This window comes from Tachypleus tridentatus, chromosome 7, assembly GCF_004210375.1.
Source record: "Tachypleus tridentatus isolate NWPU-2018 chromosome 7, ASM421037v1, whole genome shotgun sequence".
Lineage (NCBI taxonomy): Eukaryota > Metazoa > Arthropoda > Merostomata > Xiphosura > Limulidae > Tachypleus > Tachypleus tridentatus.
Window position 1 is genome coordinate 66,093,949 of NC_134831.1, and position 60,948 is coordinate 66,154,896.

General features: G+C 33.8%; 2 protein-coding genes and 3 non-coding genes across 8 annotated transcripts; 1 reads left to right on the plus strand and 4 right to left on the minus strand.

Annotated features, from left to right (window-relative positions):
• Positions 1–2,662: 2,662 nt before the first annotated feature.
• Positions 2,663–2,736, minus strand: TRNAT-AGU (transfer RNA threonine (anticodon AGU)). Its single transcript has one exon. It is a non-coding gene; the product is annotated as a tRNA-Thr (tRNA).
• A 3,240-nt stretch (positions 2,737–5,976) lies between these two features.
• Positions 5,977–6,050, minus strand: TRNAT-AGU (transfer RNA threonine (anticodon AGU)). Its single transcript has one exon. It is a non-coding gene; the product is annotated as a tRNA-Thr (tRNA).
• A 3,232-nt stretch (positions 6,051–9,282) lies between these two features.
• On the minus strand, positions 9,283–9,356 carry TRNAT-AGU (transfer RNA threonine (anticodon AGU)). Its single transcript has one exon. It is a non-coding gene; the product is annotated as a tRNA-Thr (tRNA).
• Positions 9,357–15,809: 6,453 nt separating this feature from the next.
• On the minus strand, positions 15,810–35,059 carry LOC143255861 (uncharacterized). 4 transcript variants are annotated; one of them, XM_076512195.1, is made up of 3 exons: positions 34,942–35,059; positions 27,880–32,149; positions 15,810–17,613 (listed from the first exon to the last, which is right to left on the minus strand). In XM_076512195.1, exon 3 carries the CDS (start codon positions 17,352–17,354, stop codon positions 15,882–15,884), a length of 1,473 nt encoding a protein of 490 aa, XP_076368310.1. In that variant the 5' UTR covers positions 17,355–17,613; positions 27,880–32,149; positions 34,942–35,059; the 3' UTR covers positions 15,810–15,881. The 4 variants fall into 4 exon arrangements, with proteins under 4 accessions (XP_076368310.1, XP_076368311.1, XP_076368309.1 ...); XM_076512196.1 differs by lacking the exon at positions 34,942–35,059 and adding an exon at positions 33,044–34,905; XM_076512194.1 differs by lacking the exon at positions 34,942–35,059 and adding an exon at positions 32,276–34,905.
• On the plus strand, positions 35,033–60,329 carry LOC143255863 (S-adenosylmethionine synthase-like). The gene is made up of 9 exons (XM_076512199.1): positions 35,033–35,263; positions 36,191–36,268; positions 37,021–37,143; positions 37,633–37,745; positions 39,106–39,249; positions 55,319–55,537; positions 56,516–56,698; positions 58,180–58,313; positions 58,701–60,329. The coding sequence occupies exons 1-9, from the start codon at positions 35,143–35,145 to the stop codon at positions 58,801–58,803; spliced, it is 1,218 nt and encodes a 405-aa protein (XP_076368314.1). The 5' UTR covers positions 35,033–35,142; the 3' UTR covers positions 58,804–60,329.
• Positions 60,330–60,948: the final 619 nt, after the last annotated feature.

Consider the following 60,948-nt stretch of genomic DNA (forward strand, 5'->3'; position numbering starts at 1 on the left):
TTCGGTTGAGAATATTAACATCAGATGAAAATCGCTGTTTCATGTAAAATGTTTCAAATAGTAAAAAAAAATTATGAAAAGACAATTGCTTAACGTATATAGAAAGTGTTTCAAAGCACACAACTAAACGCAAAATGTTAGCTTTCTGGAAAATAAACAAACGTCAACGATCTTTTAAAACGTGTTATTCCATAGTTTACAGAAGTGAGCATTACGTTGCATTTCGTTCACGCTATTAGAGTAGTATCAATTAATTTTCTTCGATATCGACAAAGGTTTCAGTTGAAATCGTATGTTTAATCGATGCGCTTATTTTTTTGCAAACGAAATCACTTTCCACGTTTCGAAGGTTACTTTTCCTCGCTTTTGATGGTGTATATTTTGCTTAGTAACTCAAACGATTAAATTATCAAGGGACTTGAATACTAAAATATATTTACATTCATTAGTCTTCAATCAATAACGAAACAAACAATATGTCTCGCAAATTCTTATCTGGTCTACAATATATATGCCAGAATGGATTCATATTTTGAAATGTTTGTTTTATACGCTTTAACTAATCTGTCGTTTCAGAACACTAACGTTTCAGAATATGTTATTATGCCGTGTAAAAGGGAAACGTCTTTCCTAATGAAGAGCATGCCGTATTTATAAATCATTATTCGCGTTTGTTACGAGAAAATCGTGATACCAACTTTTGGCTCCTGTGTTTATTTGAAGTGCGATTGTGAAATTCCTCTTTCTCGTAACATTATTGAAGTCTACTTGTTTGCGGTGAGTTATGTTGACCAGCTGTGTTTTCTCGGGTCTTCTAAGTTAAAGAAATGGAAACACGTTTATTCTCAAATATTACGAGCTGGTGAGCAGTATTAAACAGTTTATTACAAAAATATTTACGACGAAGAAAAAAAACGTGTTTAAAAATAAATAATTTTCGTCCATCCATTAAAAATATGAGTTCTGACATACTGGTACAATGATACATATCTTTCTATTGATAGTAATTTTTTGTTGATAATTTAACGTCTTCTAAGTGCAATAACTCGAGCCTCAGAGAAAAAGGAATGTGTCGTTTACTTTTCCCCCAGGTCATTAATTTAATTCTGAATAAATCAGAAAATCTATAGCTCGATTTGCGTATCTCTGTGATTGTAGTGGTAACAACATCCTGTATAGAAGGAATTATGTTAAACATTTAAATTGTTCGCTCTCTTCAAACATCACCATAGAATCCTAAGAGCACTGGTCGAATTAGAAAGAAAAATTGACTGCCGTTAATATTGTTTATTCCTTGAAACAGAATACGTCGAACCACCTAAATTAACACTATACAAGCATTTTTCGAATATGGCGAGAAACTAAGTAAATCCTGTGAAAAACAAAAACAAAGTACGATAATGTATGCAAGAGGGTATATGTTGGTTATATAGTAAAATATATATATATATATATATTAGAGATAAAAGGCGACAACATCATTGAAAATTTTGGCTTCATTGTTATAGAGACGTTTAGTACGTCATATAAATAGATGTTAAAATATGCAAGTAAAGTGACAACGACAATCGATATTGAAACGAGATCAAATGAAAGGTTCAAGGAGTATATTTTACCTTGGTTTGGCCTTTCGTAGCTAAGGGGATGACACAAGGATATACAACACTACGTAAAATATTCAACCAGTAATATAACAAAGGTGTAGTGAGATGGGCGATGTACAATTTTAGAATTAAAAATGATTATAATATTTAATGCCACAGGGAAAAGAAGTTGAAGAGATTAGATTGTGGCACTAAGAACATTCCGAAAGAGAGTTTCGAAAAGTTTTAACTCGATCGTGGTTAACAAAACGCGTCATGTTGTGAGAGGCGCGAATCCAATGTTAAAAATCGATTTACGTCTCTTGCAAAAAAATCTAACAGGATTTCCATCTTGAAATTGACAAAAGCTGTTTCGACACTTCTGTAATGAATCGTCGAGCTACTTTAGAATAAAACCAGTATTCGTGCCACGAGAAACGAATAAATAGGAGACTTTTTTTGCAACCAGAATGTTCAAAATTAGCGTTTCGAAATTTTCGTCCTCTTAGATTATCCAAAGAAAAATTTCAGTTATGACAACATTTTGCAAAGGCATTTACGACGCAGGTCTATATTTAAGGTTGACGGTTGTCAATTAGGACATGGTCAGACGTGAAAACCTGGAATAACAAAGTGGCGAATGATCATAATTTGTATGATATGAGACACGTAACATTTACATTGGGAAAATATATCTTTTGTGTACTTATCTCACAAAATCAATCGAAAGCAAGACTAAACGTTGTCCTCTTCTAACGAAAAAAAACTGCTAGAAATGTACATATGAATAAGAAGACTATGAAATACCCTAATAGTTTAATTCTTCTATTATCTTTTCGACCCAGGAAATTGTGTAAACACAACCAAGCCCAGAATCTCCGTCCGTAATGAGCAAAACAAAAATCACAAAATTCTCGAAGCACTCCAGAGAATTTTGCGTTATTATTTACACACGACCGACGATGAGTTGAAAACACTTACAAATATTAAAGAAACGGGTTTGCACCTAGAGGAAAAAGAAAAATAGATTTCTTGTCGTAATTGAAAAAGATATTACGCAGATTTGATTAACTTTTAAAAGGCACCGGCGAGAATCGAACTCGCGATCTCCTGTTTACTAGACAGGCGCTTTAACCAACTAAGCCACGGCGCCGTCGTTGTTAATTTATTTCTTCTGTCTAAAGTAAGACTAGTTTAAACCTTTACCAATTTATGCTTAAAGATTTCCACTTGCTCTTCAAAGACGAACCACATAGACGAATCTTTGGAGGACATGCACGATTCTCTGACTACACATCGTGTATACGCAGCAACTGCTACGGATCAACCATTGAAATATTCATGCCATTGTTATCAAACGAAAAACCAGCTGCGTTTTATAGGATTTTCACATTGTCTGCAAGGTGTTCAAAATATTCTGTTCTTTCTGACTGCCTCAAGATAAGAGAGATAGAAAATCGCTTTATAGAAAAATATTATGCTTTTTCTTAGTACACAAAATTTTGAAATTGAAGCTTTATCTTATATACTATAACGGCACTTTCTTTGCTATACGTTTTAACTCCCATCTTCTAAATGTTGAACACATCCGAAAAATAAGTAACAAATTTAGGTGCAAACAATTTTGGTAAATAATATAATCGAAGGTTAATTATTTATCCTCACTTATAAGAAGTTTTTTTTGTTTTTTTCATCTTCCATGAGTTTTCGTGACATGTTAGTATTTCTGATTCGGTTGAGAATATTAACATCAGATGAAAATCGCTGTTTCATGTAAAATGTTTCAAATAGTAAAAAAAAATTATGAAAAGACAATTGCTTAACGTATATAGAAAGTGTTTCAAAGCACACAACTAAACGCAAAATGTTAGCTTTCTGGAAAATAAACAAACGTCAACGATCTTTTAAAACGTGTTATTCCATAGTTTACAGAAGTGAGCATTACGTTGCATTTCGTTCACGCTATTAGAGTAGTATCAATTAATTTTCTTCGATATCGACAAAGGTTTCAGTTGAAATCGTATGTTTAATCGATGCGCTTATTTTTTTGCAAACGAAATCACTTTCCACGTTTCGAAGGTTACTTTTCCTCGCTTTTGATGGTGTATATTTTGCTTAGTAACTCAAACGATTAAATTATCAAGGGACTTGAATACTAAAATATATTTACATTCATTAGTCTTCAATCAATAACGAAACAAACAATATGTCTCTCAAATTCTTATCTGGTCTACAATATATATACCAGAATGGATTCATATTTTGAAATGTTTGTTTTATACGCTTTAACTAATCTGTCGTTTGAGAACACTAACGTTTCAGAATATGTTATTATGCCGTGTAAAAGGGAAACGTCTTTCCTAATGAAGAGCATGCCGTATTTATAAATCATTATTCGCGTTTGTTACGAGAAAATCGTGATACCAACTTTTGGCTCCTGTGTTTATTTGAAGTGCGATTGTGAAATTCCTCTTTTTCGTAACATTATTGAAGTCTACTTGTTTGCGGTGAGTTATGTTGACCAGCTGTGTTTTCTCGGGTCTTCTAAGTTAAAGAAATGGAAACACGTTTATTCTCAAATATTACGAGCTGGTGAGCAGTATTAAACAGTTTATTACAAAAATATTTACGACGAAGAAAAAAAACGTGTTTAAAAATAAATAATTTTCGTCCATCCATTAAAAATATGAGTTCTGACATACTGGTACAATGATACATATCTTTCTATTGATAGTAATTTTTTGTTGATAATTTAACGTCTTCTAAGTGCAATATCTCGAGCCTCAGAGAAAAAGGAATGTGTCGTTTACTTTTCCCCCAGGTCATTAATTTAATTCTGAATAAATCAGAAAATCTATAGCTCGATTTGCGTATCTCTGTGATTGTAGTGGTAACAACATCCTGTATAGAAGGAATTATGTTAAACATTTAAATTGTTCGCTCTCTTCAAACATCACCATAGAATCCTAAGAGCACTGGTCGAATTAGAGAGAAAAATTGACTGCCGTTAATATTGTTTATTCCTTAAAGCAGAATACGTCGAAGCCACCTAAATTAACACTTTACAAGCATTTTTCGAATATGGCGAGAAACTAAGTAAATCCTGTGAAAAACAAAAACAAAGTACGATAATGTATGCAAGAGGGTATATGTTGGTTATATAGTAAAATATATATATATATATATTAGAGATAAAAGGCGACAACATCATTGAAAATTTTGGCTTCATTGTTATAGAGACGTTTAGTACGTCATATAAATAGATGTTAAAATATGCAAGTAAAGTGACAACGACAATCGATATTGAAACGAGATCAAATGAAAGGTTCAAGGAGTATATTTTACCTTGGTTTGGCCTTTCGTAGCTAAGGGGATGACACAAGGATATACAACACTACGTAAAATATTCAACCAGTAATATAACAAAGGTGTAGTGAGATGGGCGATGTACAATTTTAGAATTAAAAATGATTATAATATTTAATGCCACAGGGAAAAGAAGTTTAAGAGATTAGATTGTGGCACTAAGAACATTCCGAAAGAGAGTTTCGAAAAGTTTTAACTCGATCGTGGTTAACAAAACGCGTCATGTTGTGAGAGGCGCGAATCCAATGTTAAAAATCGATTTACGTCTCTTGCAAAAAAATCTAACAGGATTTCCATCTTGAAATTGACACAAGCTTTTTCGACACTTCTGCAATGAATCGTCTAGCTACTTTGGAATAAAACCAGTATTCGTGCCATGAGAAACGAATAAATAGGAGACTTTTTGCGATCAGAATGTTCAAAAGTGGCGTTTAGAAATTTTCGTCCTCTTAGATTATCCAAAGAAAAATTTCAGTTATGACAACATTTTGCAAAGGCATTTACGACGCAGGTCTATATTTAAGGTTGACGGTTGTCAATTAGGACATGGTCAGACGTGAAAACCTGGAATAACAAAGTGGCGAATGATCATAATTTGTATGATATGAGACACGTAACATTTACATTGAGAAAATATATCTTTTGTGTACTTATCTCACAAAATCAATCGAAAGCAAGACTAAACGTTGTCCTCTTCTAACGAAAAAAAACTGCTAGAAATGTACATATGAATAAGAAGACTATGAAATACCCTAATAGTTTAATTCTTCTATTATCTTTTCGACCCAGGGAAATTGTGTAAACACAACCAAGCCCAGAATCTCCGTCCGTAATGAGCAAAACCATAAATCACAAAAATTCTCGAAGCACTCCAGAGAATTTTTGCGTTATTATTTACACACGACCGACGATTACTTGAAAACACTTACAAATATTAAAGAAACGGGTTTGTACCTAGAGGAAAAAGAAAAATAGATTTCTTGTCGTAATTGAAAAAGATATTACGCAGATTTGATTAACTTTTAAAAGGCACCGGCGAGAATCGAACTCGCGATCTCCTGTTTACTAGACAGGCGCTTTAACCAACTAAGCCACGGCGCCGTAGTTATTAATTTATTTCTTCTGTCTAAAGTAAGACTAGTTTAAACCTTTACCAATTTATGCTTAAAGATTTCCACTTGCTCTTCAAAGACGAACCACATAGACGAATCTTTGGGGGACATGCACGATTCTCTGACTACACATCGTGTATACGCAGCAACTGCTACGGATCAACCATTGAAATATTCATGCCATTGTTATCAAACGAAAAACCAGCTGCGGTTTATAGGATTTTCACATTGTCTACAAGGTGTTCAAAATATTCTGTTCTTCCTGACTGCCTCAAGATAAGAGAGATAGAAAATCGCTTTATAGAAAAATATTATGCTTTTTCTTAGTACACAAAATTTTGAAATTGAAGCTTTATCTTATATACTATAACGGCACTTTCTTTGCTATACGTTTTAACTCCCATCTTCTAAATGTTGAACACATCCGAAAAATAAGTAACAAATTTAGGTGCAAACAATTTTGGTAAATAATGTAATCGAAGGTTAGTTATTTATCCTCACTTATAAAAGTTTTTTTTGTTTTTTTCATCTTCCATGAGTTTTCGTGACATGTTAGTATTTTGATTCGGTTGAGAATACTAACATCAGATGAAAATCGCTGTTTCATGTAAAATGTTTCAAATAGTAAAAAAAAATTATGAAAAGACAATTGCTTAACGTATATAGAAAGTGTTTCAAAGCACACAACTAAACGCAAAATGTTAGCTTTCTGGAAAATAAACAAACGTCAACGATCTTTTAAAACGTGTTATTCCATAGTTTACAGAAGTGAGCATTACGTTGCATTTCGTTCACGCTATTAGAGTAGTATCAATTAATTTTCTTCGATATCGACAAAGGTTTCAGTTGAAATCGTATGTTTAATCGATGCGCTTATTTTTTTGCAAACGAAATCACTTTCCACGTTTCGAAGGTTACTTTTCCTCGCTTTTGATGGTGTATATTTTGCTTAGTAACTCAAACGATTAAATTATCAAGGGACTTGAATACTAAAATATATTTACATTCATTAGTCTTCAATCAATAACGAAACAAACAATATGTCTCGCAAATTCTTATCTGGTCTACAATATATATGCAACAATGGATTCATATTTTGATATGTTTGTTTTATACGCTTTAACTAATCTGTCGTTTGAGAACACTAACGTTTCAGAATATGTTATTATGCCGTGTAAAGGGAAACGTCTTTCCTAATGAAGAGCATGCCGTATTTATAAATCATTATTCGCGTTTGTTACGAGAAAATCGTGATACCAACTTTTGGCTCCTGTGTTTATTTGAAGTGCGATTGTGAAATTCCTCTTTCTCGTAACATTATTGAAGTCTACTTGTTTGCGGTGAGTTATGTTGACCAGCTGTGTTTTCTCGGTCTTCTAAGTTAAAAAAATGGAAACACGTTTATTCTCAAATATTACGAGCTGGTGAGCAGTATTAAACAGTTTATTACAAAAATATTTACGACGAAGAAAAAAAACGTGTTTAAAAATAAATAATTTTCGTCCATCCATTAAAAATATGAGTTCTGACATACTGGTACAATGATACATATCTTTCTATTGATAGTAATTTTTTGTTGATAATTTAACGTCTTCTAAATGCAATATCTCGAGCCTCAGAGAAAAAGGAATGCGTCGTTTATTTTTCCCCCAGGTCATTAATTTAATTCTGAATAAATCAGAAAATCTATAGCTCGATTTGCGTACCTCTGTGATTGTAGTGGTAACAATATCCTGTATAGAGGGAATTATGTTAAACATTTAAATTGTTCGCTCTCTTCAAACATCACCATAGAATCCTAAGAGCGCTGGTCGAATTAGAGAGAAATATTGACTGCCGTTAATATTGTTTATTCCTTAAAGCAGAATACGTCGAACCCACCTAAATTAACACTTTACAAGCATTTTTCGAATATGGCGAGAAACTAAGTAAATCCTGTGAAAAACAAAAACAATGTACGATAATGTATGCAAGAGGGTATATGTTGGTTTTATAGTAAAAAAATATATACATATTAGAGATAAAAGGCGACAACATCATTGAAAATTTTGGCTTCATTGTTATAGAGACGTTTAGTACGTCATATAAAAAGATGTTAAAATATGCAAGTAAAGTGACAACGACAATCGATATTGAAACGAGATCAAATGAAAGGTTCAAGGAGTATATTTTATCTTGGTTTGGCCTTTCGTAGCTAAGGGGATGACACAAGGATATACAATACTACGTAAAATATTCAACCAGTAATATAACAAAGGTGTAGTGAGATGGGCGATGTACAATTTTAGAATTAAAACTGATTATAATATTTAATGCCACAGGCAAAAGAAGATGAAGAGATTAGATTGTGGCACTAAGAACATTCCGAAAGAGAGTTTCGAAAAGTTTTAACTCGATCGTGGTTAACAAAACGCGTCATGTTGTAAGAGGCGCGAATCCAATGTTAAAAATCGATTTACTTCACTTGCAAAGAAATCGAACAGGATTTCCATCTTGAAATTGACACAAGCTTTTTCGACACTTCTGCAATGAATCGTCTAGCTACTTTGGAATAAAACCAGTATTCGTGCCATGAGAGACGAATAAATAGGAGACTTTTTTTTGCGATCAGAATGTTGAAAATAAGCGTTTCGAAATTTGTCCTCTTAGATTATCCAAAGAAAAATTTCTGATATGACAACAGTTTGCAAAGGCATCTACGACACAGGTCTATATTTAAGGTTGACGGTTGTCAATTAGGACATGGTCAGACGTGAAAACCTAGAATAACAAAGTGGCGAATGATCATAATTTGTATGATATGAGACACGTAACATTTACATTGAGAAAATATATCTTTTGTGCTCTTATCTCACAAAATCAATCGAAAGCAAGACTAAACGTTGTCCTCTTCTAACGAACAAACTGCTAGAAATGTACATATGAATAAGAAGACTATGAAATACCCTAATAGTTTAATTCTTCTATTATCTTTTCGACCCAGGGAAATTGTGTAAACACAACCAAGCCCAGAATCTCCGTCCGTAATGAGCAAAACCATAAATCACAAAAATTCTCGAAGCACTCCAGAGAATTTTTGCGTTATTATTTACACACGACCGACGATTACTTGAAAACACTTACAAATATTAAAGAAACGGGTTTGCACCTAGAGGAAAAAGAAAAATAGATTTCTTGTCGTAATTGAAAAAGATGTTACGCAGATTTGATTAACTTTTAAAAGGCACCGGCGAGAATCGAACTCGCGATCTCCTGTTTACTAGACAGGCGCTTTAACCAACTAAGCCACGGCGCCGTCGTTGTTAATTTATTTCTTCTGTCTAAAGTAAGACTAGTTTAAACCTTTACCAATTTATGCTTAAAGATTTCCACTTGCTCTTCAAAGACGAACCACATAGACGAACATGCACGATTCTCTGACTACACATCGGGGATACGTTGCAACTGCTACGGATCAACCATTGAAATATTCATGCCATTGTTATCAAACGAAAAACCAGCTGCGGTTTGTAGGATTTTCACATTGTCTACAAGGTGTTCAAAATATTCTGTTCTTCCTGACTGCCTCAAGATAAGAGAGATAGAAAATCGCTTTATAGAGAAATATTATGCTTTTTCTTAGTACACAAAATTTTGAAATTGAAGCTTTATCTTATATACTCTAACGGCACTTTCTTTGCTATACGTTTTAACTCCCATCTTCTAAATGTTGAACACATCCGAAAAATAAGTAACAAAATTAGGTGCAAACAATTTTGGTAAATAATGTAATCGAAGGTTAGTTATTTATCCTCACTTATAAGAAGTTTTTTTGTTTTTTTCATCTTCCATGAGTTTTCGTGACATGTTAGTATTTCTGATTCGGTTGAGAATACTAACATCAGATGAAAATCGCTGTTTCATGTAAAATGTTTCAAATAGTAAAAAAAAATTATGAGAAGAAAATTGCTTAACGTATATAGAAAGTGTTTCAAAGCACACAACTAAACGCAAAATGGTTAGCTTTCTGGAAAATAAACAAACGTCAACGATCTTTTAAAACGTGTTCTTTCATAGTTTACAGAAGTGAACATTACGTTGCATTTCGTTCACGCTATTAGAGTAGTATCAATTAATTTACTTCGATACCGAAAAATGTTTTATTTGAAATCGTATGTTTAATCGATGCGCCTACTTTTTTGCAAACGAAATCACTTTCCTCGTTTCGAAGGTTACTTTTCTTCGCTTTTGATGGTGTATATTTTGCTTAGTTACTCTACTCAAACAATTAAATTATCAAGGGTCGTGAATATTAAAATAGATTTAATACGATTTAATTAAAGGTTCGGCCTGGCATGGCCATGGGCGTTAGGCGTGCGACTTGTAATCCGAGGGTCGCGGGTTCGTGCCCGCGTCGCGCCAATATACTCGCCCTCTCAGCAGTGGGGGCGTTATATTCTTACGGTCTCGAAAAGCATCTCCATCTTTAAATTGACACATGCTGCTTCGACACATCTCCAATTAGCTATCAAGCTATTGGCGAACAAAATGGGTACCTGTGCCACGTGAAGAAAGAAATATCAGACTTTTGTACGACCAGAATGCTGAAAATGGGATGCTGCGTAATTTTCGTCCTCGTACACTATCCGAGGAAAACGTTTTGTTTTAAATATGAAAACATTTTGCAAAAGACAACTACGATAGAGGTCTATTGTTAAGGTTGAAGGTTATCAATTAGGACACGGCCAGACGTGGAATCATGGAATAACAACGTGGAGAATCTTCATAATTAGTTTGATTTGTGATGCATAGACAAAATATCTTTTGGTCTGATCTCACATGGTCAGTGAAGAGCAAGAATAAACATTGACCTGTTCTAACAGATATAGTATTAGAAATGTACGTATGAATACCAAAACTATAAAATTTTACCAACTATTCGTTGGTAAAAGAGTAGCTCAAGAGTTGGCGGTGGGTTATAATGACTAGCTGCCTTTCCTCTAGTCTTACACTGCAAAATTAGGGACGGCTAGAACAGATAGCCGTCGAGTAGCTTTGTGCGAAATTCAAAACATACAAACAAACAAACAAACAAACATTTAAATTGAGTCACTTTTTGAACTTTCTACGAATTACAATTGCTCTTCGAAGACGAAACGTATAGGCGAATATTGATAGGACGGAGAAAGATATAAACAACAATGAATTCTTTTTTTGAAATGTTTGTTTTTAATGCTTTATTTATATTGTTTTCGGAGAACATGATCATTTAGCATTTTGTAATTGAGCTGTATAAAAAGTCAAAGCGTTTCCTAATGAAGAGAATGCCGGATTTTGAAAGTCACTTTTTGTTATTCGCGTTTGTAACGAGAAAGTCGTGATACTGTCTTTTGGTTCCTGGGCGCATTAGAAGAGTGAAATCCTACTTTCTCGTAACATTATTGAAGTCTTCGTGTTTGCGGTGAGTGACGTTAACTAGCTATGTTTCCTCGAGGTTAGTAAGTTACAAAAATGGAAGAACCTTTATTTCCAAATATCTCTAGTTGGTGAGTTATATCAGACAGTTCATTACAAACTATTTACAAATCATGAAGTAAAGAAATGAAAATTAAATATTTTTTGTCAATCGTTTATAAATATAAGAGTTCTGACATACTGGTACTATGATAGCTTTTTTTATTTGTAGTAATTTGTTGTTCATTAGTAAAAGTTCTCTTAGTGCAGTATCTCGAACACGAGAGAAAAGACGTGTCTCGTTTTCTCTTCTCTGATTTGTTTAATTTAATTATAAGTATCTTAAGCTCGATTTTCGTCTCTGTGTGATTGTTGTGTTTAACGTGCTTTTGATACTAGTGGAGTTCTACGAATATTTTTCAACGAAAGTCGTCATCTGTTCGAATTGAAATCACAAGATTAATGGCTATGTTTTTGTTTTGTTTTTTTTCAAATGAAATTACATTCTCTTTTTTGGTAAGTTACTTTTTCTGTTATTTTTTCTGTGTAATATTTCGCTAATCAACTATACTCAAATTAGGTCAAAGTGCCATGATTTAATAGATCTCTAATTAGAAAACCGACATTAGTGATATAAGTGTTAATTATGTTGTTTTCATGATTAGTGTCTCTGAACATTCAATGTGGAGGTGATTTGGTATGTTTGTTTTGAGTTTCGAGCGGAACTATTTGAGTGTTATATGCGCTAACCGTCGTTAATTTTGCAATGTAAGACTAGATGAAAGGCAACTTGTCATCACCATTCATCGCCAACTCTTGGGCTACTCTCTCACTAACGAATAGTCACATTATAACGCCCCCGCAGCTGAAAGGGTGAGCATATTTGGTGTGACGGGGATTCGAACCCGCGAACCGGAGACTTCGTGTTGATTGCCTTAACGCCTTGCCTATGCCATGCCTAGATTACTGGGACTACGACACCTCTAAACGTGTTATTATTTGTGATGACTGAGGATATTGAGCCATTTTTGAACAGTGAATTAATTTCAATACCTAGTGTGCATCTTGCATTTAAATAAAGCATCAATATTTTGATTTTTAAGTTGTTATTATCGTGAAACATATAGAGTTGTGGTCTGGAGTGCTGAGCTTGGAATCATATATGAAAATTTCGTAATAATTCAGTCACTTCCTCTATGGTTAACGTAAACTTGTTTGTTAGCTATGAAGTTTCACTTGTAACACTGCAGAATTTTTATTTTGTTTTGTTCTACAAATACGGGTTTATTTTAACAGTGTAAGTTTACTTTTTTTCATAATTTGGATTAAAAATTTAACAGATGAGTTCTTTATAAACAAACACTAATAAAATAGGATTAAACCACGACTTGCACAAAGTATGATTTGTAATCGCTTATTACAGCATTTTCATCATAATCATTGTCACAGAGTTCAATTTCCAATTAACGAAAGAGTCATTAAAAAGTTCTATAGATTTTAGAAACATTAACTGAAGTTTAATGTTGTTGTATGCATGGTTGTACTTTGTATAAATACTTTAAGCATTCATGTATGAAAAATAACTGTGTAAAGCAAGGAGTGTTTTGAATAGAAATCCATTGTCCAGATGTAATGTAACAAATTACACGTATCTACCTGACCCTCTCTAGTACAACGGTAAGTCTATACATTTAAAACACTGAAATCATGGATTCGATTCTCCTCTGTGGGGTCAGCAGATAGCCCGATGTGGCTTTGCTGTAAGAAAACACACGCACACACACAAATCTACCCCTAATCTATTACTGTAAGATTCTTCTCGCTGCTGTAGTAAGATTTATTTGGAATTATTCTTAGTTTTGAATATATGTAGGTCTTCAAATAACACCTTATGAAGAAAATAGTTCAGTTTATCTTTTTTTTCAAGCTACCTTTATTATTCTGCCATTTTCAAAGTTAGTAATACCTCTTACTATTCCTACACAACATTGCTCACTTTTTTTCAGGATGTCGAGGGCAACGTCTTTCAATGGTTATACAAATAATATCTAGACGTTTTAGTCTCACGTACATAAAATAAGAATGACCAGTCACCTAGTAACCCAGACGCTCTTTGTAAATGAGTTCGTATATGGTTAGCATTATTTTAACATTTCATCTCGACCTGACTCTTGTTTTTGATCTGGTAGAGGAAGGATCGTCCACAATGAAGCAAGTCAACACTCAGTGTTTTTGTTGCTTGTCTAAATCTAATAAATATTATTTATTTTCTATGTTCTATATTTTGTGTCCAGTCTACTTATTACTCAACATTAACTAGAATAGTAAATATTCAGCATCGTTTAATAATTTAATATCATTATCAAAACTTATGTTTGGCAAATGTATGTAAAACACTCCAAGAAATTTTCAGTTCAGCTGAGAATACCGTACTGTTTAAATAATAAAACAGGCATAGGTGAGATTCGATTTCACGATATCTTGTTTACAAAGCAATTATTTAACCAACTAAACCCCAGTGTTGACTTTATGAAATTTTGTTAACTGATGCAAATCAGTTTATTCACTATTACCATTAAATGCATTATTTCTTGTAAGAACTGATGGGATCAAAATTCTTCCCAGAAGAAATATATGATAATACTGAACTCGAATTTAAGTTGTCGAGATCTGTTCCAAGGAATTGGCCACTTTTAGTAACCAGTTTCTTAGTTAGAGTGAAAGATGTACCTCAAAACAAAAAATGCTTGTAAAGTGGGTGCCGTTTATCTACCACTTAGCTCAAATGGTGTCTTTCCTTCTGTTGTTTATAACGTGGTTTCTACGTGAATAATGCTTTTTTATTAATAACATCGTAGTAGATTCTCATATATAAGTAAATTACAAATTAGCTGTTTAAAATTTCTAATGGTTTAGTTAATTTCTAATAAAAAATAAGGTGATGAAAAATCTTAAAAACATACGTAACTTGAAATAATTATGGAATAAAATTCCTACATTTTAGGACTGTACCTCGTCAATTTTTATGAAAATTAAATGTACCAGAGTACAGGTATGTATTGAAAGTTTACCATAAAGTCTTTCACTCAACAACAGTATGCATAGAAATATACAGGTTGTCCTTTCATTCCAAACACTAATTGTTTGACTTTGTTTTGTTTGTTGGTTTTATAACAAAGCTATATCGGTCTTTCTTGTGTCAACTGTGGGGAATCGAATCCCGAATGTTAGTGTGTAAGTCCGTAAGCTCATCTCAATAGGGGGTACATTTTTTATAATAATCAACGATAATTTGTTCGAAGGCTGAGAATGGAAGAGTAAACATCTACAACGAAGCATTCTGAGAGAACAATAAACGCGTGTTTTTTTATTTCAGTGAGTTGTATTGGAAATATACATAAATGTAATGGTATTCTGCTATTGACAAGTATATACACATTATTATATACTCTTTTATTGCATCAGGACAGTATTCAAAAGAAGATAAGTTATCCTAAGCATATAGTGATTTGATAATTGCTATGAAAAAGGAAAAGATACAAATAAAACATTTAGAACCATAACTTCGCCTGTATATAAGCCAGATATAGATGTTATTAAAGCTATGTGGGCTTTTAAAGAAATTTCAACCATACTATTTGGTTTACTTTTGAAAAGTAATAGAAGGCATTCGAAACAATATCCTTCTAGCATAATGTGATAAACTTCTGGAAGCATAAAATATGGTGTACGATTCTGTTTAAAGGAAACGCAAAAAATACTATTGCATCGCAACACTTTTGCCTTTTTTATATAATATTGTATTATATTGATAATAAATTAACCATTCAGACGCAATTACTCATTGTTTGTAACTATTGTACGTGTATTACTTCTGCATCTCCATACTTATATTCAGCACTGTATCTTTGTAAAATAAATGAAAGCGAACCAATACAGAAATGCTTAGATCACTTTACAATGATTATAACAATAGTTTTTCAGAAACAACAACAAAAAATAAAAATAAATGTCATTCCTGCAGAAGCATCTGTTTCCTGGGGTGTTGTACAATATGTTTATTACACATACGTCTATAATACTTAATATTTTAATTGTATGTATAGCCATACGTTTGTTAATTAAGCAATATATTCATTTATTTAATGCCTTCCGTAAACACCGTTTATTTAATTTATAGTTTCGAGGATTACACTGGGGAACACTCATTTTGTTGCATTTAAAAAAAGACCTTTCTATAGTCAATTTGAGTGTGTTGATTTCAAATCTGAAATCGGTTTTTGTCTGCAAGCTACATATTTTATGCAATTTGACATTTTTATTTATTTTTTAATTTTTCGTTATTATAGGAAATTATAGGAATAGCTTATCAATTTGTTTGTGTATTTTATTCAGGTAGGAATTTGCGTTTGTAACTTTTGCGTTTGTACACTTCATCTGGACAATCTCGTTTAATGCTCCAGCAGTAGTCAGCCATCATACTTTTGTCCCAGCGCCCTTGGTAGCGTTCTTCCATGACCTTTAGGTCTTGGTGGAATCGTTCTCCTTGTTCGTCACTCACAGCCCCCAGGTTGTCAGGGAACTTATCAAGGTGGCTGTTCAAAAAATGAAGCTTGATGCTCATGTTGCACCCAAGATCACGAAAAGCGAGGAGCATTCTGTTCACAAGTTCACTGTAGTTCTCCGCCTTATTGTTTCCAAGGAAGTTCTGAACGAATGCCACAAGGGATAACCATGCTGCCTTTTCTAAAACGGTCATCTTAGCAACAAACTGATCATCACGAATTAGGGTTCGAATCTGTGGGCCATCAAACACGCCTGCTTTGATCTTCTCAAATGATAACCCTGGTAAAGCTGTGATGATGTGTTGGAAACATTCACCTTCGGTTTCCAGTGCCTTGACAAATTGCTTCATCAAACCTAATTTGATGTGAAGAGGAGGAAAGATGATCTTATCTCTGTTTACAATTGGGTCTTGTATGATATTTGGCATGCCTGCTTCAAGGGTGTCACGAATAGGCCAGTCCTTCTGGACCCAATGTCTGTCTCGTGCTCGGCTGTCCAACATACAGAGGAAACATGGAAACTTGGCGAAACCTTTCTGTTGTCCAAGAAGAAAGTTGACCATCTTTAAGTCTACACAAATGATCCAATTGTGCTCATGATATTTTAATATGTCCATGACCATTCTCATATCATCATAGTCTTCCCGCAAATGCACTGAGTGACCGACAGGTACTGCTCCATAAACATTCCCATTATGTAAAAGAACACACTTTAGACTGCGTTTTGAACTGTCTAAAAAGAGTCTCCATTCAGCAGGACTATAGTAAGGTACACCCAGTTCTTTGAGAAGCCCTTGGATGTCATGGCAGTAAACAAACTGTCTGTCTTCTGAAAAGAAGGTCACTAAAAGCTGGTCACGCTTTCTGAAATATGATACTTTAACAGAGTGATCAACAAGATTTCTGCCTTGTAATCTTGATGCCAAAAGCTCTGCTGCTTTCTTTGAAAGACCTAAATCCCGCACTAAATCATTCAGTTCAGCCTGGGGAAGAGGCTTGGGGACGAGGAAAGGTTCAGTGTCTGAAGAACAGTTCTCCGATTGTGTACACTTTTCTGACAATTCACTGTCACAACTGTCTTGTTCGCTTGTATCATGTCCAATGTCTTTATCGTCCAATGAAGGCAAGCCTTTGAAAACTGGAACAGGAACTTCTTCAGAGTGCAGAGCAGGCCGAATAGCTGAGGGAATGTTCGGATACGTAATCTTATGTCGGTTTTTCTTCCCAACACCCGTTGTGTTTACCATGCAGAAATAACAGTCAGTTACATGGTTGGTGGGTTTGCGCCAAATCATTGGAACACCAAAAGGCAGACCATTGCGTTTTCCTTTGGTCCAGTCTCAAAGCATTTCCTCACAATTGTGGCACACAACATGAGGAGCTTATTGCTTGTCTTGATCACCAAGATGAACTTCAAAATATGCCTTGTAGGCACGCTTGACGAACGAGGATATGTTACGTCTCTGACGATTGAGTGTGTACCATCCACATATGTAGCAGAAGGCATCAGGCTTGTTTCTGCAATGATATCTATTTTTGGAAGCCATGTTTGATCTGAAACAAAAGAAGAATGATCAAAATATTAGAAGCTATCTATATATATGGACGTGAAAATGCTTATACATGGTTTAATAATTATCGCAATTATTTCTAAAACTGTAATTGTTAAAAGTTATAATAATTAACTAAGATACCGTAATCATTAGATAAATACATGTTCGGCTCTGAAACAGGAGAAAGATAAACCTTTGTGTTTATTTGTTTCTTTCTACCTTAATTCTTTGACAAAAAACAACAGTAAATACATGTATAATTACGCATCTGTATACTTACATACAATTTATTCAATTTTAGTATATGATTTATTTTGAAAGTAACAATTAACTAGCTGTTTCTGTGAGTTGAGAGCATATAAAGTATGCCATAAAAAGTCTAATTAATGTTGTCATACGTCATAAATCAAAGATATTTAATTAAAACTAACTAACATTTGTTATCAATATGTTTTATGTTTAAAGAAACGCTCTCTATTAGTAATGAAAGATTTGGATAGATTCTGTAATCTTTGAGATATCGTCAAATATACAGTTTACAAAAGACAAAAATTATCAAACGAAGCTTTCATGAAGGTTTTGTAAGTGGCGTGAATGTTATTTCTATAAAAACTTAAACCTGTAAAATTCACAACATACATTATAAAGTCACTATCTTTTATAAGGCTGCTTAGTACGGATAGCTTCATATGAAATAAATGTTTTAAAATTTACATAGAATAACTGTAAGCGTACGAACACAAAGTTTCCAACAAACTCTTCCATAATAACCTGCATTGTGTCTTAAATTAACGTGAAGAATATGGAAAATCGGAGTTCACACTTTTCATTTCTTCAAACAGAAATGAAGTAAGAAAACCGAAAATGCTGAAGTGTGTTGCACATGTGCATCGAAGTTCGGTTAACTCCTTTAGCTAAATTTCGCCAACTTCAATTAAGTGTTTTTTAAGAAACAGAGCATAACGTTACTTTCATTTCGTCTGCCTAAAATCCCTTCAAACTGAAAAATAATTCACAATTATTCTTGTTTTAGGATTGGTATAAATTATACTTAATGCATAGAGAAACAAAATCTAATATGTAGCTAACGTGACCGTAACCTTTTCATAGCGTAGAAACGTATGTATATTTTCGCATATCCTTTTTAGATGTAATAAAACTTGTGTTGCTTAACGAAACGTTCTACGTGAACAGGACGAACCTAGCTGTAAATGGCGCTGTTTCTCTGTCTGTCTGTCACACATAAATGCGGGTGTTTTACTCTTGTTTCTTTCGAGTACACTACAAAAGTTATTTACTACGTAACCACGTCTGACGTGTTAGACATCTGTAAAATAAACAAATAATAAAAATCTGGTTTGTCTTTCACGAGATACTTGAATTTTGCTCTATTTTACCTTGCGTGTGTGGTAGACCTCTGCACTGCCACACTGCGTAGCTTTTACAGACAGATCTGTTTTGTTGGACTTCGGACGTGATGTTAAACTCTTGTTTGTGCTTTAACTCTTTAACTTTTACTTTTGTTAATCATACACGAGATCTTCGAATATTTAGTTACCGCATAGATTGGTTTGTTTTGAATTTCGAGCAAAGCTACTCGAGGGCTATCTGCGCTAGCCGTCCCTACTTTAGTAGTGTAAGACAAGAGAAAAAGCAGCTAGTCATCACAACCCACCGCCAACTCTTGGGCTACTCTTTTACCAACGAATAGTGGTATTGACCGTCACATTATTACGTCCTCACGGCTGAAAGGGCAAGTATGTTTAGTGTGACGGGGATTCGAACCCGCGCCACTCAGATTACGAGTCGAGTGCCTTAATCACCTGGCCATGTCGGGCCTACCGCATAGATCAGATAACTTTAAACTACACTTTTCTTGAATTAGTACAATATTAAAGGTAAATGTATCAGATATCTTGGTACAGATAAATCATCACAAAGATAGAATTAAGACGATTATAAAGCCGATGATGGATTTATCGTAATGAAGTTCAACTGGCAAGAATGTTAAATCTTCTTGAAATTAAAAATGGAGTGTGTGTGTGTTTTGTTATAGCAAAGCCATATCGGACTATCTGCTGAGTCCATCGAACGGAATCGGACCCCTGATTTTAACATTGTAAATCTGTAGACATACCGGTGTACCAGCTAGGGACAATTTTTTCCTCTTTCGGTGTACTCTTCTCGCTCCTCCAGCGAGTAGGATATCAATGGAACTCCAACTTCGAATTATTGGATAGTTTCAGTTTCATATTTTTAATATAATTTTTTTTTAGTTTTTCAGTATTTCCTTTGGTTCTCTCCAGTCTTCTAAAGACATTTTACGGTATTTCAGTAAGATATTTTTATCTTTTGATGGTTTTCATACTAATTAAAGTAAATTAGTGTTTCATGTTCACAATAAATGGAAACGAAAGATCTATGGTAAATGAGCCTAAATTCGGCGTATAGAATTGTTCATACTAGAAATATAATAGACTTATAATCAAAAACGAGCACTAAATGCGTGGTAGCATTTGAAGTTTCCATTGTTTCTAATATGATTATGAGACTTTCTTAAAATGGAAAATAAAAGAGGCAGTAGTTTGAACGCATAAGTAGGAAATGTTTAATTAACGTTATTCTTAGAATTTATATTTAATTTTAAATATTTCAAATAATTTGATATTTTTGTTTGTTATTAAGCTCAAAGCTACACAAACCTTTGCCTATCACAGATATGGAAACCCGGTTTCTTGTATTATAAGTCCGCAGACTTACTACTGTTCCACTGGGGGGATGCATAATTTGAAAACTCTACTAATTATAAAAACTAATTTTATCAAAAAAACAGCGATTATTTTTCGCGTTTTAACATATGACTTGTTGTTATTTGCATTCAAAAGAATCTGATAATATGAATTTACATATACAAAAATTAGAATAAAAGAGGGAAGTTCCACAACAATATTTTGAAAGCACTTGACCTCATACGTTATTACAATCGGCAACACTGACCTTTTTATCCTAACTTGGCTGTTTTTTCTGCATTCAGAATGTTTTAATCAGGTATCACTACTTACTGTTTTCACGAGCAGTATCATTCCTGTTACTTTATAGATGTAAAAAAGTAAAGCTTGTACTTCGTGTAACAGTGTGTGTGCGTTTTTCTTATACCAAAGCCACATCGGGCTATCTGCTGAGTCCACCGAGGGGATTCGAACCCCTGATTTTAGCGTTGTAACTCCATAGACTTACCGCTGTACCAGCGGGGGACAAAATAAGAAAGCATGTTTTGTGCGAGAGGAGGACTCAAACGCCTTAACCCACCTGGCCATGCCGGGCTTCCTCTAAGAGTATTTTATATATCTAGCCATTTCTTACATGGCAACTAATGGATTTGCCTATTCTTGAGTCGTTTATTTTTCGTATCTGAAAACTCAGTAACAGAATATTTAAGATTATTAATAAAGTGATAATTAATTCGTGATGAAGAATGAAGGGTATTTTTATTTTGAACATAACCATGAATCACACATCTATTAGCAAAAGTACACCCCCCCAAAAAAAAATCTTAGATTTAAAAATCAAAATAAATATTATGTCTTCTATAACAGACCAGAATCGAAATAAAAATTACGTTTCCTTTACGGGACTAACATCTGTTGTAAGTAGAAAATGTTTATTTTCTTTGAATTTCAAAACAACCAAACATACCCTTTCAATTCTGGGAGCGTTATAATGTCACGGTCAATCCTACCTTCCGTGAGTAGCCCAAACGTTGGTGGCAGGTGGTGTTGACTATATGCCTTATCTCTATTCTACCACTACTAAATTAGGGACGACTAGCTTATGTAGATCCAGAGTGGATTTGAAATTTAATAAAACAAATGAACAACATTATAATTTATAATCTTTTTTCGTAATCGATGCAAAAATGCCACTTTTAAGCATATGTTCGAGTTTATGTAAGAATGATACATAGCTCTTCTCTTTTGTATTGTCTTTTTATGTGTGTTTAACATGCTCTTTCGTTTAACCTCAAAGTTTACATCCGAGTAACGTGTACGTAATACGTTAATCCATTCAAACACTCGCCCATGCAAAATTAATTTGTTTTGGCTCCATACTCTCCCTTCAGTATCCTGTAAGTTACATTATTCGTGGAGCTTTATAAAATATACAGATTACAGTATTTTACACTGAGATTTTTTTCTTGTCAGATTTATATTAAACGGTATTAATAAATACGGTAGACTTGTTTGTTTGTTTGTTTTGGAATTTCGCACAAAGCTACTCGAGGGCTATCTGTGCTAGCCGTCCCTAATTTAGCAGTGTAAGACTAGAGGGAAGGCAGCTAGTCATCACCATCCACCGCCAACTCTTGGGCTACTCTTTTACCAACGAATAGTGGGATTGACCGTCACATTATAATGTCCCCACGGCTGAAAGGGCGAGCATGTTTGGCGCGACGGGAATGCGAACCCGCGATCCTCAGAATACGAGTCGCACGCCTTACGCACTTGGCCATGCTGGGCCCAATACGGTAGACATAACTAGATCTTCCCAAGAAGATGGCAATATGTTAGTAATCGACGTATGGTTCCATGCAAATATTTTGAAACTGATTAACTTCGGCGTTGCTATATTTGCAATTTGATCACACAGTATTTTGTTGTTGTTTTTTTATCTTTTACACTTTCGTAAATTTCATGAAGGATTTTCTTTCTCTATTTTGTTTATTTCCCTCAGATGAAACTAGTTTAAATTTTATCGTTTAAATAAACAGTTTTCTAGCTTACGTTTTAGAGTGTGTTTTTTCTTCTTAAAGAGACATTGTAATTACATAAATGTGAAATGTGGAATCAAGCACACATCTACATAAATGGTTATTTGAGCTCTGCCTACCACAGCTATCGAAACTCGATTCCTAGCGGTGAGAGTCCGCAGACATGCCGTTGTGCCATTGAAGAGGAGATGGGTCAAGTTATACACAGACATACAAAAAGAATAACTAAGCTATGAATTATTGAATGTAAAAATATTACACGAAATATCTACTTACGATACGTAACAAATGTAGTTAGTGTAATCAGAATCTATCAAAATCATTGATTAAATTCCATAGAAAGATCCCGATGTATCTTAACGACTAGTGTGTTGGGCTGTGTATAGAAAATTCAAAGGCTCGGAAGTTGATGTCCAGTTAATTAACAGATTCCCCATTTTCAGCTGAGGGAACACAATAGGAATAACTGTCAATCTAGTTACTCGGGTTAAAGTACAAGAACAAAGTCCTTGCGGTAACAAGTACTGCTAGCTTGCTGGTTATCTTTCTGCGTAACCAGTTGCTCAGAATTAGATAGGGATATACTTAAAACCTAGATAAATATAAACTGGTACTTTATTCCACTTGTATAGTTGTCACGTCGTTACGCTATCAAACAGTTCATTTAATACAATACCTAGAATTACAATTAATCATTCTCTGTAGGAGTATAGTAATACAAACAAACGTGTGTTACTTCTGATTTAATAGTGTAAAAACTGTAGGTACAAAAATGTCTTTAGATTGTTTGTTTGTTTTTGAATTTCGCGCAAAGCTACTCGAGGGCTATCTGCGCTAGCCGTCCATAATTTACCAGTGGGAAGGCAGCTAGTCATCACCACCCACCGCCAACCCTTGGGCTACTCTTTTACCAACGAATAGTGGGATTGACCGTAACTTTATAACGCCCCCACGGGTGAAAGGGCGAACATGTTTGGTGCGACCGGGATTCGAACCCGCGACCCTCGGATTACGAGTCGAACGCCTTAACACATTTGGCCATCCAGGCCATGTCTTTAGAAAGTAGGTAGAGAATTAAAAAAAAAAAATCCCCGGTGGGACAGCAGTACGTCTTGAGATTTACAACGCTAAAATAAAAGGTTCGATTTCTCTCGAAGAACATAGCTGATAGCCTGATGTATCTTTGCTATAAAGAAAACACACATACACAAAAAAGTTTCCCAGATTTTTTTTTTTTTGTTTTGCAAAATGAAAACACACGTAGGTTTATTTCTACATTAACAAAACCTCATCAAAAAATGTCCGTTGCGGATTAGGACACAAAACTTTTCGATAATCGTCCAGGTAATAGCCGTAAAATTTGTTATTAGACAAATGTTGAGATAGCTTTGTAATACGTTTGAAACAGTTACCATGGTGTTCAAGTATCTGTGCATTCTATATTCCGAGTCTTAGAACGACACACCACCATCACAGAAACGTTTTCCGACTATAATTTAGAGACCAATGATCTGATGTTTAGTTTGTCTGGTTGTAGTCAAAAACTTTGCACTTTTGTTATTATCGGCGCATTAATAATGATAACCATATAAACAATAGCAAGAGGAGAATGTCTTTCACTTTTCTTATTATCAAATTTCCATTGCTACTTTGATTAACTTAGTGATTTCCAATACAGACAAATGTTTTTACATCTATATGATATTATAAAAGTTCACGGAACTCACTGGGAGAGGGGTCTTACCCATGGCCACTAATGATTTTGTCCGATTTTTCAATGATTCAACAGCAAAATTAATGGTCATTTCTACAATGCACCCACATCTGAAAGGAAATATAATCTGTACTTGTTAACTTTAACGGTACATAGTGTACTCATGCAAATAAATTTTGTTTGTAAGCTCGTTACTTCTCCTTTCCCTGCAGTATATTAACGACGAAATTGATGTTTAAAAGAGTCAGGCATAGGACTCCTTAAAAATGAGGAATCAAGGGGGTTCAGAGTCTCACGGGATTAACTGAATCTGTTTATTTCAAAACTGTTGTTAATTCGTAAGTAGTCATCCAAAACAATTATATATATATTCAGATTTTGCAAATATGCAAACTGGTTGTAGATATGGAGATTAGATTTGTTTTGAGTATCTTAGAACTAGAACCATGGAATTAAATGAAAATTGTTATAATCTTGTAAGGAATCACTCAATGACAGTATTCACTTTTAAATGTTTGAAACTTTCACTGGTGTTCCCAAGTAAGGGGTCAGAAGAGGTTTGGGAGATTCAGGATTGATCAACGGGTTTATGTACAAATTGTTGTTGTTTTGAATCAAGCACAAAGCTACACAATGGGCTATCTGTGCTCTGCCCACCACGGGTATCGAAACCCGGTTTTTAGTGTTGTAAGTCCGCAAACATGCCGCTGAGCCACTGGGGGTTTATATATAAATAACAAAGGTATGTAAATAATCTTTGTATTTTGGACTCGTTTTTTTTCAAATTTTAAGCACAAATAACTGATTATAATAAATAAATAATTAATATGTTTGAATGGTAGTTTCTTCTAAGAGCATGAGCTTCGTTAATTTTATAATATTCTAAGTTTTTGAGTGGATCTGACATGTAAACAGTAGCGTTTAGAAACAGAAACAGGCCGTGAGTTCGAATCCCCGTTCCACCAAACATGCTTGCCCTTTCACCCGTAGGGACGTTATGAAGTTACGGTCAATGCCACTTTTCGTTGCGGTGGGTGGTGATGACTAGCTGCCTTCCCTCTAGTCTTACACTGCAAAATTAGAGACGGCTAGCGCAGATAGCCCTCGTGCAGTTTTCCGCAAAATTTTGATTGTGCTATGTCACATATACGATGAATTTACTATTATATATATATTTTGTTATCGATGTTTGTAAAAGTTAAATTTATATTTAGAAATCTACATAACTTATTCTGTTAAATTTGTATTGCGATATTATCATCTATTCATTAAAGTTGTAGAAGGTTCTCTAAAGTTAAGATCAACAATGTATGTGTGTACTTCAACGTTAGTGTATCGTCAGTGTTGTTATTTAGGCTGAAATTTGTAAAAACTGTTCTTACACCTAAAAAACATAACCAATTCGACGTGCAATGAGACAATATTTACTATTGGTTTGCTACAGTTGGTATACTATAGGCCTCAGAAGCTATAGCTTATTAACGCTTATTAATAAAGAACTTTAGGTAACTGAACAGTAACGTTTATAGGTTTAATCCATTACAAACCATTTAACTTCAGTGGATTCACAGCAAATATTAATAATTTTACGAAAACATTATGTAACTTCACTTGTAGAGAATTCGACGCAGAGGAAGCTAGCTCCTCGTGAAGTGAATTGTATCTATATTAACTCAGAATTAGTTCATTCATTGTGAGCCTTCGATAAGATATCCAGTACTAGGTCAGATAAAAGACTCAATATTGTTTGTAAAACGTTTGAATATAAATCATTATTTGTAATAACCATTATTATAAATTGTTTTACTCTGTGTATATTAAAATGTAGTGTACTGAAAACAATGTGTATCAATCTGGTTGGCAAATATAATAAATTTGATACATATCGAGATTTAATTAACTTCTAAATTTAAATTATCATTTAACTCAGTTTCAGGCTACTTCAGATTCTAATACGTAACATAATATATTCTAATAATTGTAAATAAACATGAGCCTGGTGTAATTTTTGACCTAAACTTTGAAGTGTCCTAACACTTAGGGTTCGTAATTTTTAGTACAAGCACATGCCACACTTTAGCAGCCTTTGGTAACATTCTTCAGAACAATTGTATTTTGTTGTCCTCTCCTGGTGAAAGACTAGCACTATTTATGCACTGTGTTAGAACACTGCAATACAAAATATTATGTTAAATTTGCAACAACCCTCAATATAAGCAAATATACATGTAAATGTAGATAACTTCAAAAATTCACAAAATTCGATTGTACTATAAAGTTTGTTACGTGTAACACATACCATGAAATGGTATAATATTATTGTAGTGTAATTATTTCTCTGGATTTTTAAAGATTATCCAGTGAAAATAATTCAACACCCAGTCCACATAAATATGATAAATTAATATTTTTTCACCCATTAAGTTTTTATAAGTTCAAACACTTGTATATTTATCTAACTTGTATGCCTATGTTGCAAATAAAGCAAAACAATTTAACTGTACAAAGTAACTGTGATAATTAACACACCGACTAGTTCAATACCTTCAAATCACTTGACACTCTTTAACCAATCTAACTACGCTTTACAGAATGTCGTATTTATAACCTACATTCGAATATACTAGAAAAAGCTTGACATCACATTCTTCGAATTTTCTTGGTGCTCTCCTTTCTCCAGCTAACACAATACATTAAAAATATAGCTTATAAAACCTCTTCCTTCTTGGATTGTGAAAACACTATAACAGGGCTCATATGGAAAAATAATATAACACTACACGAAACTGCTCATTCATCAAGTGCTTTTGGTGATCTCTTCCAAGGCCCATGATATATGGATAGGCTGACATGTTGTGTCACGTTGTTGCTACCAGTCCTGTTATTGTTAAGTTCTTTTCAAATAGGTGATCAAATGAAACAACTGGAAGTAACTTCAGCAGGAGCTCTGATCTCCTCTGCAAATTTATATTACACTGAAACTTTCTTCTCAAGAGGTCTATTCTCTCACTGACATGTTTCCAAAGACAATCACAATGGGTGACCTTTGGCCTGAACCATTTTCCTTCCGAACGCCTACTAAACTTTGAAGTTTGTCTTCTCTCTTGTGACAGGAACTGTCCAGCTATACCATGTCACCTTGATGGAATCAATTCTAATAAGCACGTACAGCATAATTACCTTTCTCTTTATCACAAGCTCATTAAAGTCTTTTCTAGTTAAAATTCCATGTGATATTTTTTTCTTCAGATATAGGAGAGCACTTCTTACCATAAATTCCTTATTACATGCTGGATTGTTGGGTTCCATTATATGCTGTCGGGCCCGGCATGGCCTAGCGCGTAAGGCGTGCGACGCGTAATCCGAGGGTCGCGGGTTCGCGCCCGCGTCGCGCTAAACATGCTCGCCCTCCCAGCCGTGGCGGTGTATAATGTGACGGTCAATCCCACTATTCGTTGGTAAAAGAGTAGCCCAAGAGTTGGCGGTGGGTGGTGATGACTAGCTGCCTTCCCTCTAGTCTTACACTGCTAAATTAGGGACGGCTAGCACAGATAGCCCTCGAGTAGCTTTGTGCGAAACTCCCAAACAAACAAACAAAAAAATATATATGCTGTCACTAGATAAAGAATTAACTGTCGATATGAGTATCTCACTTCTTTGTTGTATAATTGTCATTGTCCCTGTTTCCATTGGACGTTCAACTTCAAATGCAGACATTCCATTGCAACAAACAGGGATTTTTTGTTCATAAATTATAAAATAATCTGAAGTTAACTTAAACTCACCACCATGCCTTGCATGCAGTCAGTTCCAAAAATAAACTCTTCTTAATTGTCATTTAACCCAGCATCATGAGACGCAAAGAAAGTTTCCTATAGTAAGGATAACTTCTAGTTTCCATTCCACTAGAGGGCCCGGCATGGCCAGGTGGGTTAAGGCGTTCGGCTCGTAATCTGAGGGTCGTGGATTCGAAACCCCGTTGCACCAAACATGCTCACCATTTTAGTCGTAGGGGTGTTATAATGTGACGGTCAATCCCACTATTCGTTGGTAAAAGAGAAGCCCAAGAGTTGGCGGTAGGTGGTGATGACTAGCTGCCTTCCCTCTTGTCTTACACTGCTAAATTAGAGACAGCTAGCGCAGATGACCTTCTTGTAGCTTTGCGCGAAATTCTAAACAAACCAAATCCTTCTACTAGAACTTTACGTCCACATGCTGATCACGTCAATTCCTCTTTTTCTTCACTTCTGGAGGCAATTTCTCATCTTTCATTAAAAAGTAAGTACGAACAGTTGTGTTCATAGAACCAGTATCAACAAGTTCGTGGAAATTTGGACAAATTTCCCCAAATAATGAACTTCTTTTCTCATTTGCGATAAATTGAGTATTTTCAGCTGAACTTTGCCTCATAAATCTAACTAATTCCTGTTTTCTTGATGTTTCATTAGCTTTGCTGTGTTCCTTTATTCTGGCTTGGCTCTGTTTCCTTGACTTAGTAACAGCTATTGATTGCTCAGTCTTGGTTGTAATGTTAACATTTATGAGTCACTTCTTTTTCGTATCCTTTGAGAGGAGGCCTTATTTCATATAGACCTTTGTCTACAGTTCTGGCAATATGTATTGTGCAATATTTCCGCCATTCTGGGAATTATTTGTTTAACTAATATTTTACTTCCTTCTATGCCAGTTTGTGAAGAAAGTTGGTATAGGAAAATGTAACCATGACTATAGGAGCATACAAATTACATATAAAAATACACATCTAAAACTAAGAGTTTTGAAAACTATCAACCAATATTACTACCATTGTGTGACAGAGTAACAAAAAATAACAAAGAAAAATGGCATGTACAATATCCACCATTTCAAAACAAACGTGGCTGAGCACGTTTGTGGTAATTACTCTGTACATCACGAACAGTTTCATCATCTTGTCTTCAAACATATTTATTTTTCATTTTAATTCATTATTCAATTGCACGTGTTTTTTTCTTTTAACTCCTCTTGAATTCCTCATTCTTGTTTCTTGATCTTTTTTTAGTATCCTGCAAATTCCATCTTAGTTTTCTTTTCATTTCCTGTCTTTTTCTCTATATCTTGTCTTAATACTTTCATCATCTCAAGTAATGTTTGAACCTCATCACTTGAACTCAAGGTCGTCATTTCTATTTCAACTGTAGTCAAACTTCTGTATTATTTTCACCAAAATAACACTCTTCTTCCTACACCAGTGTTGGAGCTCAGTTCATTGGCTGGCAAATTTCTTTTTAATTATCTAGTGAAAATAATTCAATGTCTAAGCAAAGTAACGACAACAAATTATTTTCTCCTACAACGTTTCTGGAAAGTTCAACATTTGGACATTTCCGTAAATTCTTGTAGGCCTAAGTCAGGCCCGGATTAAAGGCAACTGATGGCCTAAGCACAGCCCAACAATGGTGCCCCCTCGGCCCCTCCGCTACATAACTGACAAGACATTAAGACTCAATAAGTGCTGAAAGTGATATAAGAGTTTGAAAATTTATAATCCTTCTTCAGTTTTCTTCCAGGTCAGACCTCACAACTATATTAAATAAAAACTTTATTGTATTTATTTAACAGATTGGGCATGGATCAAAATCAAACAATGACTAAGGCCTTTTATTTATTTTATAATTCTGAAATTATTTTATAAAGTTCAGCATGACTGAATCTGGTGTTTACAGTTCTTGTTGCAATGAACTTATGGCGCACATATGAGTGAAACTGCTTAAGCTCGGCAGAGAGATTAGTGTCCAAGTCCTCTGGGTAAGGATCAATTAGCATTTGGGAACACTGAGAGTACCTTTCGGTCTCAGCAGATGGAGTGACATTATTTGACATATCACTTAGGAAAGAAAATCTGCTGCTATTTCTTTGTGCACCTCTCCTCTTCTTCTCATTTGGGTTTCTAGTTTGTCAACAATTGTATAGAAAGTAGTGATACGAAACCTCTGGTATTCAAATTTATTTCTTGTGCATCTCCGTCATTGAGTACCTTCTTTCTCACACGTTTACTAGTTTGAGTTGCACTGTAATCAACATCTGGTAATATTTCCTTTGCAACTGCTTCATATCTTTCAAAGTCATCCCTTAAAGTGCGTTGTTTGGTCAGCTAACGACCCGTACAGATCTGCACGTTTTCAAGTTCACATCCTCATTTTGCAAAATTTGACTTGCTTTATGAAACTTTTGCAAAATCTCCTCCTCCATGATCAACATAAAAACACATTCTAGCACTTGCATCTTATTTGCAATATTGTCTGATTCTCTTCTAGTTTCTTCCTTTTGTGACTGGTCTTCAACTAGACATTCAAAAGCTTCCAAAACCCTAAAGAAAGACTTCAAATTTGCTGTTGTTGCCATTGCAGAGAGGATTTTAACACACTTTCATTTCCAAGATGAGCTTTAAGAATTTTCCACGGGTTGGTTGAGGTTAAAAAAAATGTATAGAGAAAATGCATTGTAGAGAATAAATTAACTGGGACTTGACAGCAGTCAACAGCACTTCAGTCTACCAGATTTAGTGAATGGGCTGTGCAGGGCACATATATGGCAAACTTATTTTCTTTTAAAATCTTTTGCTGCATCCCCTTATAATACTCAAACATGTTCGCAGCACTGTCGTAAGACTGACCCCTACTTTTTGAAGAATTAAGTTTGCAAACTTCACGTAAGTACTGCAATACCTGCTCTGCCATTTCTTCACCAGTATGGCTTTTCAGTTCCAGAAAGGTTACAAAGCATTCAATAGGCTGCCCACCCTCTAAGTATCGAAGTACAACATTTAACAGATCAATATGTGACAGATTTGGCGTCGAGTCAACTGACAAGATAAAATAACCAGAAGAATTTACTTCATCAACAATGAACGCGTGGACCTTATGAGCCACTGGTTCAATGAGTTCTTCACAGGTGGTTTTGGACAAGTAAAAAGGATTTCCTTTTCCAGAACTTCTATATTTCGAAATGTGCCCTGCTAAAAAATGGATCAAACTGACTTATAAGCTCAAGAAGCTCTAAAATACTCTCATTCTGCAGTGAACCAAATTTTTCATCTGTTCCTAGAAAAGCCAGGCCACGTTCAGCTAACGTAATAATAACAGATATGACACGTTCCTGAAAAGTTCCCAGTAATTGAACTATTCTTTAATTTGTTTTTCCAACTCTTGTCGCAAGCCTAAACCTTGTATGCGAGTTAAGTATGTTGGCACAGTGTCTTGGTGAGTAGTGCTTCTTTTATAATAATCAATTACAATAGTATTTCGCCAGTTACTGAACCATTCTCTTTCAACAAAATGCGAGGAAAATTCAGGGTCAAAAAGTTTAAAAACAAAGTAGTAAACTGACCCTGTTGATGGTAAATACAATAACCACTCTCTCTTGTATTGCTCACTGTTGGTTTTTACCCCAAAGAAAAGTTTTTGTGAACAGTACCTCGATGGTTTGCCATTATTGAAAGTCTGGCAAGATTTGCCCAATGGTCCATTGTGGTGTTGACAGTCAGCGAGTCCACAAGCAATCCAGAAAAACCACATCATCAGCAGAGAAATCGAGCTACAACCCTGGATCTTTTGACTTAGTTTCTTCATCTTTTGTAAACTAAAGCATTTTACCATAGTCCAGTAGATTTTCATTTTCAGCAATTATTTCAACTTCAGACTGTCTTGTAGAGCAACTTTCATCAACATTAACACCAGAGATATCAGGAGAATTTACAGGCAAAGTGAGATCAGTTGTGAGACTTGTGCCAGTTGAGCCAGCCTGTCATCATGATGTTCTGGCCTTGAAGTGGACAAAGTTGTACTTGTTGGTGTGGAACTTGGTTCATCTTCAATCTTGTCAGAGTAATATGCAGTACGAGTGACTTCTAATGGTGGAGATGGGTTTTATTTAGAAGACCATGTAGTGCAAGTTGAGTGAAAAAATTAGTCAGCTTTTCAGTCTTGGGCTCTAAATTCAAAGCCTTTTGTTGGTTCTTTTTTGCCAGTTTTCTCTTCTGTGCAACACTTAATTGAACACGTTTCATCTTGCAGTCTGAAAAATATGGAAACAAAAATAACAAAACAACAAAAGAATATGGATTATATATAGTTATAATGATTAGAAGAACACTGAATTTCATAAAAAAAAAAACGTTGGTAAGACAGTCAAAATACTAACCTCTAGGTCTACATTCAGACAAAGATTGTCAGAAAGTTATCCTAGGACCCAGGTCCATCAGCACATAAACATTAATTCACAAATACCTTTATTGATTTGCTGCATTCTGATTGGTTGAAAACCATTCGATTTTGGCTTCAATCGATCTTAGGAAAATTAGTTTTCAGTCATCGCAAAACTTTCATTAAGGTTGTTGCTATGGTAGCTGTATGCAAGAAGTAACATAAGCAGTAATATGCAAATCCATTGCGAGCCAGAACGTAATCCAAAACAAGTTGTGATCAATAACACACACTGTAGTAGTCTGTATACAGTAATCATTCTGTTCTGGTACACATATATAACATATAATCAATTGTAAACAGTACTGCACATTGAACTACTAAATACTGGGTTAGGCCTAGGCTAGAGTACTTCAATCCTGATCAAATATCTGAAGAATGAGTTGTAACCTCCACTTTGAGCTCAGTTTTGACCTGGGAACTTTAGATGAGCTAACAAACCATACACCAACAAAATAGGCATATGTCTGAAACTTTATCTGTATGCCTGGATGCGAATTCAAAACGACGGCCTTAAATTGGGAATAATCCACTTCATTATTCCAGGCTACAGTAGCCTTTCCAGTGTACTTACACTAATCTAGTTACAGTATTTAGGCCTAACGTTATTGTCACTCAATTCTCAGATAATAACACTAACGTTAGTCCTAATGCTAACATATTGCAACTGAGGCCACTGACCTTAAGCCTCGTACTCAGTACTAACCTTGCTCACATGAACTTGTTCAATTCATGCACTTTTGCTGGCAATCCTAAATTGATTTTGTTGATTTGTTGATTCCCTAGAGAATATGTATATGACCACGGTGCCACAGTACTGTACTACTGCTAGTACTATAGTGTATACATTACAACGTTACGAATCACGTTGTCGTGCATGTCGAAGTCTTACTCAGTTTGACCTAAAAGGTCGAATTATTGCCTTTAGACTGCTCCAGTCGGTCAGTTGTTTTTCCAGTTGTTCAGAAATGTAATAGAATACATACTGATATGAATTTATAGCCGCAAAATAGTTGAAAATAGACCTAAAAGTCTGTCGTCGTGATCTCCATGGTTATGTCACGGATTGTTCGTTCGTCTCATAAAAATATCACCAGAGGGCAGGGCCGGTTTGAGGCATTATGACGTCAGGATAGGATCAAGGAAGAAGTAAGGAGAGTATAATTATGATCTCCATTTTTGGGTCTAAATATGGCATATTTGACAAAATTTTGTTGGCTATCTATGAATGGGGATAAAAACAAGGGTTCCTGGTCTTAAATCACATGTACTCACACACAAATGAGGTTTTTTACAGTAAGTTGTTTGAAGCCAAAACATTACGGCTCAGAAAAGCTTGAGAGAGAAACACTTATAAAAATATTACAAAACACACAAGGATGATGCAATACTAATATAAATAAAAATAACACAAACGAGACAATAACTCAAATATAAAATATAAAAACAGAAGACGAAAAGCATAAAACCAGCCACGTCTCTGCACACATCTGTCAACATTTCGTTTGACTTGTGTTTCTGTAGTATTATACTTTTATTTTTCTGTAGATTTGACCAAATAAAGCAGTAAAAGATAAAACAAAACAGTCCCACTGCCTATTATTTCTTATAAATAGCCACAACAGAAGGAATGATTGAGAAAAATATTTCATCTTCAAGGTCAGATATCATAAGACCATCTTTTACCTGAAGTGTTATCAACATTTTGTACTGCTCTTTACAGTAATCTTTTGCAAATCAATGACTTCTTACTTCAGATACATAGTTTTGTATTTTTTCGAAACTTTAATCCCTCACCGAGCCAAATAAAACGCTTTTTTAACAATGCAGAGTAAAGTCGAACACGGCAGATAAGGACAATTACAAAAAATTCGACTAAAGTAGAAAGTGGTAGTGAAAGAGTTAAGGGCATGATAGCTAGGGAAAAAACTGTGGTGCCCCCTTCCCTTGGTGCCCTAAGCACGTACTTATTTTGCTTAATGGTTAACTAGGGCTGGTCTAACTTACAAATGGCTTTATTTACCTAAAACAAATAAACCTGTACAAACTAATGGAAATAGTTAACACACTGCTTGGTTCACCCGCTATCTTGAAAACATTCTAATTAACCTAACAATGCTTCTTGAAACGTCGTATTTGTAATACTATATACTATAAAAAAGTTGAGTCGCATTTTTCGAACATCATAGGTGTTCTACCTCCTATAAATTACAATATTTTTATTAGTGAAAATATATTGCCACGGCGTTTCGTTTACTGCATAAGAGCTACGTGAGTGCCTTATTTTTATTACCTCATTTCCATGTTGCGTATATGCTTAGTTTACAACAAAGAATTATTACCAAAAACATTTTAAAATATTCTCATATTCAACGAGTTATCTTGTCTAGTGTCTATCGAAAGATAATTTTATTCAGCTTTCAGTTATGTAAAAAAAAGGATATTTTTCTATTAAAGTGACTATGGACCTTTTTTACAAAATCTCATTGCCGAAAGACCAGTTTTTATGTACTTTGTGTGATGGTAAAATGATTGGTTTACAATAAAATGCATACTTCTATAAAGCGTTATAATTAATAGAAGTATTAAAAACATAGTACTAACTTTAGGTGTTACTTGCATGTGTTCCACCATTGTGTGTGTTGGAAGACTGGCAATTCACAATGACCAATGAGATAGATAGGTACATTCATGCGCAGTGGAATTAACATCTGTAGGTATAAAAGAAAGGAGCGAAAAGGTTTCGGTCTCTTTTCCATTCGTTCATTGGGTTGTGTTGGTTGTTGGGAATAAAGTGGTAGAACGATGTCAGAAAACGCTGTGGTTGTAGAATGTATGATGAATGGCGAAGCTCACATTGCAACTGAACATGATACACTGGAAAGTTTTCTTTTCACATCGGAATCTGTTGGAGAGGGACATCCTGGTAATAAATGTGTCTTAACCTTTCTGTTAAGTTAAGAATTAGCATTATATTATTGGTTCTAGCGATTCAGCGGAAGGATATGAAGTTTTATCTTCAGCTTCCTGTCGAGTTCAGACAGGGACACCGGCTTGAGACGACATTTACAAACGCTAGAATAGGTCGAGTAAGCCCGATTAGGCTTAGCGTAAATAGTAGCACAATAAAACCCGCGTGAACCGTAATGGCATGTAATATAACTACAATATTGTTACTATATGGTTGAGCGTTAAACAATAATAGTATTAATTGAATAACATCGCGATGTAAAAATAAAAGAATTGATCGTTGAAGGGTCGAGTCTTAGCTAGATAATTTCAGTTTAATTATGTAGTGTGTCATTAAATAAACTATTCTGGGAATGAGAATTTTACATGGGACATGGTTATTTCACGAGATATTGAGAAAATGCCGCATTGATGGATTTACTGGTTTCGATCTTTTAATACACTGTTCTCTATCATTCCCGTATGTGTGGAACTTTGCATAAATTTCAACGTTTTGCCATTTTCTTGAGATATTTTTGTTTGGGTAGTAAATACTACATTTGATACTAATGGCATTAAAATAACTCAAGTTTAACAATCGATTTTGTAGAGTTCAAATAATTTTAAGCTAGTACAACAAATATCTATTGATGAGCTTTTGTCATTACAATTATGTATGTTAATAAAGAAATTTTGTTTTTAATTAGTAACTACAGTCATTAATATAATGCTAACAAATATGACTTTACAAATAGCTATTGGAACCCTTAAAAATATTTTTTTGCACTGTTTCAGTTGTAATAGCATAATCTGTATTAGTTTTGTATAAGAAAACTACAAAATGTGAGTATTTAAAAAATATGATAAACATGTGTATAATTTATATATTTGCTTCTATATGCAGATAAGATGTGTGACCAGATTAGTGATGCAATACTGGATGCACATTTGACTCAAGATCCTGATGCTAAAGTGGCATGTGGTAAGATAAAGCTTATAATAACTTTTACCACATAAACTGTCGAAATAAGTAACAGCCAAATTTTGTTCACTGAAATTTGTGTTGTAAATACAAGCTCAATTAAGAATAACTTTGTCAATTCTGAACTTATTTTATTGAAAGTTAGAGAAAAGTGTAATGAGACAACCTATTATTGATATAATTGCTTACTTGCAAAACTAAATTGTGGATTAAAAAGTACTTGGAGAAAACTTGAAAGGTGACTGAATAATTGTGTAATTATTTCTACATATTTTGTTTTCTGTTCAATGGAAGTGCCAGTTGATTTTCCCATTTCTTCCCTCTTTTTGTTTTTTAACACACACTTAAAAACATGTTTTTAAGAGATTTCTGATATACTTGTTTGATATAAAATAGTTTTGGAAAATTTAAAATAGTTCAAAGAGATAATTAATGCTTTTCACTTTCTTGTAGTTTGTTTTACTATAAGTACTTTTTAAGTGTATTACATATTTGAATTGGTATAGAAAAATGAAAAACTATCCAACTGGCATACACAAGTCTATTCATTGACACTGATTTTAAAGTTATTGGTGCATACCCCATTTTAGTATTGACATAGTTGAAATAAATTCACCAATTTACTTTTTCTACATTATTTCTTGATATTTTACTGTATTGGTATTCTACAGAAACTAAATGTTTTAACTGTATGTCGTTAGTAAAAAACATGTTATTTACAAACTATCAAATATAAAATATTTTTATATTAGAAACTGCATCCAAGACTGGTATGATAATGGTTTTTGGAGAAATCACATCCAAGGCCAATATTAACTATCATGATATTGTAAGAGAAACTGTGAAGAAGATTGGTTATGACACCTGCTCAAAAGGTAAGATTTGTTTAAATGCATTTTATTTCACCAACTATTTGTGGTGTATCATGAATCAATATTTGGTCCACTTAGGGTATCCCATTTCTACTACCACCTGGCTCAAACTACACTTAAAAACCTCTAGTCTAACTCTCTAAAGTACTCTTCCACTTTCCTCTAAAATTCAGTGTTGCAGCTTTTATGAAAAAAAAATGCCAACTGTTTTAACTAGTGGTGTCTCATTTTTCTTCATTTGAAACTTGGACTGTTTATTAGAAGTTGTCTTTTACTATAAGCTGATTGAGCAGTTTAAATGTGTAAACTGGTTAACTTGGCTACTTGTTCTGAATATACTTGTACCTGAAGTGTTATCTATATTGAATGTTATCTATAGCTCTGCAGGTTATGTATGTTATTAAAGTAAATTAAGGATGAAGTAGAATGAACAAGTCTTGTATATCTGCAACTATCTTGGTGCATATAAACAATAGTTGTTTTTACTTTAAGGGTTTGACTACAAAACTTGCAATGTTTTGGTGGCTGTTGAACAACAAAACCCTGAAATTGCTAGAGGTGTTTATGAGAATAAGAAAGAAGAAGAAATTGGAGCAGGAGATCAGGTGTGAATTGTTTTGTATCTATCATTTATGTAAATATTTTATAATGTCGTAGAAACTAACTGTTACTGAAAGTTTTCAGTGATTGAACACGGAGGAATAATTTTGTTATCTTCTCACATTTGAATTTTATTTCATTGTAGATTTTTTAAAGCCATTGGGAGGCAAACTACTCAAGTAATAGTAAAATTTAGATTTAATTTTATTTTCTAACACACAAAGATTACCTACGTAATAGTTATTGACTTCAAAAGAACTTGTCAAGATGTTCCCATAATGACTCATCTACTTCCTATCTTTTGTCATCTTGCATGTGCTGACATTATATTTGTTAGTTACTGTTTCTTAAACCAACAGGATAGTTGGGGAGAATGCGTAGGTTAAGGTGAAGTGACATATAATATTAACATACAAAAAAACATTTGCTTGCATGTATTAGGTGCTGTAACAAACTCCTCAGTAGTCTACTCATTGTATAGTAGTGGTAGTGTTAATGACTGGAAGAAAGTTTTTTTTATTCTTACATTTTCTCTTTTGTAGCTCTTTTTTGCACTTTATATGAATGAGGAAGATAGTGATGGGGAAAAGTTTTTTGTGGTTGCAACTATTTGACAAATTATTATATGAAAAAAGCTACAATAAGCTGTTTCTATTAAATCTATGGTTGTATTTGTGTTTTGTACAGAACCTGTTATCTTCAACATGTTACACTTTCCAGTATTCTGACAGTTTGGAAAAGTTTTTACATCTATTTTCAGTTTGAAGTTGTAGAAATGTAATTAGGTCTCATTTGTTGTAAGAATACAGGGTTAGAAGATAAGTTTTCCATGAACATCACTCGGTGAGTGCACCAGATGATTTACATACAATACATTATTGTGAAGTTTAACTAGTTTTTTGTAGACTGACTTTAAGCAAAGGGCTAATGCATTCATTTTTCTCCTGTGGTACATTTGATGGCTTACAATGCTAAAATGTTTGGTTCTATACTTACAGTTGACACAACACACTGGTGTGTAAATCAGCATGATGTCCATTCAACAACTTTCTTTTTCTATATCTACGTTGAAAAGAAGACAAAATTAATAGTAGCATTTTCATAGTACTAAGTACATAATAATAAATACAAAAAAATTAGTTAATTGAAGTAAATTTATGAAAAGAATACTGTTATCAAAATGTTTGGTAGTAAAGTTGATAGTCACTTAAGACCTTTTTTTCTGTAGTTAGATCATAACATAAATGAAACAATTACAATGTGTAATATTTTTTCTCTCTCTATAAGCAACAGTTTTTCAAAGGAAATTGAAACAAATTAAAATAAGTACTATTAAACTTTTTTTTTCCTTTTTCTCTCCCTTAGGGGTTGATGTTTGGCTATGCAACTGATGAAACAGAAGAGTGTATGCCTTTAACTGTAGTTTTAGCACACAAACTCAATGCTAAGTTAGCAGAACTGAGAAGAAGTGGAGTTTTCTGGTGGGCTGGACCAGATTCTAAGACTCAAGTAAATTTTATTTACAAACATTTTTAGCTATGTTTAATCCAATCTGTGAGATGGTTAGATGGTTACCATTGTTTGTTTTGAAAATGTGCTTTCTCCTTATAGTAGGTGGAAGGAGCCATTGTCGAGGAATTAAATAGCATATTTACAGTTATTGTGAGGTTTGTGTGGCTAATTAGAAATGTTGCACTAATGGTTAGTTTGTCTCATTTTATAAAACTAAGAACTACACAACTTTCTCCAATTTCAAACATAGAACAGTTTTCTTCCTAAAAATAAATTTAATTGTCTGACATGGTTATCAGTTTCAGTGGTGAGATGGATGCTACTTGTTAGCTGGTTTAATAATTTGGAAGAAGTTATCTAATGTTTTTCAGTATTAAAGAATTGATGAGTTACTTAGAATGAAGGCATAAGTTAGAAAAATGAAAGTTAATTCTTTCTTAACTTTTGAGGTTGAGTGACTTGTGACCAGTTTAATGAAGTTAGTTATCTGTATATCTTCGTTACCTTATGATTCAAAGCATAACCAGAGGGGAAGAAAAAGGGGATTAGAGTTTGACAAGTTTTTAGTTTCATGTTTGTTTGAATCTTATCTTTCAGTAATCTTGTTACTATTCATTCCTCTGTTTATTAGCAGTTTTCCATTATTTTCTTTACAGTGTTGTTTCCTTTTAAATAACAGCATAAATTTATTACAGTTTGTAATTTCTAGCTTTTACCAAAGCAAAACTATATTAGAGCATGTGTGAGTGCATGATTGGGATAATCATGCATTCCTCTTGTTTTTTTAAGAGAAAGTTGTAAAAGTGACTCATCCTTAGAGTATATTTTAATGTATAAACAAATATTTTTCCTTACTGCTGACATGGCAGCCAGCTACCAACATATACATGAGTTGTTTTACTTTTCTTTGTTTTTTGTACTTGGTAAAATATCATAAATTGTAGGTAGGGAAAAAACTTGTCTAAAATATGTGGTCACCAGGAACGTAGCACTTCTGTGGCCATGTTCGTTCTGTTTTACAATGATTTGATGTTTGTAGCTGGTAGTAAAATATAAAAGACAAAGATGCAACATCTCCCTCCATTTAATAGGGGTGGTATGTGGTATGATTGAGTTAGCAACAGCCAAGGTGTTGGAAAAACGAATGTTAAAACTTTGTAAATAATCTATGGAAAATGTATACAACAAGTACTATTCATGAAACAGTGATGACAACTCTCCTGAATGTTATTTTGTAAAGATGGAATAACAAAATAAGTAGCTGAAAAGTGAAATGTCAGTTACTGCATCATATCTTCTAATGTAGATCAAATTTTATTTAATTACTTTTAAGTTGTCATGTGAAAAAAATAATCAGTTCTGTATTTAATCCTTTCATTGTTGCTGGGACCCATTTCCCAGTGGACTGGGAGATGTACATCCCTGCTGCAGTGTATGGGTTAACTATACAAATGTATTTAAGTTTGTTTTAATTCATTAGTGGTACCTAAAGTTCAGAAGAATACATTTCACAAGTATATAACTTCATGAAGGAAAATAATCCTTCAAACAATGTTTCTAAATATGTATTAACAAAGAGACAATAAGGGACCATTTGGGTAAAGAGTCTTATAGACCATCCACCCTTTATTTTCAAGGTAAATGTAGATGCCAACTCATTCAATTAGTCTGTCAGCCTGTTAGAAAAAAATAGCTGTCCTAAGTGGAGTTTGTTTTTCCAAGTGTTATTCTTGGATCAAAATGCAAGAATCTGATATCTTTATCCTGTTTTTATCTCAATTTTGTAAACTTCAGTAAAAAATAAAAGGTTTTAACCTGACTCTTGTGGACTCCTTTCAACCCTGGGATTATGCTAGTAGCCTTTCTCTGAATTGTTTCTAATAAGTGGAGAATATTAGTATTATGAAGTATTTGTAGTGAGACATAACTGGTAATTTTTGTAAAGAGAATTATCTTTCGATATGTAATAAAATATAATTAAACTATTAGCAACAAAGCACTACTATGATAGAATGTGATTAAATTTTCCCTATAGTGATTCTATTCACTTGAGCTATTAAGTGCACTTCCATCCTCATCAAATTTTTTAGATAAGTATTCTTACTAAAATTTTGTTCTTGAATATATGGAATCGAACTACTGAGAATACAGTAATTTTCATGTTAAGGTTAAATATTTTGTTTATTTGAAAATTATGAAATTTCATTTGTTCTCTAACACATCTTAAATGTCAGATGTTGGTGTTTGAATTTTTTTTTTTCAGTACAACTTAATTTTATGGACCAACCTTACAACTACCATAAAATAAAGAAAAATGTAAGTTGTACATGCTTTTTCCTTCTATAATGACTGAAAATTGTAACCTGAAACTGTTTCCCTAAATACCTTAGTTACACATCTGTTTATACTTAATATTACTGTTATTGCTCTTTGAACCATGTAATTAATCTCACCATAAGTTGTAAATCACTTGATAAATGTCAGGTTTACTTTATCTGTATCAAATTATGTAATGCAAGACCTGCTCATATGCATATCTCATGAAGAATGTTTACATAGGTTTTTTATATTTGCTATCAAACTTTAACTTACTCTTTATGCTAATGGTACTACTATACTGATCATTTATTTAATGCACTTAAGAAAACAGGATAAAAAAAATGCAAAAAACAAACAATATCCTGTAACAATAATATTTCTAACTGGTATAATAAGAGCTATAAAAATTCAACTAACACTTATCAATGTGATTCCCATGCTAAATTTAAAACTGAAAGCAAAATGCAAGGTCATGTATAGAAAATGCAATGGATCATTTGATTAATATATGTGATTTTCATTTGGTTATAAATATAGTATTAAACATTGGAAAGAACTAGTGGCAACTTGTGAAAGGGAGAATGTGACAAGTGGATCATATTCTCAACAATAAGTTTAAAATGGCATCCTGTTTTGTTGGCTGTCTAACCATATGATATAGTAACCATCTTAATTCATTTCAGTAAGTCTCTCTTCCTCATTGTTTCATACAATTTTAACCAGCATTTGTAAAATGAGTCAGATGAAATTTACGTCTTTATTTTTTATCGGTAATGATTGGCTTTGCTCTACAATTTTTCATTGACATCATCTGTCTGAATACTGTAAACCCAATGCATCAAACAATGATGCATATATATATATATCTATAATATATATAAGACTTGAGTGGTTTCTGACTTTAGAGCAGTTAAGTGACACTACAATGTGAAATCATTAATATGGAAATAAACTAAATGGAGCTCGTAGTTATAAACAGAAGTAAAATTACAACTGTGCTGCTGGACAGAAACAAGTGGGTTATTAATTATTTAGCATTTAAACCTTAACCAAGTGTAGAACATGTTAAAGCTTTCTGGATTGATTGTGATTGACCAATAAAATAGGAATATGTTAATACAAAATTGAAATACTCTTGATACAGGTCATGAGAACAGTATTTTTGTTGCTTCATATTGTGTAATTTGAGGAATAATTTCTTGATGTTTAATTTGTAATAGTTGCACAAATGTAAGTCTCCTTCATTCACTACATTGGAATGTTAGTGTTACCTCATTTTTTTTTCAGAATGAATTATTTTAACAAAATGATGTTCTGCATGTGGAATTATTTAATAAAAACAAATGTACTTTACTACTTCACTTGCATTTGTTTATGCAATGAAAATAAAACTTTTGTTTCTAATTTCTACAAAGACTATTGATACTTATTTAACAGATTAATTTAAAAGTTTGCATTGGTTGCTGCAACCTTTTCATCTATACTGAACTTTAACATTAGGGACATTGACAGATTGCTGTCATAGTTTATCATACATTTTGATTATTTATAGTTGTAATAATCAGAAATGCCAATTCCTTTTAGTTGATTATTTTCCTGACAGTAATGTGTTTTACCAAAATATCAGTTAACCAGTTATTTTACATCTGTAGTTTCCAACCATTTTTTCATAATCACCAAAAGTATGGAGAATGTTATTTAAAATTTTTCCACATGACAAAGGAAATGAGGAGGTAGAAAAATACTCAGTAATGTTTTCAAATAGTTGATGATGAAATTCTTTTATATTAAAAAAAAAAAAAAAAGTGGTAGAACTAAAACAATTTACCACAGGTAGTAGCCATTTAGCCACGTGGCAAATGGGAACCATGTTGAACACTGGTTAACATACTCTTAATGCAACCAGTATTTATAATACATGTAGATTCAAACTTTTGTTTACCATTTTTTCTCTTCAATCATAAATGACTGAAGTAATTTATTAAGAGGTTCTTCACCCCATCTTTAAAAATTACTATAATCTAACATTCAGTTGGGTCAAAGTGTGTGTGTGTGTGTGTGTGTCATATTTTAGAGATGCATTGAAAATTTAAAGAACTGTTATGCATGTTCTTAATAAACATGGCATTAAAATGGTTTATAATGCAAATTTCATCCTGTGTTTTAATTTCCTGCTTTCAGAAGAAAGTGTATTGACAAGTTTTTTAATGTAAAGAAAGTAGAAGAAAATAACTGGCCAAACTACAATAATATTGTGAATATCAGAACTGAAGTTCTACGTGATGAAACTGATAGTATTAAATTTATTGGTAATGTTCTGAAGGTGGTGATAAGAGGCGATAATGTCTTGTGAAAGAGTACTAAAAATATTTGTTGAAAATATTTTTGCACTAGACATGTATATTGAAGGTGGTGGTAAGAGTTGATAATGACAAAATAATATTGTGAGAGTACTAAAAATGTATACATTGGAAATATGTTTGGACTAGACAATTCATTGATGAGAAATTTAGTCAAAAGTGTTTGAAATTGAATCCTATAATTCTATTGACAGAGCATATCAAACAATTACCTCAGCATTTTAGTATTAAAAAAAAAAAGCTCTATCTTACCCATTAATACAGACAAATTATTGTTAAATATATGAAAAACAACGTACAAAAGATAGCAGAGAAACCAAAAATTGTATTCAGTAACAAATCAGAAAAAAACATAATTGAAATGACTGAAATTTCTGCTGCATTGTATTAAATACACACACACACACACACACACACACACACACACACACAGGGTGTGTGTGTGTGTGTAGTGAAAGGTGTTGATAGCTCTGGGTGTTCCACCAGAAAAAAACATTTTCCATTTTATGTAAACTGATAGCCAAACCCAATAACTACTTTGTTTTAACTTAATATAGTATATTATAAATGCAATTCAAATGAAGCTGTTTACAATGTTAGTGCTAGTTAGTTAACGTTCTTAATATATATCTAATATTTATTGATACATTGATCTCTATGTATCCTTACCTCTATCTGTACTTGATATGTTGCTCTTAAGATTTTAAGTCCTTGTCATAAGTAATTTAATTAGGTATCACTTCACTCAAGTTCTAACATCAGTGTTTGGTAGTGCTGTACCTACTAAAAATGTGTTGCCCAGATTACCCAAATGACGAGTGTTAAGTTGGATAAGAAAACTTTCAACAACAAACAAAAATGAAACCACTATGATAGCATGCATAAATCATGCGCATGATTGTATAATTCAGTGTGTGCTGATAACTTATTTGTTTACATAAAGCTGTTTTCACTGTGATAATTTAGCTTTCATTGCATGCTGTGAGAAGGTCTGAAGTTAGTTGTAAAACAATAAAATAAATGATTGAAAACTCTGAAAAAAAATTTCTTTACCTGTAAGCAGAGTCTGTTACAATTTTCAGTCACTCTAGAAGGAGAAAAAGGGATAACATTTTTGTATTTTTCATTTTTTCCTGTATTGCTGATTTTGCTACAGAAACATCAGGGTAGAAAAAATAAGTCTTGTTCAATAAAACTATTTTGTGTTAGAAATTTAAGTTCTAAAGGTTAGAAATTAAATTTAAACTATCAGGTAAAATTAACCTGAAAAGTGCCATAAGGGTTGTTGTTGTTTTTTTCTTTCTTTTTCTGGGAGTTAACCAGCTTTTCCACCAGTTAGTAAAAATGGGAAGTCCATGGATTCAATGGGTATTGATTTTGGAAGACTCCATTCAAACACATAGAATTTGGAACATTATATTATATGCCAAAAGAAGTTTTGCTAGGGTTTTCTGTTGAATTTCAGAACTGGGTGTGAAATATTTGAAGCATTGTATAATTACAACTCTGAGTAGACATCTTTTAATCCACCACTTAAGATAATTACCAGTTTCCATTAGTCTTCAATGGTGTAACAGGTGACAATTCAAGGTCCATTATTGACCACCTTATCAACAAGCTTCAAGCCTATAATGCATCATAATACAGGTATATACACCCTCACTCATAATGATCTGTAATTTTTAAATGTTTCCCTAAATTATTGCACAATTTGTTGTTATTTTTAATTATTGATTGGTGTTACCTTAAACAAAAAAAAAAACCCCACATATCAAAAATGATGTAACAAGAATGCACCCATCAAAAGTTGTCCTAATAACAGTGTTGTGGTAATGAAACATCTGGTAAGTAAATGTCTAGATCCAACTGAAACCACTATTTGTTTCAGTTTTAAACTTTACTTTGTTATAACACAAAGTAAACAAATCAACAAATAATTCAGAGATTTTAAAATACCAACCACAAAATGCAGAAATCAAGCTATTTCTAATATAAAAAATATTTAGTACTCAGTGTATCAGTATAATATTTGTTTTTTATTATAAAAATTCCCAATTTATTCCAAATGTGTTTGAAAAGTTTTAACAATAGCCAAATTAACATGTTATACCATTGTGAAAGATACATTAACAAAGGCCACTATATTTATTGTTGTTACAATAAGTAAATTATGTAGATTTAAAATAAACAAACAAGCAACTGTAAGGGTTGCAGTTGTAAAATGGGATATGCATAAACTGGAAATTTTTTTCTCTACACTTATGGATGTGCAGGAACAAAGTATCAACATCTTAAAGGAGAGGGTGTTCCAGATGGTTAACCATAACTGACTCTTGCTTCAAAGCAAGTCTGAATAATGAAAGCAAAATTAGATGGTGTAACATGGCACATTTGTATGTACTAACACATAGATTCAGAATATTGCTTTATCTGATTTTGTATCATAACAGGATTTCTCCAATTGTAATTTGGTTTCAAATTCAATGTCTTGCAAGTAATTTTATTTAGCCTAGTTTTATGATACAATACAAACAACTTTTTCAGTCATCTGAAATGAAGAAGCAACATAATTTTGTTTCTTATTATCAACTCTGTATTACTTGTAGCTTCAGAATACTAAAACTTAAGTTTGAACCATTCATCTATTCAGTTGTTGCAATCCAAAGGAAAATTAGGCACATAGTATGCTGTAGCATTCATTGTGGTTTGCACAGATATGGCCCAAGGAATTCCAGGTTCACATGCGTGGGCACAACATAGGAAACTTTTGGTAAAATGTGAATGTTGTACATAATAAGTTATCTTACAAAAATATTTGTACTCAAGAAATAATTGTGAATGGGAAAAGTTTTGTCTGACTCTGAGAAGGTTGAGTGCAAGGTTGTATTTATGTAAAAAATAAATACTTTTTTCCCCTCATACAGGTTGTATATTGTATTTTTGTAATTTCTAGAAACTGAAGTTAATGTCTTTATTTTATTTTTTTTATGCATCTATGTGTGTAGTATCTGGTATTTATTCTCCTCTATCCCAAATTTGGCCTATCGTGGCCAGGTAGTCATGGTGCTTGATTTACAATGTGAGGATCATGGGTTCAAATCCCTGTCAAACCAAACCTGCTCGCTTTTTCAGCTATGGGGGCATTTAATATGCAATCAATCTTGCTATTCATTGGTAAGAGTAGCTTAGTGACAAGCTACCTTCCCTCTAGTCTTCATTGCTAAAGTAACAATGGCTTGCATAGCTCGCCCTTGTGTAGCATTGCACAAAATTTAAAAACAAATCAACCACAAACTATTACTAAACTAGCAATGCATAACAAAATTAGTAGTTAATTTTGACATTGAATACAAACTATATTGAATTGCACTCTAAAATAGGTTACAACTTGTAATTTTACTTCTATTCATGCATAAAACATTTATAAACTTGAATTTTAAAATTTAAAGTAATTGTTATTTATACCAATATAACTTGTTCAAGTAATTCCCATTATATCAGTCTTCCATTTTAACTAGAGATCTGTTCATGATACTCCTACATTAGAATAATGACAACTAAGTTTATTCTTGAGTCTATGTTTATTTTAAATTGATACTTTATATTAAAACTGTAACTTATGCTATAATTTTCCTCTTTTCAAAACCTTCATTACCATACATATTGTATTAATTTGTATATTCTCAATTTCCTACATTTCTTTACCAGTATGCAAACTTAGCTTGATGAAGTACTGCTGAAAGGGCCACGTTTTTTTTATTCCAAAACCTCCAGAACAGTTCTTTATATTTAAGCAGTTGATTTGTAATTCTCAGTGTATTTTGTGTTTCTTGGTACCAGCAGCTAAATTTATAGTGTAATATGCTTGTACTTTAGCTCCTAGAAAACAGATTCTGTTTACAGCCTTTCTATGTTCTGTTGTACAAATAAGTAATTGTCATTCCCTACCAAGAATAATTTGTATATGCAAAAGTACTTCACATGCATGACATTTTCTTCAGACAACTTGAACATTGTTTTGTTTCTGTTGATTCCATTGGACTATTATGTAGTTCCTAGGGATTTACTTAAATATCGTGTTTTTGTCATTGATCTTGTCAGTCCTTTGTAAGTGGAAGAATAAAGTTATACTATAATATTGTGCTTATATCTGATAAATACTTTTTCTTTTCAAACTTTTTTCTAGTGGTACTTGCCCACCTCTCACAATATTAGCTAATCTTGGTCAGTGCTGCCCTCTATATGCAAATATTTCTTTACATTTGCCACAAGCCTTATTCTCCCCTCTCTTGTTGGGATTACTATATTCAAACCTTTTTTTCATGCAAATCATCATCATGCTTGATCTCTTAAACAATAATAACATCAGATGCTCATGTGACTTCCTCTACTGAACCTTCTCGTTTGGAAGCATTTGAGCTTGGACATCTTTGTTTACATGCTTAGTGTGTGACAGGTTTTTTAAATACCAGTTCATTCTTGTCTATGTATTTCTGTACTCAACAATTTGTAAATATTGTTTTATGAATCCCAAATTTCACTTTTGGGTTGAATGCCACATGGGGCAACCTTTATTCGCATACATTGCCCAAGCTCCTTCTAAGTTGGCTGAAATTGTTCTGAATGATGACAATTTTAATTGTCTCATCCTGCCTCCAGAGTTTGCCATTCATACCCATTCGTAGCATGAAGAATTGACTAAGCCTCTTTCTGTCTTCAAGGATTTTGTCAGTTTTGTGATGTTTGATCCCTTTCGTGTTTGTTATTCCCCTTGCCCTTGTTACATGAGCAATCTTCTCAACCATTCTTTATTTTCTTCCTGATGTGTAGGTACATGTGAATCAATTTCTCTCACCATTAACTGTGATGGGATCAGCAAACTGTGACCTTCCCTCCTAGGACTACTGATCAGTATGCCCTTTCTTACTATCACCTGGACTACTTGTTTTAACTAACCTTCTATAGTACCTTCCATCCGTACATCTCTATCGTAAGCTATTCATAGAAATGCAGAGGGTTTCTGTGAATACCTTATACCTTCTCTCACCTGTGTTAATCTTGTTTTGTCTGACTTTATCTTGTATCTTTTTTAGGACATTGTCTTTGATACAGTCCCAGAAATTATTGAGCCTTGAATGATATTAGCCTGCCAGCTATCTCCCCTCCTGTGCTTCATTGCACTGGCATAGTTCCCCATAAAGTCTTTTCTCACTATGAGATGGACATTTATCTAGGGTTGTGTATGACAAAAAATGTGTTTCCTATGCTTACCTTCATATCTTGACAGCACATTAGTATCATTCTTAACTTCACTTTTTCCATTTCAGTGTGATTTACTAATTTTGACCCACCCACCCTTCAGACTTGCCTTATCTCTTTGTGTTGTATATTCTGTGCTTTTGTTTATCATATTCATGTGCTGAGGATGCAATATCATTATTACATGTACAACTGGCTCAATCTAAGCAACAATCAGTCTCTCATACTCACTAGCTCCAGGAGTCTTTTTATATACCAATATCATCTGCATTTCATGGACCTTTCCAGCCCAGTCACTTACTGCTTACAAAGTTTACTGCTTTTCAGAGTATGGTCCTCCATGACTACAGTGGTCCCTCTGAGCTATAACCACATAAGATCCCTGAAGTGTGTACTTCATGAACGCTAACATTTTCTTTCCTCCTTCCCACAATATATTTTGTAATGGTGACTGGACAAAGCCCATATTTTAGTTGATATGTTACATCCTCCCCTGTATTTGGATCTCCATATTTTCATGAATGTATCTTTTCAAGAACAAGGGAGCATGGGTCATTCACCAGGAAACTTTGGGCTACTGGTCTGTGGATGAAAGTCTTGCATATCCTTGAACTTCTAGCAGTACATCAGGTATTACATCACTTTCTTCTTGCCTGTCATTATCTGATGATGGCACATATCAACCACCAAGGTGGCACCTGATCTAGAGATCTGTATTTTTGAGCATTAGATCTATTATACTGGAAAAATGAGCATCATGTATATATCTTATTTTATAGCATGTCATGTACCAGGTGCTTTCAGTCTAGTTACAGATCATCTTTTGTGCCCAGATCTATCCAACTGTTTGGGCATTATTTGTGATGACAACAAACTCACTTGAAGTAAAATGTATCTCAGGTTGGCAGGTATGGTTATTAACACTTACTAATAAAGCAGAGAACATTTCAATCTTCTTAGTTCATCTTCTGGTTAACAAAGTTTGTAACTGACTGTTGTTAGACATGTCTTAGGGATGAGAGTGTAAATGGGTATGGAATTGTAGGGGGCATTGCAGTTAAATGTTAGCTTGTTAATTAGTATAGGTATAAAGATGCTCCTTCATGTATTGCAGTGGTTCCCAACCTTTTTTATGCCATGCACCCCTCACAGTAATTATTTATTTAAGAATAAAGGTGAAGGTGGCCAAAACAAATTTTTATAATTAGTTTTTAATGATATATAAACAAAAACAAAACATTTAGAAAAGAAAAAATATTACAACAATGTAAAAGTTGCATAAACCCTACCCTTAATATAAACAAAAAAAAAATGAAATGTTATCTCGAACCCCTGGTTGGGAACCACTGATATTTTGGTTTTTGTTGCTGTATAAGTACGGCTTCTTTGATTTTGCATTTGTTTATATTTGTTTCCATACTTAGTATCTGGGTGTTTTCTATAATTATGTTGTGTTAATTTGATTTGCAGTGTTCAAAAAGGTGTAAAGATGTTTGTTTGTTTTTTTCTTTGAATCTGGTTTTCATTTTTCTTGTTCCTCCAGTATAAAAGTTGTGGCAGTTGTCATTGTATTATAAATAATGTTGGTGTTGTGTTTGTCAGTGTAGTTTTTACATAGTATGAACTTTAGTTTTTGTATCTGGTTTCTGAATAAATTTGTTGTTTATTGGAATGCTGTTTTGTTACAAGTTTTTTCCAAATGTTTGGCTATTAGCTCTTGTTTTCAGGGACCTATGCCATCAGTTGAATTCTCCTCTGTTGAATGCTTTTGCATTGGACCTCAATACAATGTTGTCTCTCTTTTGGCCACCTGTACAACACCTGCAGGTTTCAGTGATTGATGCCTTCAGCAAAGTATCAGTGCTACAAATACTCCTGTGTACCTTCCCATCTGATTGCTTCATCAGGTGATTTCTCTTGTCCACTCCACTTCCCCTTATTGAGGTCTCCTAACTGCACCGTATAGGCCAGCACAACCTTGATTACCTATGTTACAATGTCTGCTTCTATCACTACCTGTCCCTCTTCCACTTTCTCCCTCCCTTCTTTTTTTCATCAACCTCAATCTACAATCCAATATCCCTCATCCTACCTCTTCATGCCTGTTTTTTGTCTCATTCTTGGCAAGATGACCCAGTCTTTTATTGAGTTTCTGCCTTGTTAGTTATTTCTTTACAGCCACCTTCTGTGAAAGTACACCATTGTGGAAAGTCTTTTGTTGGTCTGTTAATAGGGGATTTTTTGCTACAAGCCTTCTGTTGCTCGTGTGGTAGAATTACTCGTGGAATCTTTGATCTTGCTTTCCAGGTGTCAGCCAGTCCTATCCCATGCCTTCAATTTTTTTCAATAGTGTAGGATTTGCACTTCCCTGTCCCTACTGTGCTCATGTTCCTTTTGGATTCAGAGGTCTTCAAAGGTGTCTTCCCCTTCCAGAGGGAGACGGTAATGTGACCTTCCATGCTTTAATTTACCTCAGTTCAAACAATTTCTTTTGTACTCCTTGTTTCATCTGCCCCTAACATAATTCCTTCTCCTTATGGTCTGTAGATGTCATTTTATGTGCACTGTCATGCTTTCTTCTTTTTTACCCCAATCATTTGTTTCTCCCTATGATCTAAGCAGCTTGAATCCTTTTCTCCTATTTTTCTTTATTCTTTAAATTTAAATCTGCACTGTCAACCATGTTGATTCATGATTTCTCACTCATGGCTTTGCACAGTCACTGTAGAAAAGGTGTTCCATAAGTTGGTGATGGCTAATTACCTTGCAGTAATTTGCTTCATACATATGCATTTCAAACAATACCACCCATGAACTACAGAAGAGATTGCCACACGTTTTTGCCTTGCTTCTAGTGAATAACATGGTATGATCTGCTTCTCAAAATAAGGTTTTGTGGTCATCCATTGCACTGCCTCTTATGACATTCTTCCAGACTGTCCACTGTATTATCACTTTTTTTTTTTTTTATTAGTAGAACATGGGTGGCCTTACTGCTTCCAATTCAAAGCTGCTGGTTTGGTTAACCATGGAGGCACCCTCCCATATGTTTTCTACAAGGACATGATTGAAACCATTCAGTTGATAATAGGGCAGTAGTGTTCTGCCAGTGTAGATGTGATGTGGATTCCATAGTAGTTGATGTTACCTTGTTGGTTAACATGGCTTCATGATACCATTTGCAGAACCACTGAAGTTGAGCTGTTGCCTTTGGATTGACATGGCCTCCTGGTACCTATTACACACTCACTACATTTGAGCCATTGCATTTCATCTCTTTGATTGGGAAACCTCATCCTACCTTCATGCAGAAGTTGGTTCCTAGCATAGAGGTTCTGGATTAAAGTGAACCAATCAGTACAAGTCTTCACATGGGTTTGGCTTTCTGTCTTCCTTCTTCTCCCTTACCCTTCTGTTGTTTCTTCTATGATTTTAGTGACAGTAGTAGTGTGAGAGATTATTTCTAGTGCTTTCCTTAACTCCATTTTTCTCCCCCTTGGTGTGAATTCCTGTAAATGGTGAGGGGACCACCCAGGGGAAAGGTTCTGCTCTTTCAGTTTACCTCCTCTGGGATCTAAACATCTGATATGTTTGCCATGCTTGGTAACCTGTGAAGGGGTAGAGAGAACCCTGGTGGTTGAAGGGTTCTTTCATTCAAAGGTGATTGGGGATATACCTGTTGAGGTTATGTTTCATGCTGCTTGTAACTCATTATAAGGAGTTATTGTTGAGAGGGATTTGAAGAACATCTCTGAGTCAGATTGTTGCTGGTTTCTCCACCCAAAGAGTTTCTGCAGTAAGGCATATCTACACTCGCAAAGATGGAATTATGATGCTGACCAATGTTCTCATTCTGACATTTACGTTGTCATGTACACCTGCCACTATCAAAGCAGGTTATCTTAATTGCAGGGTATGGCCATACATTACAAACCCTCTCAGATATTTCCAGTGTCAGTGGTTTGGTCACCCGAAGATATCATGTTGTGGTTTCTTGACATGTGCCTGTTGCAGTGGCAAGGACCACGATGCTTATGAGTGTCAAGTGGACCCTCATTGCATCAAATGCAATGGCTCTCACCAGTTCTACTTTCATTCTTGCCCTAAATGGTTGGAAGAAAAAGAGGTGTAGCATTTGAAAATGATTCAAAACATTACTTACCCTGAGACTCGAAAGTCGCTGTCCACCACTTCATCTCACATGTATGCTGCTGCACTTTGTTCTATTACTATAGTGGGAGTGCAGATGGTTCTTTTTACCTTCAAAATAATCTTTTTCAAACCAAATTAAGTCTTTTGACCTCCATGGTTAAAGTTAATGTGTCAACTTCAACACCCATCTCTTCCCCTAACATATATTCCAGCATACCCCAAGATCCACTTTTTTTTGTTCTGGGTACAGGCATTTCCTTGGGTACATCTCCTGCCACCCCAAGATGCAAAACTCTCATTTGTTCATGTCCTCAGTTGCTGCAATCCTCTTCCAACAGCAAAGACATGCCCAATCAACCCAGGGCAGGGTCAATGGAGGTTGACAGACCTCCCTCAAATGAAGACAATAAAGAAGAAAGATGTGGTCATAAACAGAAGGACTCTCCACTCAATTTGCCAACACATAAATAAAAAATGGCCACCTTGACACAGTGAAACTCTCAAGGTTTACATTCTAAGCTGGATGTCATCAAAGTACTGATTGCTCTCTACCATACTGTACATCTCTCCTTACTAGAAACATTTTTGAAACTTGTCAATATAGTCACTTTTTGGCAATTTTCTCTGTACAGAAGTGACAGGCTGTATGATGGACAAGGGCATGGAGGGGTGGCACTGTTGGTTGATCAGCATGTGCCCACCCTGTCTTTGCCACTCTGCACACCCTTGGAGGCTGTATCATTTAACCACAACAAACCAAGCAGAGCCCACAGAGTTGCTTGATATCAAACCATCCATATAAATAGGAATGGAAGAATGATTTGAAAGATGTTCAACAAATAACAGACCATATTTCCAATCAGGAGTGTCTGCTTTTCTCAGATGACTTAAAGACAGGTCACATTTGGAGACTGTAATAAGCCATGGTGGAATGGGCTGACCAGTGGATACAGCAATGTTACCCAAGGACATACCCAATTTATCCAAATGCATCTGGATACGATTGGCCAAAAGGAGCAATGGCAGATTGTTCTGAAAAAGCATGGCCCACTGAAGAAGGAAAACACAATGGAGGTGAGATGCTTTGGTAAGGGACAGAGTTTTGAAGCATACAGTAAAGACAGTTGCAAATGACTGATGGGCATAGAAGGTTCATGAGACTGCATGTAAGCTCTGGACTGGAAAAGTGCAGAAAGCCCCAGTACAGCCCCAAAGTCCCTCATGATGAATGGGGTCCAGCATCTTTAAAGATGAGGTCTTGGCAGAGCCATAGACCAGTGATCCACCAACCATTGTCAAGTTTCAATTGAATAAGAGCACGATACATCTTTAGCATAGAATATTGATTTGCTCTACAAGTGATAGAAGAGAGGACACAGGATGTTCAGTGTTCTTGTACATTTGACTCGTAGCTATTTGATGTGTGGTATAAAGATCAACTTATAGTCAAAGATAAGCTACAAGAACTTTGTCTCAGAGACCACAGGCAGCACAACTTCACTGGTATGGAGATCAGGAGCAGGGTGAAAACCCTGTTGGCAGCAAAAGTGCATGCAAACAGTTTTAGAAAGAGAACTTAAAGCCATTTGCTGTGGTCCACTTCAGTAAATGATTGAGGACAGTCTGTAGCTGTTTCTCAATATGTCATGCTACTGTTGGATAAGAGATGATGCATGATTGTTATTTGTGTAAGAGACATGTTGGAATGCAGTAATTCCAACAATGAGGGACTACAAAGCTTGTGGCATAATTTTGTTTTTATATTATCAGAGCATGTTTATAAATTGTTAGTTATGGACTTAATTTACTTCAAGGAACATGGTAGATATAATAATTTTTAGAGAAGTGTATAATCGTTAGAAACATTTTCGTATTTAAAATAGGAGGCTAAGAGTGCATTTAAAAGGAATATGCAAATATTATCAAATGTTTGTTTTTTATTTGTATGGTAGTGATGATAATATTTTGCTTTGTAGGTTACTTGTGAGTATTATTTTGACCAAGGTGCAGCTGATCCAGTAAGAGTTCACACTGTTGTGGTTTCCACTCAACATACAGACAAAATACCATTGGAAGATGTACGCCATGAAGTAATGGAGAAAGTCATCAAAGAAGTAATTCCTGCAAGATATCTGGACAAGCAGACAATATACCACATTAATCCTTGTGGTAGCTTTATTGTGGGTGGCCCAATGGTAAGTTGAGATTATGATAATATTTTAATTATAATTGTTAGATTTCTTGTAAAGAAATATTTGAAGATGTTTCTACACATAAATAGAAAGCCTTGTGTTAAATTTTTCTTATCACCTTTTTATCTCTAATATAAACCTACCCTCTTTTTGAGATTGAAGTTTTTTTATCAGGCATATTAGGATTACAGATTCACTATGTTAAAGAACTTATTAACCAATGTAGTTATGAACCTGAACTTTAAGTGAATCAACTTATTGGTGACTGTAAATTCAGATAATAAGAGCTCACTATAGTAGAAGTAACTTAATACTAATAGTTTAAGTTTTAAGCCCATCAAAAGAGGGAAAAATCATGTTAAAGTATGACAAAGTACTACTGGTTTACAATATATACAAACAGAAGTCTGCTCTGGTTTCATTTTATAACAGTAAAGCAGACTAGATATGATTTTTTAAATTATTTTGATGCTCCCTTTCATTTATAACTATTGCAGCTTAATTAAACTAAATCTATATTGCAAATTGACACGTACCTTACATCACAAAGCAATACGCAAGGATACTGAAACCTATAATGCGATAAGTTGAAAGTATTGAATAATTAGTTGAGTATCATTACTGCTGTTAATATTTTTAGTTGTGATCCTAACATCTAAAGAGATTCTGGCCAGATTAGGAAGTTTATGGTAGTTTTAAGTCCATATACCTAGCAAAAAGTTTCTTTCATAAGTGTAATAAAGACAATATTACATTATTTTAATTTTTATAACCAGTAATATTAATGAAACTTTTTAAAATAAACAATACAAAACTTGTTTACTCAAATACATGTTGTAGGGTAATGAGTTAAAGAATAAAAAGATAGTAAATTATGGAATACATAACTGTTAAACATACATTAAGTAGTTATTTAAAGAAGAACAAGCACAAAGAAAAGTATTAAAATAGTTCAGCTTAACATGTACATGATGTATTCAGGGTGATGCAGGCCTAACTGGCAGAAAGATTATTGTTGATACCTATGGTGGATGGGGAGCTCATGGAGGTGGAGCATTTTCTGGCAAAGATCCAACAAAAGTGGATAGATCTGCTGCTTACGCTGCTCGTTGGGTGGCCAAGTCTTTGGTAAAAGCAGGATTGTGTAGAAGATGTCTTGTACAGGTCAGAAGTGCAAACTTTTATAGACTGGACTGTTTTCTGATTACTTCTTTAAATGGCAATGACATCATTCTTATTTCATTAACTTTTGTTTTTATTTAGATTTGTGTTAATTGTACATTTTTGTAGAATGTAGTGTTTATTAAATTACTTTGCGATAAGTACTTTTTAAGCTTCTATAATTTTCAACAATGTTTAGGACTATGTTACAAATATGTAACTCTCTCTTCACGCGTAATCTGAACTACATATTGTTTTTACTTTAATAGTTGACATGAAAGGTTTTAATAAACTGATCTAGCAATGACAAATTTTAGAGATTCAACATGTCTCCCAGGAACGCGACTGTCATGGAGAAAATGGGCATTATTATCCATAAGTTTCAAGTTGTTTAAAAATTACAGTAATGTATAGCTGGCACAGGGGTTTATAGGATGTGGTCTCCTATAACATAAATGATGTCATTTTCTCCAATAGAGGTCTCTTTCGTCCAGCAGTATTTATTCCTACTTATACCTTTTGTGTTACATGCATTATGTCTTGTTTATGTCTAAAAGGGAGTTGCATCTGTTTCCATATTCTTTTGAAATAAATATATTCCTGTTACTTTAATGTCAAAATCATTTTTATGCTCTTGATCTACTGGATGTGCCCTTTGCACCATTACATGTAAGCTGTTTTGTACCTTGATGTGAACGTAATGCTCTTCATTTGGGCATATTTACATTCTGACTGACCTCGTAATTCTGTTTTTTGTCTCAACAGTAATAACATGTAATATTGAGAGCATTTGAACCTGAATAAGTACCCTAAATCTGCAAGCCAGAATCAACAAATAAAGTCACACGATTGTCTTTTATTATAGTCTGAACAACTGTACTTTAAAATTGAAAACAATTCCACATTCTGTTTTTAACACTTGTAGACAACTTGCAGGTCTGCCTTCACTGGCTGGCTTCCATACAATCCATGGCTCTCCAGTTAGGAAGTGTTTAAATTTCTGTTGAGGTCTAAGTACTTCATAAACTTTGGTTATTTCAGTATGACAGCTTTAGAACATTAGTGCATATAATTTGTTGCAAGCTGAATGACCAGTTACTTGTGTTTCAGATCATGTGACTGATTATTAAATACCTAATTTGCATAATATAATATGACAATGAAAAAATAATTAATACTGTATAATAGTTTTTGGCTTGTTATATCTACAGCATTGAAACTATCCTCCAATTGTTGTGTATGATGGTGCTGAATAGAATAAAAAAAAAGCAGTTTTAGACTTTTTGAAAAAGTCCTTGTTATTTCCCAGAGTCAACTTGTATGTTTTTGTTTTTTTATGGTTATTTATAGGGAAATTAAACCTCTTTACTGATCAGAACCAAAATTGGAAATTTTAACATTATAGAGAGTCCTTAAAATGTATTGTATGTGTATTTATTAGTGTAGTGTGAAAGATGAATTTGAGATTTTTTTTATTATTTTAGGTTTCGTATGCCATTGGTATTGCTGAACCATTATCAATAACTCTGTTTTCATATGGAACATCAGATAAAACTCAAAAAGAACTGTTGGAAATAGTGAAGAAGAATTTTGATCTACGGCCTGGTTGCATCATCAAGTAAGGGAGTTATGTGACCTTAAATAGTAAATTATTTCTCATAGAGCAAAGATCCTTGTATAACATGGCCTAAACACCATTAACAGAATTAATTTTAATAGCAACTTCTTTTCAACCTAACAGTTCTTATTGTGTTACATAAATTATGTTCTGAAGGGTCTTAAGGTAGGAGCTAGTATTTCTATTCTTAAGTCTACAAAGAAACACTGGTCATTTATACTAAAACAAAAAGGCATTTTTCTAAAACAAATTTGATAGTGGAAAATTAAGTGTTTTATCGTGGATATCTCCTTATAAATGTTGTTTTGCATTATGATTTTTTCTAACATTTTTTAATGACCAAAAATATGAAATCTGAATTTAATTTGTTTGTTGTTTTTTCTTTAGGGAGCTAAATTTGAAACATCCAATATACCAGAAAACCAGCACCTATGGCCACTTTGGGCGTGCAGATTTTCAGTGGGAAATTCCAAAGAAACTGAAGTTTTGATGAGACAGCACTTTTATTTAGTTACATAATTAGGGCATTTTTGGGGGCCCAAGGGGTAAAAGATCACTGTGAATGAATCACGGTAGGCATGGTGTTGTTTAGTTTTCCAAAGTATGATTACAGTACTCTTTCCTGCTGGGTCAAAACTGGTTGACAAGACATATTTTGGGAACTTTCTTTTCCTGCCTGCTGCAAATGTGTTACTTAGAAAATGGCTATTCTCCCATGAGACTGATTTTTATACTCACAGGGGAAGCACATTTGTCTTGTGTTTATGAAGATTTGAATGGAAAAGAGCACTTTTCTTAAACACTCGGGTTCATGTCACACTGATCTGTTCATCTTGACACTTATTTCTGATATTTCTGTGTGTCTTTAGGTTTTAATGAGCTTGTATACTGCAGGTTTTACACTTGAAAGGGGTCTTGGATTTTTTGATTTTTTTGGATCAGTTCTTTTTATACATGTAATGGGTGATAAAAGAACATCTAGTATAGACTGTCTTTACTTTTTATCAGAAATTCCAATTTTGAAAGAAGTGTATGAATACTGTTAGAATTTAAGGTTAAAATACTTACTGACATAACATTTTACTTTACAGGTTCTAAAACTCAGAGTTGATAATTATTGCAGACACGTAAATAGACAGTTGCTGTTTTTATAAATAATCCTAAAAACAATAGTGTGTGGATGAGTGTAAAACACATCTTGTACTTTACTCATGTTTTGGTTTAAAAAAATCAAATATTATTGAATGCATAACCAATTTATGGTATATATAAAAAAACAAAAAAAACTAATTAATTTCTTTGTGCAATGTTGGGTAAAGTTTATGTAATTTAACAGATAGTTGCGTATTCAGAAATGCATTTTGAACATTTCATGGACATTATCCACGTGTAAATCTTTTTAATTTATGCATTGATGTAAATGTTTTATCTTTCTTAGTCTTCAGCATCTAGTGATCATTGGAACTGGGAAAAAGAAAAAACTGTAGATTTATTTGACTTTTTTCATAATTGTAGTGGTTTTAAGTAGAATATACAGAAATGGTCAGGAAAACATTTGCTCCTTGGTTTATACATACATATATATATTTTTACATAGACTGTACTAAACTTCATGCAAGATATACATTTTGAGTTCATTCTCATTCCATTAGTGTGGGTTTGCCTCACTGACAAGGGCCTTAGGGGACCTATGTTGTGTGCTTTTACATTGATTGTTAAACTACTATCTATTCAAATAGTTATGCAGAATAGGAGAAGCTTTAAGTATATACCAGTATAATGTTTTTTAAGTTTTTGCAAATGAGGATATTAGTCCACTAAAGAAAGGAAATATAAATAAGTCTTTTTCTTGACCTGTAAGTAACTGATTTTGAGTAATATTTGGAATTAAAATGGTGTTTTTAGTGTGAAAACTAACTCATTTGCTTGAATAATTCAGTTGATGAATGAGGTATGTATACAAATGTATGTAACTTGGCACTGCCCTGGGTATCAATTAAAGCTTTTGTGAAACAAGTCTCTGAATTGTTATTCTGACTTAGGAACTGTGATTGATACTTATCATGGTACCTCTAGTTGACTGGCACTAATGCACTCTACAGCTCATATCTACAGATGATTTCTTATCAGTTGTCTGAAAGTTATGAATATCTTTTTAAAATTATCTTAAAAGTGAAGTAATCATTTCAGGAAAAAGATTTATTGGAATTAAATGATGCACTGAAGAGAAACTGAAGTGTGAAATACTGCAACAAGGACAACATTGAGTATTTGTTTTTGGCACCACAGAGGAGAAATGTATACTATGACGAGGTGTTAGATTAAGACATCTGTTTCCTACCTGACACTATTTTTCATTTTATTTAATGTTGATCCGTTACTGTTAATAAAATTGCATTTCAATATACTTTTTGTTTAAAAACATCTCAAAGCACAGCTGTTTTATCTCCTGACGTATTTAACCCTTGCTTTGCCAGTTCTTGTAGTAAATAAATTTCACTTTACACTGCTTTGTTTTGGAGTTTCTTCCTATACTTGTATTACCAAATACTATAGCATATATATTTATTTCTGAAACTTGGAGACTTCTTACCATAAATCTGAACACAAATCTTAGTAAAGAATAGATATTTTT

Coding starts and splice junctions, on each gene's coding strand:
- LOC143255863 (XM_076512199.1), top strand. CDS start 35,143: ATGTCAGAAAACGCTGTGGTTGTAGAATGTATGATGAATGGCGAAGCT. Junction 39,250..55,318: donor GACCAGATTCTAAGACTCAA/GTAAATTTTATT, acceptor TTTGCTTTGTAG/GTTACTTGTGAGTATTATTT. Junction 58,314..58,700: donor CGGCCTGGTTGCATCATCAA/GTAAGGGAGTTA, acceptor TTTTTTCTTTAG/GGAGCTAAATTTGAAACATC.
- LOC143255861 (XM_076512195.1), bottom strand. CDS start 17,354: ATGATTTGGCGCAAACCCACCAACCATGTAACTGACTGTTATTTCTGC.